Raw genomic sequence first — 67,800 nt, 5'->3', positions numbered from 1 at the left:
CTTGTAGGTGGGTAAAAATGTTATTTTGCCTTCAGTGAATTCTTGAAATGCCAAACCGATACTCTTCATCCGAGATAACTAAAATCAACTTCCAGTTATGGATTTTCACGAAAAATATCGTTGTTGTTTTCAATTCCAAACAATACTCAATAGTGGAAAATATATGACAAAATGCCAATTCAGCAAGTTGAATGGCAACTTTACAGTCTTTTACAAAAAATAAAAATATGAAATAGAAATAAATTTTACAATGATATCCCGAATTACCTGATCTAAATGTAGCAAACTTTCAAACAGCCCTATTTCGCAAGCTTCTTTGACGAATGTAGCATTCGCTGTTCTGCGACCACCGTCCTCCGAAAGGCGATAATTCATGTCTCCAAACCAAAATATCTCACTTTAAAAATGAAGAACTTTGCCATTCAATTAATCAAAATAAACAAATTAACATATGATACTATTTTTTACTCGTGATCGAAGATTCCTAAATTGGCCAAATCGCAAAACATCGTTTTGCTTATTTCACGAAAATCCTAAAAAAAATTCAAAATTCTGAAAACCAATACCAAATATATGATAAACGTGCAAAATATATACCTGATTTCGACGTTCCAGTTCGTCAGCGCCGGCAGCAAAATGGCAATTCACAAAACACAACCAACTGTCGTAGAGACGAAAACGAATAGCCACCCCGCCCTTGTTTCCCTGAAAAAATAAGAAGGAAGACGGTCAATTATATTTAAAATTAAATATCTCAGGCACCGTACGCATTACGCACCATACGATTCAGCACCCCAGTGCCAACTGTAGCAGTAGCAAATTCACTGATCACATCACGTTGATGCAATTCTCGAGTTACATAAATTACCAAAAACATCCCCACTAATCGGACACGCTTGAGCTGAATACAAATAACAACAACTAAGCATACATGACATGTTTTTTAACATAAAACAATTGTAAAACAAAATTTTAAACTTCAAACTTTGCATATGCAATAAGCAAGCAAAGCATGGCACCACTGATTCCACTATTAAAAGAGATGTTAAAAAAAACTAACAATTACAACTTGTGAAACAAAATGCAAACATGAAAAACTTTATTCATACAGTAAACTACAAGTACAGTAAACTTCAAGAAGTGAAAATTACAACTCTGCTTTGAATTAACTAACAACTGACTGTTATCATTCAAAAGTCAGAGTATAGATAAATGAAATAATCCCCATATAAATAGTTTAAATAAATATTCTACTTACTTAAACTTGTATTCTATTGTAACATAAGCAACTTGTCTTTTTTCTTAATAAAAAAAGAAAAACCACATTATTTCTTCACATTCATTCGTTTGAAATAATATAAAAAAGATAAACTTTATTATAAAAATAACTTTAATAATTAAACCTTCTATTAAACATATAATATGTTAATATTACTAAACAAAATAATCAAACAACTAAACATTAAACTGCTTTGATAGCAAAATGCATAAGAAAAATCATAACAAAATTATTTAAAAAATTTCATATGGAAAAGATGGTTCATACTTTTAAATTGAATTTAAAGTGAAAAAATTATAAAGTTTTCAGGAAATTTATTAGCAAAACGCCACAAAGACTGTATAAAAAATACGAAACTCACTTCAACATAATCACCGACGGTTTTCAAATTCATTAAAACCACTCGAGCCCATTCTTCCTCCCGGGATGTTATGTCGAACAAAAATGTTTGCTGACTTAAGTCGAGTTCCTGGAATCTAAAATTTAAAAAAACAAAAGCAAGTCAGTCTAAAAAAGCATCATCAGCAAGCACATTTGGTTACCCAACAGCGTAAATATCAGGAGGCGGATCTGTAACCCGTTGACAAAATAATTCCAACAAGTTAGCTTCAGGCGGTTGACCGTTGACGTTAAAAGTACTGACAAAAACTCTAAAATCACAGGCACATTTATTTCAACCTGAACTTGTAAATCCAAACAGTGGCGAACTTCAACGTCTTATAAGTGCAATATTCCAATTCTTTCGACTGCAAAATATGAGTGGTAAAACTGCTACAAGAACCGGTGAACTTGTTTCTCAAGAACGACATTCTGGAATCCAGACGAGATGTACTGTTGTCAAAATATGATTTCTCTTGAGCACCAAAATGATTTTCTCTGAAAATTTATTCACAAATAAATTATTAGCTCATCCATGAAAACAACAACATACACAAAGTTTAAAAAATTCTGTTGATTGTTGTTCATTGGCAGATGTTAAAGAAACACAGAAACATTCGCACAATTGCACGGCATGTGAAAATTTAAAATGACAAATCAGTAACATCACATTCAGCTTTGCATCATTTGAAATATCACCTAAATGGTATAAAGAAATCAAAATGTGATAATTATACGCAGTGACTTCGAAAAAAAAGAACGCAACATCCCACTCATCAACATGAAAACAAGAAAAGCATGAAAGAAAAAATTTTAATAAATAAAAAATAACTTATTTCAAAGAGAAACCGCATTTTGAACTAATATCAGATGAACATACGGATGTACATGCAATGGCAAACGTGCGACTTTCTACAAAACGCACTGCCTACAGTATTTCTAACAATTAAACTTAATGAAGGTTAAACTTAGCTTATAAAAAATTATTCCATGTATATACTTGCACAACTGTGTTTTCATTATAGTTAATATTTTTTTTAAATATATTCAAAAAATTTCAAGTAAATTTCCATTTTATTTCAATCACATTTATTTTTAACATTGAATACCATTTCATTGAAATAAAACGTAATTCAATAATTTAACGTTCAAAAAATCATTGATATAGTAAAAATTAAAAGGTATTGAAAAATCGATAATTTTTTCATTAACAATTTATGACGTAAAAAAAGTCTGAATTGACTATTTACGTAAACTGTATTTGTGATAAATGACTTCAAATGCACTGATGGTATAAGTGAAGTTACAGTAAGCGCTGACAAATCATTTGCATACAAAAATCTAAAATTTTGTAATTTTAAAATTTATTTATTCTGAATAGCTCGAAATGGACAAAATAGTTTGCTAAATTGATATTTTTCAAAGCAACGAAATAATTATAATAATAGCAGAAAAGCAAAATTCTAAAAATGAAAAATGAGTACACTGTGTTAATTTAAATTAAACTGCACCAGTTGGCATTTTGCATGTGAACTTTGAATCTGTGCCATAATTATACAATTCAAATTCAATAAATTGAAAAAAATACTGATTATTTATATAATGATGTTATTTATTACTCTTCATGAACAAGCCCTTTTCTGCAAAAAAATATCGTAAAAAGATTTTTCATAATTAATTAATTTTGAAAAACATTTGGAAAATCATTGTGAAATTTATTGCCAGGATGAACAGGTGAATGCAAATTAATTAAAAATAAATTACTTCGACTATTGATTGAATGGAATTGTTTAAAAACTTATTTTTAATAAATTGCGCATTGTGGAAAATTATGTTCAAAAGCAAAATTGAACTTTTTTTTAAAAAAAAATTATCACTAGTTCTGTGCGCACTGTGATTAATTAATTACGTCAGAGATGGAATGGCAAAATGGAATTGTTTTATTACAATTTTTTCTTCACATTTTACTTATATTATTCAAATTAAAAATGATCGAATTTGTTTTGCTTATGCTGCTTTTTATTTTGCAGTTGTTGTTATTCAAATGTCACTGATATGCTTGATATATTTCACATACAGCTCGACAATAAATTCCACAAAATAACCTTTTCAATAAAACCATCCAAAATCTGCATTATTCATTATTATTATTATTATTATGATTATTGATGCATTGATGAGAGGGAAATACAACGTTGGACAGTTGGTTGAAATTAATCACTTGCTGGAAGATCAAAGGCGTAGAATTTGAATTTTTTTCGATGAAAACACTGAACCTTGAAAATTTATCGACAAAACATGATGACCGAGCAAGCAGCTTATTGAATGACGAAAAAAACCATCACCATTTGTAAAAGCAGGAACGGTGGGAATAATTAAAAAATTGATTTTCCAACACTGCTTTTTTATTATTATTATTATTTTATTAGAAAAACAGAGACGAAGCGAAATTTATTATCCAAGTAAACAATTACATCCAAGTGAAAGCAAATGCATAAAAAAGAAATGAACCAAATTACGGATAAAAAGCATTGGCTATTTATTTTGTTTTTTGAATACAAAATGGTGCGGATTATCGAATTTCGTATTTGCAATTAATCGAATGCAATTCGATTCTGCCAATAAACACAAATTCGATTTTGTTCATTTCTACCGAAAGAATCTTGAAATTAAACAAGAACAAATTACAACTCCTCTGCCTCTTCATGCAAAAATAGTTGGAAGGGAAACATCTCACAGAAAACATGCCGACATCGGTCGATTTCGAACATTTCCACCATTGTGATAGCTGCTTTGAGCAACAGCTTAAAAAAAACAATGTTCTAGATCACTTATTATAGATTGTTTCAAAAAAATAATCATCTCAGTGATTATCGTGAATTAAGCTGTTAAATTTAACTTCAATTTAATTTACAATAGAAAATGCTATTTGAAATTTACAATTTTGTGCAATCATGCTGTCTATCTTTCTAATTAAGCATAATGAATTGAAAATGCACGTCCATTTGTGCATAATAACTGACTTTTTAAACCGATCCCATATGGTAATTTGATTTTCTAAAAATTAATTAATAAAATCACATTTTAATTTGCATTTTCGTCAAAAGTGTTTCTTCGGTTGTCAAAATAAAATTGAATTTTGAAACTTTCATGTAATGAGTTTATTTCTGCCGCTTTCATAAGAATTTCAACTACAAAAGTGGACAAAACATTGCATTTCCTTTACAAAATTAAATAACTTTAAACATACTGTTTATTCAATTGTGAATTTGCAATGTGAAAAAATGCAAAACTTTTGAAATTGCAAATTGTTCTAAATTGCAACATTTCTATTTTGCACAAAAGCAAGTGGATAAATTTAAAGTAGTTATTTTCACTTTATTTTACATCTGCTCTGTTCAAATGATTAATAAGAAATAATATAATGCAAATTTGAATGGTGCTGACTGTTGAAATTCGCACAGTACTTCTGCTTATATGCAATTTAATCATTGCAACTTCATCACTGGTTTATTAACTAAAATAACGTCTTAATAACATCTTGAAATGACATTTGTAAAATTATAATTTTCATTTTCGTTCAAAATTGTTTGCTTGGTCAGCTTCATCACTGCAGCGTCGGCAAAAGGCACCATAATGATACGGCATTGTCATTTACTCTGTGATCATTTATATTCATCAATGCTGTGCTGGCAGATCATTTTAATCTTCACAAATCAGCAGGTGACTATGCAAAATTGTTTACTTCATAACAAGACATCATGAGCTAACAACCTCATCTCAGTGTATTACATTTTTGAATAATTAAACAAATCTTATTCGTCAGACGTTGTCGTCAATTATTTATTTATAAATAAACAAAATTTTTCAAATTTATCATTAACAGCTTTTTAAGCTCACTGCTCTGCATCTCATTCAGATAAGCTATTGAACAGCTTTCAAAATAATAACTAGATGATTGAAGAAATAATTTCATTACAAGAAAAGCACACAAAGGCAACTTTCGCAAAAGTGCATATGCGACAAAACTAACTGCAATCAAATTATATCTATTAACCTTTTATCATCATCGACCAGTACAACAAAATATCCAAATGCATAGAGATTCTTTTCATTGGCATTGTGCCATTTATTTCATGAATCTGAATTTCAAATCTACAATATCAATGTTAATAAATTGTTGGTGTGTAAACAGCATTATTGGAAACTGTGGTCGTCATGGCATCAATAATTGAAAAACGACGGGAGCTTATAAGAATGGATGCTCAGTCTTAGTTTCCGGAGTCAAAGCGTGTAAATTCTCTCTACAACAGCACGGGCCCAACAAGCTGCAGAAAAACAATTAGCATGCAAGTCAACTGGAACTTGATATTCTGTACTCATCTTTCAAGAACTCTCAGGATGTAAGCGATTAATTGCTACTTTCTGCGTTCTTTCTTACATTCATAACGAGTACTACGCTTTTATTATTACATAAAAGCATGTTGTACAATGCAAACCATTCTCTTTGTGCCAAATCAGCTTTATCAAAATCGTAAGTAGCTTCCTTGTTGAAGTTAAAAATTTCAATTTTTTTTCATAAAACTACTATGCTAATTATATACATATATATATAATTTTTGAAAAAAAAGTTATTCATTAGTTGAACAACATTAATAATTCAGCTGAGTCTCTATTAAAATTCTCTTAGTCGTCTTTCCTTGCAATAAAAAATTCTTTTTTTTTCAAAACTGTCATTTCGACTGTACCTTTAAACAGTTATTAAAGTTCCAATAAATTTGAATTGAATACAACTTTCACTTCCAATGCTGAACAATCTTTTTTTTATATTTGAGTTGCCATTTGAATTCCATAAAAATTTCACCGATAAAATTGTTCATGCAAAAAATTGTTCAATGCCAATAAAAAATTACTCGAGCGTTAACAATAAACATCGCATTAACAAATTCAACTTTTTACATTTTTAACTTACCACATTTTCAAGGAAAAAAGTGCACCAGAAACGCCTCTTGAGCCAGCAGCATTAGTTTGCCAACAGTTATTTAGAAAAAAGCATTCGCAGTTCTGTTTAACTAAATGATGTCGGTGTTTCTGCTTTTATTCTACATGATATGCTTTGTTTGCCACTTAGCAAGCTTCTCATCAGAGGGGGATCTAGAAGATTTGTTATTAATTCACGATGATCCGTTCAAATAAAAAAAAACAATTCAGATTGTAAGTTCTTTGATTAAGTAATCAAATTATTTAACATGAATGCAGCACAAAAAACATTCACACTGTGTCAAAGTTGTTGCTTTTTCATGGATAAAAATTTTTAATACAAAATGTTTATATCGGATAAATTTGTTTTTAATATTTACTCTTTACTTATCATAAGACAGTTTGATTAATTTGTTCACCTGAATAAATGTTGAACAAATCTCTTGCTTTTCGAAAGTTCAACCTACTCACTATTTAGCTAGTGTATTGATTGCACGGCTTTTTTTATAATTGAACAACAATCTGAATGCATAGCTGATGTATATTTGTTAATACACTCCAATGGCAGCCTGACGTTGAAATTCGAACACAGCACAACATATTTAAAATATCAATAACGACTGCCAAGCAAAATCAACCGACGTCAGTTCAGTAGGCATCAACAAATACAGTAGCATAAGAGATTTTCAGGTGGAATTATGCAAATCATGCAAACTTGCATTCGTGGGTTTTGCATTACTCTGTTAAATTATTTACTTGTATCTTCAAAGTATTTTTTACTTTTTGCGAGCATATGGCATCTGCATGACTAACAAAACAAACACGATCACACCAAACGACGTCTCCAACACATGCTCTGAACGGATGTTCGAATTCATCTGCTCTACACCTCTGCTAGATAAGCAGAATTTCAAAGTATAAAAATTTTTTGCACCTTTCACATAATCTTTTTTCTTCTGCAGATTGACAAAGAATGCAATTTTACTACTTTTCCTGTAATAATAAAAGAAATCATAACGGCAGCTAATTTTACTAGGTTTCAAAAAAAGTAAACATTTATTTGAATTCAAAACGATTATTTCACTGGAATTTTATTGCTTACGCTATGCAAGCAGAAGAATTTACGCGATGTTTACTTTTTGGATGCTAGTAAATGCACAAGCAAGAGTATAAATGACTTTGAGCTGCTTTTTCATCATTAATATATAACTGCATAAATCCGTTTAAGAAATATCACTTCTTATCATGTAAAAGTCGATTATTTATAATAAATTTGTTTTTCACAACCGCGTTTCTTTCGATATAATATGCATTTTGAATTTTTAATGGCTATTTTTGCATGTATTGTCGTTTTCAAACTTATCACAATGCTTGATGAATAAAGTTGTGTAAATTGTTTTGCCGTCAGTTTTTCCACTTCGAGTAATCCAAGTATTGTTAAATGTTTTGATTGTAAAAAAGCATTCTTTAATACACTTTGTTATCTGTAGCTTATCTACTTGGCCCGACATGAATTATCAATCATTTAAGTTACATTTAACAAATTATAAAAAATAATACGTTTCATTAAAATGCGCTACATTGCGCTGAGGTTTTCCTGTTATTTAACTAATTTAAGTTTTTTAAAGCGAAAAGAGAATATTTAACTAACATTCCTGGTGGACCTTGAGATAAAAAACTGTTTTCGTTCTATTGCAACTTTTCTTCGATTTTTTGCAATTCCTAAATTGAATTTTCCTTAATTTAATCTTTTTTGTTTTGTTGCGGTTTTGGCATTCATTTCGGTTTCCTTAAATAATGTTCTGGCGAATTTAGAGAAAACTCGGGCTTAAATGAAAAAGTGAAATTCACTCACGGAAGAGCATGTATTCACATATTTGAAGCTAATTGACGGGTAAATGAAAAATTTCAAATGTCAGCAAACGTGAAATGAATGCAGCATTACCAAATTTTCATTTTATTAATATGTTTTATTGGATCATTGTAAATTCTTCCTCATAATCAGTTTAAACTGAAATAAATTGATACAATCTGAAGTAAAAAATACGTTTATACTACACAAAAGAATATGTTATGTGGATTTTATAAAAAAAACACTGAAAACATATGATGGAACTTTTGAAAACTTCACAATCATAAGATTTTTTAGATATATATATATATATATCTTTGTAAATAATTTTACTTGAGCATTCCAAGCAATACACGCAACCAACCGATAAACATTATTCCTAAGTTTATTAGAAACATGCGCTAAATTTTATGCTAGCAATTTCAGACGAGAAAAAAAATATTCAACTCCAACACTTTAGCAGTGTGTGATTGCTCGATGAATGACTCGTTTTATTCCAAGCTTAAACAATCTGTGGGCAAACGAAGAATAAACAACAATCGAGCAATTGTATCAGATGCATGCCGTTCAAAGAGTGATGATCTTTTAAATTACTTTTGCATATATGAGCTCCAATAATGAAGTCAGTTCTTCAGAAGATTTCATTAAATTTTGCGTGCATTCAATATGTTTGAATGCATTGTAGAATTATTAGACAGTTTTGTACCTTCTTTTTGTTATTTTGATCAAATCGAAAGGCAGAAGAAAAGCTAGCTAGTTATAGCACCTTCTCGTAAATGAACATTTCAAAGTGCATAGATTGTCACGTTTTAGTCATGAAAGAAGGGAAATTTACAACCAAGCCGTTTGATATAATGACAGTCCGAATGCAGCTCGGTTTGGTCAATTGATTCAAGGCAAAAGCAAGTTAGCGGAAAGAGATGCTCAACAATAGCGAGTCAGCTATTGATCGACCACAACGATCGATAGAAGTGTTCAGCATAGGGGTCACACCTCAGGCGTTGCAGGCTCAGCTTGGATATAAAATTACGAAGATGTATGCATTTTTCGATTGCTGATAATTGAGAGAAAGATCCTAGCGCTGAAGCAAACGGCTGTTGGTGTCGCGCGAGTGCAAAATTGATTTTACTAACCGCTCACACACACACACACGCACAAACATTCTCTGCCTTCTCTCTCTCTCGCTCTCGCTCTCTCTCTCCCTCTCCCTCCCTCCCTCTCTCTCTCCTTTTCTCTCTTCTCTCTCTTTCTTTCCATCTCTCCCTCTTCCCTGTTTCCTTCCATTTCGTGCGCATACTGCGCCAACTGGCTAGCAAAGCAAGATAAGCTTCATTTCCCGCCCACGTTCAGCCTGAGAAGCTGCAATGGACTCAGACCGTAGCATCTCTAGCGTCAAGTTAAGAACAGCCGCAGCGGCAGCAGCAGCAGCAGCAGCAGCAGCAGTAGCAGCAGTGGTAGCTGCGGCAACATCATTATCATTATTAGCAGCGGCCGAATAGGCATAGGGGAACAGCCGGAAAAGAAGCGGCAGAGATTCGTCGTCGCTTTTCTGTTATAACTAGACTGCTTTTCAACTGACTACTGCTAGTACTAGTAATACTTCTACTACTAGTAGTAGTAAGTAGTAGTAGTAGCAGTAGTAGTATGGGTACTGCGCTTTCTTAATTTTGTTCCTTGCGCAGATATAAAATGCTGGTCAGAGAGCTTTTTCAGTTGTCGCGTGGGCGTGTGATGCGTAGCATAAGCATCGAATTCACGAGCGTGTTTGCTGATTTTAATACGTGGAATGTTTCATTGAGGTTCGATTGGTTCTAATTCGATCGAATATGCCTCGAGTTGGACATTCTTACCAATAAGCCGCCAGCACGCGACGCCGGCGACGCTCCATTTTCTCTGTTGGCAAGGGCAACCCTTTGCCGAGGCTCTTCTTGCTCGTGTGCGAGTCCCACTGTAGCTCATTTATTTTCGTCATTTCCATTTCTGCTGTTCATTTCAGGAACTGCTGTTTGAAAAAGCTACTTTTTCCAATTTCATACTCATTCGAACTGTACAACTTCAAGCTACTGAGCATAGTACAGGCGTCGATTTTCCACCATCCTAAAGTGATTGTAATAAAATTGACGCGCCGGCAGGCGACAGCACCATGGGTTGCACAATGAGTGCCGAAGAACGGGCCGCGTTGGAGCGCAGTCGGCAAATTGAAAAAAATCTCAAAGAAGATGGCTTACAAGCAGCCAAAGATATCAAATTGCTCTTACTCGGTATATTGCGTTTATTTGCATACTTTTCTTTCCACTTTATGTTTATTCATTGTGTAGGAGCTGGTGAATCAGGAAAAAGTACGATTGTCAAACAAATGAAGTAAGCGAGCAAATATCAGTCATTTTTATGCCATCACACGTTTGTGTGCGTATTTTAGAATTATACACGAATCTGGTTTCACTGCCGAGGATTACAAGCAGTACAAACCGGTGGTTTACAGTAATACAATCCAATCTATGGTAGCCATTCTTCGAGCAATGGGCACACTGAATATTGCTTTTGGCAATCCAGAACGTGAGGTAGCGTTTAAATTGATAATGCATTCTTTGTATTTATTCATTTTTAATATGGATTTCGTTCGGGTATCTAGTCACGTTGATACCAACAATTCAGGCGAGCACTGAAATGAAAACATCCACTGAGGCTTTAATCGATCTTCATAATTTAAACATTGCCGTTTTACCTAAAATCTCCAACGCTAATTAGGTGTCACCTTGGAGGATGTTTGTAAACGGAGAAGATTGTGTCGCCTATTTGCGGGGTCTAATGTCAAGCATGGGGGCACTCAGAGACATGCTATAAATTAACAAATAGCTTACATTTGGCTCCAAACCATTCATTATCGGCTTTAATCATGAAAATGTTTTAAACGAGAAATTAAGTAGCTGTTCAAATGTTAATTTTTTTTATATATCATACGAACCCAAGAAGAACAGCTAAAGTTTTAATTAAAATTTTCACTAACAGGCGAATTGAGCATTTTCCTAAATGTGCCGAAGAATGCGACAAGGGACTCTGTCAATTCTTGCGTAAAGCACATTCGTATTTTATTGCGTCACGTCAGTATTTCCTGAAAGTGAGATGCAAAAGTGAAACAACGATGTAGTCGATGAGAAGAATATGCTTTGTTGCGTTGATAGCATACCAGATCTTTGCATACTTTGCTGTTAGCTTGTTGACAACTTTTTCATTCAGCTTGAATATAAGAAAGGATTATTTTTATCATCAACTTCATAATTTCAAACATTAAATATAGAAATAATGAAGAAAAATACAATTAAAAAAATCTCTTTCAGAAATTTTGAATTAAACTTAAAATTAGTATTAATTTAAAGAAGCGGTTTTTTCTTCAATTTTGTTAAATAAGTGAATAGTGGGTGGGTGTTTAAAATGAGATTGAACTTGTTATTCAATTTTATTATGAATGGCAGTTTTCAGAGCGGAATCATCATAAGCCAAAAGATAATTTTAAGTTTTAATGGAATTGTGAAACTATATAGGGGGAGGGGGGTCGACTTCTTGAAGGGAAATCTGGTCGCATCGATTGATGATGTGCAGTAATTAAGATGCATGCATCATGTCTCGAGAGAAATTTCGTTTTTAGCAAAAAGCAAAATTGCGCCTGTTGCACACAGCTCGACTAGACTGGGAGGAGAGAAATTTTATTCTTTTTTATCAAATGGAAAAGAAGAACAGTCAGCTTTTGCTATTAATTTTCAAGTTTTGAAAAATAGGTAGTTCCGGTGGTTGGTTGAAATGAATCAATCGGACCCAAAAGTGTGTAGCCAGAGTTTTGTAAAATGAGGGGCTTTAAATTGTCTTCAATTTGACTAGTATTTATTAATCTACAAGCGGGACATCTGCCAGGATTGAGTTGAATGAAAACCGCGTCAAGCTTGCAAATCAATTTACAAATTAGCCGTTCTTTTGCGTCCCCGTTGCCTTGGGCACGGGTATTAACAAAGCTAGTCTTGTTTTCCCGCGATTTCGATGAAACACAACGATCGATCGATTCTTTCTTTTCATGATTTAGACAAGAAAAAATTCTATTCGCTTATCCACTTCCTCGCTGTTGCTAATTTTGCAATATATTTTCAGTTTGTAAATGTTAATGCAAATTTATGCTTTTCAATTAATAATAATAAGATTTTTTTTGCTATCATTTAATAAACCTGATTGTAATGAGAAAGAAAGAAAGAAAGAAAGAAACGAATGCTTTTTTCATTAGCTTTAGTTAGTTTGGTTTCATTTTGTTTTACCTGAAATGGTACCATTTTTATATTTAGCAGAAATTGAAATGGGTGTTTACAAAATCATTACTGTTTATAAGGATAATAAATCAAGTTGATATTGCTTGTCAGCATACAAGCGAGCATAAGTTCTTCATTGTCATTATGCATCTCCAGGGTGTCGGCATTAGTCAATAGTCATGAAGGCCAAACGTAACTAACCAGTTGTCACTAACATATGCACTGTCTCGAGGAAGAAGTCATTATTAGACTATGGGCAAAAAGGAAGAGCAAATTGGATGTTATCATGCTGTTCACCTACGCTAAAACACCAAAATCTAAATTTGTATACGCATAAAGTTGTTTACACGAAATTCAAAATGCGGTTGCGCTTTTGCGATCGCCATGCAAAGCCAATTTCAACGGCAATCGATCAAAGCATTCACAGAGAGAGAAAGAGAGAGAGGGAGAGGGTTGGCAGCTTGATTCTTCACTTTGCCATACAAAGTTTGCAAAATAAATCACTCTGCTGTTGATTGCGCAACATTTTCAAACTCATCAACAAATGCAATATTTTTTTTTAACTTTTTTAGTTAATTTTTTTAAAAAAAATACTCGCGATACCCACGGTTGCTTTTTGAACGATATAGCAAAAAATTTTTTAAAAAACATCGTTTGAATATTGAAATTTGACTGTTGTATACTAATTTTGGAGCAATAAATTATTTTTTAAAAAAATATTCAAGAAAGAGTCGAATTATAAAACAAAAAATCGAATCTAATCTAAATGTCTACATATTGTAAAATGGGCACTGTATTGTATTGTATTGATAAAGAAGAATAATTATGTATGTTTGTGTGTAAATGATGTCTGCATATGAAATGTAAATTATTAAATTTTATATCAATAATTTTGTGTTGATTTTGTTCAGGCAGATGCCAAGTTAGTGATGGATGTTGTGGCCAGAATGGAAGATACAGAACCGTTCACGGAAGAGGTCCTCGTAGCGATGAAGCGACTCTGGGCAGATACTGGCGTGCAAGAATGCTTTGGCCGGTCGAATGAATATCAATTGAATGATTCCGCAAAATAGTGAGTTGTTTTCAATTATTATTTTTTCTCGTTTTTGAAAATTTTTCCGAGCAGCTGCTATTTGTATATTCCCTACGCGTAGAGGAGGAACTTGTGCGCGTAAATTGCGCGTAGTTGTGGATGCTTACTGCCGGATTCAACTGATTTCATTTCCTGAAAACGCATTCGATAAAATTCTCTAAAATGAAATAACACCTAGTAGCTGTTTTCCAAGTATGAGAATGTTTTCTTGTTTGCAACTGAGCTTCAGCGAATATCGTCATCATCATCGCGAATACATCTCATTTGTGAAGAAAGCCAACAGAGATAGATGTTTATTGTTGTAATTGTTGGATTTGTGACAGCTAAAAGTGATCACGCACTTGTTATATTTTAAACGGATTTAAAATGGAAAATTCTTGTCCAACAAAATTTTCTAACCAGCAGACTGAGAGAAAATTGGAATTGTTGTTTGTGCAATTTCAAAGAGCAATCACCAAAACAGCAATTCGACTTGCAGCAGCATATTATATTATATTATATTATATTATATTATATAAGCAACTTCAAGTTCAATCCTTGTTTAATCAAATTTCTTCAGTGTCAAAATCAAGCTTATCGATCAAATAGCTGTGCAAAAGGGAATTGTGTTTTTCAACGCGTACAAAACTGAATAAATTACAGGAAAAATACCATTTTCCCCCATAATAGAAGAGTAGCGCATTTTGTGTGGTTCATTATGGTTTTGTTTTGTTTTCTCCCATCTTCTCTGAAGTGCTTTTTCCCGTTGCTTCAATAAGATCAATACTAGCTAAACTATACGTGGAAGTATATGACTTGTCAAATAGTTTGAAATGGACTAAATTACTAATGCTGATTGTTGGCATTGCATGTCTATTCACATTTCCTTCTTAAAGTGATGTGTTAAATTCAGCTCATTAAGCGTTATTGCGAAATGTTTCATTGTTATGCAGTATAAATCTGTAATCAGGATCTAATCAACGAGCAAGGCAAAAATATTATTCCCATTTACATATTATTCTGTAAAATAATTATTTTTTAAAATATACATTTGCACTTTTCCATTGGATAAATATATATATATTAATTTTCAAATGGAATATAATTAAGAAAAAATTTACCACTATTTTTAAAAAGTAATAAAAAATATATTTATTTCGCTTTTTAAATTAATATCTTAAACAAAATACAGTTGTAAAATATTACGACAGAAAGTATTCACGAAGCCAATTGAATGTTATAGATTTGCATGTATTTAAATAAATATTTAAACGAAAAACAGCTGTCAGTTGAAAAACACAAACTAATTTTTGAGAAACTATTCACTCGCAGCATCTGTTTCAACTTTCTGTAGTTGTTTACTACTATCAGGTTGTAAATGTGAATCGACGACTGCTTGTGATTGATAATTTGCAAGGGGACGATATTTAGCAATTTAATGAAGCTTGAATTGCGTAGATTTGGCATTTGAACGTCAAAATTAAAAGAATAAATAATTTCTGCCAAATTAATTACTTCCACAATACGCAAACGATGGTCAGTATTATTACTTGGGCATCATTTCTATTGAACATCTGCTTTTATTTAATATAATGACGACGATAAGTAGAACTTTACATATATATCATACGAAGATAAGATTGCTGAACAGATGTGAATTTTGATTCCGTTATTTTAAATTGCCATAAAATCTTTTGTCCATTTTATCTTTTTCAAAGATTTTAATTGCACGCACGCATCCAGCGTTGCGTTGTTTTTATTGATTATGTTAAATTTTTAATTTTCCACTGCACCACCGGCAGACAACAACATGCTCGGGCTTTTTTGAAATCCAAACTGACTGACACTGATCTGTTGATGATGATGATGGGCTGACATTCAATTTTCCACACTTCCCTGAACGTGTCAACTTTTCATTAATCCACTTTAATTAAAAGAATGTAAAAAGAAGAGAAATAGTTTGCGTGTTTAAAGCGGATTACTCGAAAAAAAACCAAACACTAACAACACATGCACGAGAAAAAGTACATACCGAAAAAAACTACAGTAAGCTGAAATGTAATTTCGCGCCATTGTATTTTTTCACTTTACTTAAAATTTAATGACAAGTAAAAAGAAATTGCCCGACCGACATTTGAAAAAAAATAATCGAATAACACTGATTTTCGTTTTTCTCTTAGATTGTTAAAAAAAAAGCGGGTGCTATAATTTAATGCTACTTATTTCAAAAAAAAAAACAAGTAGGAAAATTAGTTTCCAAACGTTCACACGACAAATAGTTTTCAATGCAACAAACACTATACTTACGTACATATACGTATATATGGACGGTGGCGTCATTTTTCACAGACCAGCTCTGGCTGTGAACAAAGAGCATTGAATATGCATGGTCGAGCGCAGGAAGCCATTTTTGACACTACTGCACAACGCCAGTTGCAACAAAACAATATTCCACGTCATTTCAACTGTTTGTGAAGGCAGAAAAAACTGCTTCGCTCCAATGATGCACGCAGCGAGGAAATTGCTTTTAAATCGGATTCGTTTCCCAAATTGCCATTTCGAAACAAAAGCACAAACATCATAAGCTACTTATGTCGGCAATCTCAACATCCAACGGGTCATTGAGATTCGGCCGTAAAACAAGCCTGCAAATAATAAAATATTGCAAAACTTGTTTATTCCCAATGGTATATAAATAAAATTTTACAATCTTTCTCAGCTAGTAGGGTAACAAAAAAAAGTTCCAATCAAGTGAAAGTTTGAAGAATAAGAAAAAAAAATACATATATATATATATATATATATTATCATTTGCAGCTTCTTGGACGATCTGGACCGTCTTGGCCAACACGAATACCAGCCAACGGAGCAGGACATTCTTCGCACACGAGTCAAGACGACCGGTATTGTCGAAGTGCATTTCACTTTCAAAAATTTGAATTTCAAGTAAAAATTCAATATTGAATTTGAATAACACTTCTATGAGAGCAATTGTTCACTCGCTTGTGCTCTGCATGCTTTTCCAGACTGTTCGATGTTGGCGGTCAGAGGTCGGAACGGAAAAAATGGATCCACTGTTTCGAAGACGTCACGGCAATCATATTTTGCGTCGCCATGAGCGAATATGATCAGGTGCTTCACGAAGACGAAACAACAGTAAGCAGTTCCATATTAATTAATTAATTAATTATTACTGTCGGCAGTGAATTTTTACGTTTGTGAAATTTTAGAATCGAATGCACGAATCTTTGAAACTGTTCGACTCGATTTGCAACAACAAATGGTTCACTGACACGTCGATTATATTATTTTTGAACAAGAAAGATCTTTTCGAAGAGAAGATCAAAAAATCCCCCTTGACCATTTGTTTTCCAGAATATACAGGTCAGTGGTGTTCGTTTGGCCGAGTCCCTTGATGATGAAGAAAAAAAAATATATATATTCCCAAATTTCAGGCAGGCAAGATTATCACGAAGCGTCGGCATACATCCAAGCTCAGTTTGAGGCGAAAAACAAATCGACAAACAAAGAAATTTATTGCCACATGACATGCGCCACAGATACAACCAACATCCAATTTGTATTCGACGCCGTCACTGATGTGATCATCGCGAACAATCTTCGCGGCTGTGGCTTGTATTGAACACAACTGTGGCGTATTTGGATCACAAATCGCTGCTCGTCTCCTCAATATTCCACCTGCACGGCAAGGCCGGCAGAAATCCGACGCCAGAGCAGGTTCCATTCCCCCACATATACATTAAATTTGGACAAAATAATTAAAAAAAAATAATTACAAAATAATAATTGACCCCTTTTCCCAGTGAACTGCCGAATTTTAGCCAAACTAATTTTACCGTCTACATCCATTCTTTCGCCAGCCTCACTTCAACTGTGCATCTGAGCTGGTAAGATGGATTATTTTTGTTGGATTTCGACTTATTATTGTCTGTCGTCTGGCATTTTATTTATCGACGCTCTGTTCTTATTTGATTTTGTAAATATGGAATTCGGCAGAGGGGCTCGGAATTATCATCATTATTTTATTTTCAAGCCAAACGATGGCATTTTCATTTTTCTCAATGCTTTTTCTCTTTTGGCCTGCAAACAGTTGCTGTAGTTAGTCACTACGACAATGTGAAGCCGGCAGAATTGATTTGTCGATTTTTCTGTTCAAATTGTCCAATTGCAACCGGCAAGATTGTACTTCGTAGACTCGAACCCCCCGCCCCACCCTCCTGCCGCTTGGATCACCCTCAAAAAAGCTCTCTTCGCATGCTCTCTAGTCATTTATTTATTTATTTGTTTGTTTGTTGATTTTGTTTTTCTGTACACCATTTTTTCCGCTGTTGACGTCGTGGATGCGTGGGGCAGCAGAGGAATGTGAGAAATGCCCCCCCGTTGCCACTGATCACCGCCACCGTCATCAGTGCTAGCAGAGAGTGTAAAGTTGATATAAAAAAAAAGAAGAAAAAAAACCATTCTCAACCCAATCGCGCGCTATTCACAAATCATCATCCGCTAACAAATTCAACAACCACGCCCAACAATTTTATTAATCAATTCACTGATATCATCATCCGTGTACAGTTTTTTCTATTTTTGTTCTGTTTCACCATTTTCCCACAACTTCACAATTTCCCTCTTTTACAATATTACTTTTGGAATTCAGTTGCCATATGTGTACATGATAACACTCGCGAATCTGATCGAAAAAAAGAAATTATTATCCTCTAAACCAGACGCTGAGTTTTCCTATGGCGCTGTGACGCGTTCAACCAATAGTCCATAACAGAATATTTATTTAAATAAATAAAAGCAAATATCTATTTATTAATCAGTTTTTCTCTTTTCCTTTAAACTGCAACCCGAATGCCGAATGGAATTTAACATCTGATTTTTGTACTTAACTATTTTTCCAATACAACTATACGGCGATCACGATAGTAATTTCAAATGTCTAAGAAACTTGTTTAATAATTGAGGAAATATCTTTTTAAAAAAACATAATTATAATACACAACTGACAAATTTTAACATACGGCTGAAAATTGATTGACAAAAAGTTCTATCTATCTATCGCTCAGTGGAGCAAGTCGATTATTTTTCGCTCGAAACAGCCAGCAACCAGTACGTAACTGTTCCAATGCAAAGCAGACTACTACTGACGCTGTTCGTCTCCTCCCTCATTGATCTGTATGTTAATTTTAAGTGTTTTTTCCTCTACAACAAGAATGCATATGCAATAAACATGGGCAAATAGATTGAGAAACTGCTTTTCAACTTCAGCACACTAAGCTGATGAATCAGTCAATAAGCCACTTGCTAATGGAAAATTGAATTTAAAAAAAAGACAACATTTTTTTGAAATGTATTCTCACTGTTACTTTTATGCAAAAACTTATGTCTTTTACCTTACCAGTTTCCTATTTTACTTTACATATATATATATATATATATATATATATAGTGAAAATTTTGCAGAAAAACCTTTTAATTCAAAATTCATTGATTTCTTTCTTATTCACACGCTTTGCATTCGACAAATTGAATTATTATTTAATTTCATCTTTTTGAACAACAATTTACACATCTTTCCATTTGTGGAAGTATGGAAAAAGTTTTTGCTACAAATTTTCCACAAGTTCTACATCAGTGAAATGCACCACCATGCATAACATCACCAATATATGCAGGATGAAATAAATTGAAGAAAAAAATAAGGCGACTTTTTTTTAAAGTAAATTCTCAAGTGGAAAACGGTTGATAAATTTGAAACCATTAATTGTAACAAAATTATACAAAAGTGAAAATTCGACCACCAATTCTTATTTATTATTATTAGCGTGAGCTAAATTCGAACCCCTCCGCTGGCAAGAAGCGCAATTTCCCATTGTTCATTTGGGTAATAAAAGTTTCGATGAATCGCCAAGCATGGCACCGGACGAAGGACAAGTTTGCAATAAAAATAGAAAAAAGCTAAAAAGCTTTTATTTGTAGAGCAAATTTTGCCGACTTGCAGAAAATTGAGGGGAAGGAGGAGGAGGAGGAGATCCAAAGAGCCAGATCACTCGCAGGCCAGCTTGCCATCGAAACTGCTCAACGCAATTCCGAACGCTTGCAAAGCACACAACGGATACGAATAATCCATGGAGAACAAATTTTCAGAAATTCTTCCAAACTGCATGATAACATAATCAGCTGAAAACAGAAAAACAAACAAACAAAAAAAAACAAACAAATACATCCCCCATTCATTGAATCAATGCAACGTTCGCATCATTCATTATTATTTAGCAATGCTCGAAACAAGCACGACCTTTCTTTGCAAGTGAATTGATTTAAAGTGGAAGGAAGAAAAAGTCATTTCAAAATTTCGCTACTTTTTCTCAACCGTAAAAAATTCGATTGCGATAAAACGTTGCAATAGATGAGAAAGAGAGAGAGAAAAAAAAACCTTGGTGCTGAGATATAATTTCGTCGAAGTGAAAATCAATTTTACCTTCTTCTTCTTCTATTCAATAATTATCATTAAAGCAAGAGAAATAATTCTCACTTGATAAAATCAAAACAACAATTATCAATTGTAACAAACAACTAATAAAGACAACTATAAAACTGCATTCATTCAACATATTGTGCAACTTACGATTGTTGGCGTGAATTATTTGGAAATTTTTCACCGAAGCTTGAGTCACCCTGCCGTGAAAGTTCAAAATGTACGATTGAGCGTCTAAAAAAAATTTGCAAATAAAAAGCAACAATTATTATTTCAACATTTAAATAAATTTACTAAATATAAATCTATACACACATAGATGTGTACTTTCAAACATTTACCTTCGTTCCATATGGGAGATTTGTTCGTTAGTTCAATTAGATCATCGCAACGATCACTTTTCCATCGTTCAATCATGCTATCCCGTTCCTGTTAATTAATGTAAAAAATAAATAATCGTCACATAAAAAATACTGCAATCGTACTGTTTACTACTTAATAATTTGAACAGAATTTATATTAAAACATACAGATATTTTCCTTTCTTTCTTCTTGTCGTTGCAATATTGCAATATTAACAGAAATATTAACAAAAATTTCAACATTATTGCATTCACGTGAATAAAATATATGCTTTAAATTCCATTTAGAAAATAACAATAAAATAATGATGTACCGTTATTGGTTTCAAATCAACCCTTTTGATGGTGGGGAAATCTCGAATTACCGGTAAAATGACAGTCATCTTCCTTGGACCTTTCAAGCCCAGTACGTTTGGATCCTGCAATTGTAATCACAATAAAAAAATGCACAAAAATTTGAATAAACAATGAAACAAAACGTACGTAGATGATCGCAGCAAGTTCCCGACGAACGCCCACATCAATCACCGTACTCTTCTGAGGATTTTCTCCATTATCGTAAAGTGTAAACTGCGTTCCAAGCACATTGGATCTGAAGAAAATTTGAATTTAATAAGAATACAAGCTTTTTTTTAAAAAAAAAAATATATATATAATAAATCAATGAATCCACATGCCTCAACTTTCCGACAAACGATGCGCAATAGCGACTTAAATCTGTCGGATCTATAGAAATCAGATAATTCGATGTGGTACTCTTTTTCCGCTTACGAGCCGCAAGTAAAAATATCTAAAATTAGTTAAAAAAATAATTTCTTTCAATTATAAATAACGCATAACTCACGCGTTTTCCATCTTCTTTTTCCAAATGCAAAAAATAAGTGGGATAGAAATTCCTATCCAAGCCATGCTTATCACGGGTAATGCGACACTTAAAAGTTGTTCCTTTGGCAGCCGGACGCAGCACAAACTCTTCCAAATTTTCCACAATTTCACTCACATTCAACGCTGCACTGACAAGTGCAGTTTGCTAATTAAAAATATTACCAATTACTTGTTATTTATATCACAAATCAAATTATACAGTTATTTTTTTCATTTATGAAAAAATCTTTAATGATTTTCAAGTTCTACTTGAGACTGTAAAAACATCGGTGCATTATTCAGTTTAGACAGTTTTTTGTTTGCATTCAACACGCATAACGACATATGCTAGTAGAATCAAACAAATGTTTCCATGCCCATACGTCGATTGGAAAAGGCTACGTAAAGATGTTCATGGATTTGTTTTCCGTGCCATGCAATAACAAAAATTAAAGAATTTTTGTGCAATCTGACACGTTGTTTCATTTGGTTTTGTAAATTAAATACAAATGATAAGCAAAATTAAATAAATAAATAAATAAATGAATAAATCTCAATTCATTACTTCAGCAGTTGTTGAGTTGACGTCGTTCAACGATGCAGTCGGTGATAAGATTTCTTGTTCAGTTTCTGAATCACTTTTTGAAGAATAATATTGAGTCGACTTTTTGTTCGTTAAAGTTGAAGCTTTTGATTTGTTATTTGAATTATCATTACCATTATTACTAATGTTATTATTATTATTATTGCTGTCGTTACGGCTGTTGTCGTTGTTGATGTTGTTATTGTTACCAGTAACAGAGTTGGTCGTCAGTCCAGCTGAAGCCATCTCCATAGTCGATTCAGATTTGTCCCCAGTCGAATCGACCACACCAATGCTGAAAAGGGGATAAAAAAAAGTTTTTCCTTCTTTCTTTATGCACTGTTCAAAATGGGCATCGAACAACATTTTGAAAAGGCAACAATCATCTGAATTGAGATACAAGCACAAACAAGTATCCAATCGAACACTATCTACATACACACACAACACAAACATCCAACAACTCCAACAACATGCAGTCGAAGTGAATGCAAATTAAAAACTAAAAGCAAAAAAAATTAATAAGCAATATTAATAAGCATACATTTTTCAAATGGTCATTTTCAATTGAATAAATGAGTCGATAAATGAAATGAACAACGTCAATACCTAACGTCGGAATACTGTTGTTGCTGCCTGGTGCCGCCGTCCTGTTCGGATGTGCTATGGCAGAAAGGAGGCTCATCAGCTTCTTCGTCTGAGATGACAATCGGATTAGCATAACAATTAAACATATGGCTTCCATCTTGGGTAGCTTGCACAGCCTTCATCGTGCCTGTCAAAAGATGTGCCGCCTCTTCACGTACAACATCCGTACGCACGACCATGCCGGTCGACTTTTCTCGCTTCATGCGTTGTTTTTCACTCAATGCACGACGCTACAATTCAAATTTTATATTCGCATATACAAAAAAAACAAATAATAATAATAAATCTGCTCTTTATTTTTTGATAACTGTTTTAAAATTAGAATAATCCATAAAACCTTGCATACATTTTATATCACAGACAATAACTTTGTAATGTACACATTTTACAATAATTACTTTCTCTTCTTTAAACTTTTCTGATAAAGTAAAAAAAACATTATAAATTAAAGAAAATGTAAAATTGATAAAATAATCAAGCAAAATATTATCAATTGGTTTCTTAAAACTAAAACTGCAATAGTACAAACTGAAAATACTCAGTTAATATTAGAAGTGCTCCTGTTCAAAAAAAAACACATATCAACTCCAACTTTTAAATATCAATGCTAACTTCTAGTTTAAGAATTTGAAACATTTCAGTACAGAATTTATAGTTCCTGTTTCTGCTTAATAAACAAAACATACTAATAATGACAATCAAAATACTATCATTATCAGACAAGTGTCATATGCATGCAAAATTGCTTACTTGCTTTTCAAAGAGACTTCCTGACTCACCGTCCATATCTTTTTCGATACAATGAAAAGTTACTTAAATATCGGGCACCTAAAATTAACAATCAATATAATGCAAACTATTCACAAATGTATTTATGAACAGCGGTTTCCAGGGAAACGGCGTCACGATCAACATACCTCTCACATTATCGGAAATGAAACGACCGTTTATATATGTTAATTATGAAAATCCATACTCTAAACAAACAACAATTATCTGCGCAAAAACAAATGCACCATAATGCACGAAAAAAGAAGATACCCACCGATCCACCCGCATGATGAATACAGTAATTCAACATGAAAATTAAGGAACACTGTAAGTAGGTTACAGACTTTTCAATTTACATAAAATTTATGAAATAAATAAAAATTGAAAAAATAAAAATAACTTAACTTGAAATCAACCGATAATTGTTCACAACTAATATTATGATGAATATTAACAACTTGTACATTTAAAAATTGGTAATAATTTTAAGCGGCATTTGATATTGATTTCATTCATATTGTCATATTTCGAGCGCTTTGCAATCGTTCAAAAACAAAAACTGGAACGAATAAAAACGATGAAATACAATACAATACAACTTCAGTACATGCATGTTTTAATGGACATTTCTAAATAATGATGTGCAAGACAGTATTTATGAAGTTTATCAGGTTGAGGTTTCGTCGAATTTGTGTTTTCAAATCCTGTAATTGGTGAATTAAAAAAGGAAAAAATTAACAACAAAATATATAAAAAAACAGATTAATAAAAATGATCAGTCTGCTTTGAACGTTCTGCGATGGAAAAAGGAAAACCAATTTTTCATACTGTACTGCTGTTTGATTGTGGTTGATCTGAGAGGTGTTTTTTTCACTGACGGTATTATTTATAAAATGTAATCAAGTTTAATGGAATAAATGAAATCTAAACGAACGTTGGCTTGTGAGCAGTGCATGCCAGAAAAACGAAAAACTAACTTCATCACAATTGTACAACAAATCGAATTGCCATAGAAACAGACACAGCTTAAAAAATCTCAAACAATAATTAATGTTTAAATTCACACGGGACGTCAACTTATTGTCATAAATACCAATTATGGTGTGAAAATATTAGAAGAAATCATTCCATTCAACGACATAAAATGCATAGTTTATTTTGTTTCAAATTATTTTGTTGAAATTTATTTTCAATTTCCAATACGTTCGTGAAAAAGAAGTCAATTATGCGCGAAGCATTGATTTTTGAAAGCGTTGGTTGCCTGGGAAACGTGGTGCTTGTATACCGGTAAATGTGCCCGTTTCATCTACCGCTGCATGCAAAAATATTAAAATTACAATCGTCGGCAAATGTTATTAAATGCAGCAGTGCATTGGAAAAAGTTTCCACTAGGTAACTATAATAATAATAATAATAATAATAAAACTTACTGCATTGGATTTGTTGCGTTTCATTTGACCAGTGTTGATAACATTTATTGTGAAAATTGTATCAAAATTATCCAATTTCTCCATTCATATTTTCAGAACACACATCGTCGGCATGCCAACGCACAAAATGCTCCACATCTACAGTAAACAAACAAAACAGTAATAAATAATCATGATCAGTGAATTGAAAGAGAAAAAAATTGAGGCGGTTTCGAATTTGAAATCAACAAATGAAAAAAATGACGAAAAACTATTATTGGCCGGTGGATTGAAAAATTTGCCTAACAAAATGAACGAAAATGCTGAACTGCTTGATCCACGGCTGAAAGAGAACGCCACGGTGAAGTGTTGTCGCAATGCTGTTGAATTGCTTGCCGGCGAATTTGCAAACGTTTCAACGTTGAAAGAGCAACTTTTTTTGAAAAGCGAAAAAAATAAACAATGGGAGGAAATTTTGGAGCCGAAATTGAGAAATCAAATTGCCCAATTGCAGAAGGAAATTTTGCACAAGAGCGTCGAGTGGAAGAAGGAAAATTTTGATCTTCAGTTAAAAATCAAAGAATTAGAAGTTTGTTTTTTTAAAATAAATTTTGATTTTTCATGATTGAGATGTGATATTTTTTTCAATATTAATTTTAAAATTGATGAAAATTTTGATTGTTATTTGAAATTTCTAGGCTGACAACACCATGCTGAAGATGCACGTGGAGAAGGCTGAACGTTTGTTAGTTGCCGAAAAGGGGAAATGTAATGAATTTCGAGAGAAAATTTTAACATTAGAAAAGCAACTATTTTCCGTTCAACAAGCGGCCGATCGTCAAGCTATTCAATCCAAATCGGTTGCTTTTGAAATGCAATGCAGCATAGATAGTCTTCGACAAGAGCTTCAACAAGCCGTAAAACAAAGAGATGAACAATTTGCCGGTGACAAGTTTTATATTTTTATTATTTTCAGATTAAAATAATTTTATAATTTTGGAAATTAATATGTAACTTTTAGAACAGAATGCAGAACTTGAAAAGTATAAAAACCAATCGAAGACACTTCTTCAAAATTTCACCGACATGGAAATTCAAAGAAAGGAAACGGCAACTCATTACCAAGCTGAAATAGCCGAAATGAAGCAAATGCACCGGAATGAATTGTAAAAATATTGAGAACAAATTTGCTTGTTTTATTATTTTATTTAAATTGAATTTTAAGGAAACAACTCGACGAAACATTGTTGAAGTTGAAATTACAGAATCACACGGAAAAAGTGTCATACGAGCACAACGTTGCAACTTTGCTGTTGGAAACGAAGCAACTTCGATGGGAACGAGATAAAGCTTTGGAAGAGTTGGTGAAATATAAAGAAATTGACAAAAAAGTTCATTTGTCAAAGTTCGGTGATTTACAACTTTAACCAGTGGAAATTAACACTAAGCGGCTATAGAAAATTAGCATTACGTCGAATAAAATTGTTGTTGATTCATGCAACTGTTGATCGATCGATCGCGTCTGTCTTGATTTTGTTGAGAGGAGAAAAATTAAATACAAACTTGCTTTATTTATTTATAAATGAATGCTTTTCTTTATCACTTTTTTGCTTAAAATATATTTTACACGAAAGATAATTTGATTGAATAATAAAAATTTTCTAAATTTAGTTACCAACTGTCATACTGTAAATAAAGAACATTAAAGTTAGTTGGTATTTTAAATCAAGAAAAATCACTGTTAATTTTAAAAAAATTTAGTAAATAAAATGTAAAAACAGCTGCAAATTCGAAATTGAAATTAATATTCAAATGGATGGAAACTAAAACCACGTATGAGATGAATTGGCATGCAAAGTGTAAAAAATAAAATTTTGTCAAAAATGACATTTCACAGAATCTATGAGAGAAGCCCGTAGGTCAAGAAAAAGATTATTTACAATGCAGAATTGTTGTAATAATTTTTTTATGCGATAGAAAAGTGGACTTCGTTCACGTCTTCTGTCAACTTGCATACCATTTTCTGTCGCAGAGCAGCTGCCGTGCATGAAACAAACAGGCTTTCTTGAGCAGAGAAGCGTTGCACACAAGACAGCAATAATTTTAAAGCAAAATTTACAGCAAATGTTTTGTTTAAAATGTAAATTTAAATAAATCATAATTGTAAAAATTGAATTTGTATGTTCAAAAAAGGGCAATATAAAATCTTATAAAAACTGACCAACTTTTCAAGAAAAAAACAAAAATAGTGTGAAGCGGGTGCAGACAAATGTCAAAAAGCTAAAATGCATATGAAGCATAGCTGAACAGTAGTAGTTCAGTACAAATGCTAAGTTCTTATTCACATTTTGTTTTCTTCTTCATGTGCGGAAGACAGATTTCAAAAAAAAAAAAAGAAAACACCCCTTTGAGTTGGAGACTTAGTTAGTTAAATTTGCACATGCCGACTTTGGCAAAAGAAATGTTGATCAGAGAGATCCAACAAAAAAGCTTGCTAGCCACAGTTTAAAAAAATACGTGATGATAAAAATTTCTTTGGTTTTTTAGTATAGAAAACCGGCTCGCACGAGCACATCCCAAATGCAATGATGTTCTGCATGTACAAGAAGCACCATAAAATCTTTCGTGCGCTCGTTTGTTATTCAATTCACCAAACTGAGCACTTTCTTCTAGTTGAAGGAAGTGGATTCATCTTGGTTCCAGGTTTACAGTTGAAGGTTTTTGCAAATTCATCCAAATTCGATAAAACACCAATAACTCGAAACATTTCTGGACTATGAGGATCCGTCAACACTTGTTGCAAAGCGGCAGCCGGCTTTTTATGTCCACACCAAAACTATAATAACATTTCGTACATTTTAATGAACATTTAAGCATGGTACATTATTTTAACTTTACCATATACATATATATATATTTGTTATTTAAATTAAAAATAAAATTACTTACGTTAGCATAGCTGAGGAAAAATATTTGATCATTTGTCATATTGACAAGGCCAGGCAACCGAGGTTCTTCACTACCATTATCTTCAATGTATTTCCTGTATGCCTGAAAATTGTAATCTGTAATCTGTAATCTGTAAATGACATTACTACAGTAAATAAATACAACTATACCATATACGCTTCTTTAACTCCAGCATTATCAGCAATATTTTCACCCTGAGTCAGACGTCCGTTAACCTAGAAAAATTGGAATTAATTTAAATAAGTAAAATAATTTAAATTTAAATTTCAAAAAATACTTTGATGTTTATATCAGGAACCGTGTAGTTATTGTATTGTTCAATTATACAAGTTGTTCGTTCTCGGAAACGATCGAATGCAGTTGGTGTCCACCAGTCCTTTAAATTACCATTTTTATCATACTGACTTCCTAAAGAGAAAATTATCTGAAACATATTCCACTGGATCCAAATGCTCACCCTGATCATCAAATCCATGCGTAATTTCATGTCCAATAACTGCTCCAATTGAACCATAATTTATAGCTCTAAATAATCGAATTAAAATATACTCATTTTCCGTATATCACAAGTATATCCTATTTCAGTACTTCAAGTATTCTCCGTTAAAAAACGGTGGCTGCAAGATTCCAGCAGGAAAAGCTAAACAAATTCAGCAATGCATTATTATATTTAAAAAATGAAAAGCAGATTAGAAAAAAACGATCGTACTGATTACGTTCTTTTCAGGTGAATAAAATGCGTTTACAATTGCTGGACTGGTGTCAAATCGATTTCGATCAAACGGTCGTAATAAATCAAACATTTCTCGTTGAAGAAGCCAAAAACTTGCTTTACGACCAATTTCAAAATAGGAATCATTTGGAAGTAGATGCAACTGAAGCAAAATAAAAACGAATACCATGTTTTTACGAGATACATATATATATATATATATATCTGAACAAAACTTACTCCATCATAATACTTATCCAAGACAGTGTCGTTGTTGATAAATTCTGGATATCCTATGTGATTGATCATCTCACGTGCCTAAATAAAATCAAGCTTGATTTATCGACCTTTACAGTTTATTAAATATTATTAGCCAAGCACACATTTAATGATTTAACGAGCGCGACAACTGATTACGCTTTACTGTTTATATAATAATGCTTTTTTTGATGCCTATGTAGAATTATTAGTAGTAGTGAAAAAAGTCACCTTTTCAATGGCAATCTGCTTAGTTTGATAATCCATCCAATCTAATTTTTCTACCAAATCAGTAAACGCTAAACGCAAGTGGTCGATCATTGCCAAAGCTTCATCTTTATCCTTTTGGTTAAAATGAGCTTTGACGTACAATGCTCCAGTGGCCATTTCCATCCAACCGACCACTGCAGGAACACAAATTTTCCATCTGGCGGGTCTACTTTGTCGACCAACCATCACTTGAACAAATTCTTGAAATGCCATGTCGTACCGTTCGTCCAGCATGCTTGCCCACGCTTTTACCAGACGCCACATTAAATAGTTGACAAGAATTCTGTGATGTTTTGTTTTTGACATTTTATTTTCAAAGATGATATCACTGTGAAATACATACCTCTTGTCAGTGACGGTAAGCAGCTTGTTAATTTGTGTTATATAATTAAGATCAGTAACAATAACAGCTGTATCGTTGTTGATAGCTTTCATCACTTTTTCAGGCATAAACTTACGAAAAAATATGTTCCATTTAATCTAAAAAGTACTTTGATTAATTAAAGCTTCAAAAATTTAAATTTTAAACTTAAAAAATTCTTACAACTGGAACATTTTCTTTCAACTGTTGTATTGTCCATCGGTTGTAAAGCAAACTGTGATTGCGCCTCTGATCATCAGGACTTGTAATAGCTGCGTAGGTTTTCTCGAATTTTAAAATTTCCTCAATTTCTCGCGCTATTTGAGCGTCGCTAATCTGTGTTTTTGTATCTGCAGCAATAATTTGAACAATGCGCGTGAAATAACGTTGATAAGCCGCCATTTGGTTGTGATAAAGAGAGTCGTTTAAATAGTATTCACGGGTTGACGGTCCCAAGCCGAGAGAACCTTGATGAATCTAAACAGTTTACGTTTAGCATCAAATTTGTAACTGCTACGTGACTGGCATACTGTAAGAATATTTCTCGTTGTATTTTTCGCATCCGCGTAGACGTAAAGACTGAAAAATACATCCAGGCTGTACATACCACGCATTTGACCAATTATCTCAGTAAGGTCAATGCTTCTACTATTCCAGTTGGGTTTCAATATTGGCCAACCACCAAACAGTTCCAGCACCTTGATCATGTTTGTACTTTTCAAAGCGTTTATTGCCGCTAAATTTAATTTGTTCAACTCAAATCAATTTTATTGTGCCGCTTACTTACTAGTATTCATGCAACTTTTGTACATCATTTGAGCCATTTGTATTGCTCGAGAGCTCTTATTTTGTGCAGATTCGAGCAAATCTAAACAAAAAATTAATAATTTAACAATAATTTTTGTTTTTATAATTTTTAAATGACAACAGGATGTTCTTTTTTTAATGTATGCTGCTGTTTCTCGATACTTTTTAATTACATTTAGAGTATAGATTTTGATTTTAAAAATTATTTAAAATTATTAAATCTGGTCATTTGAATTTTCACATTCAACACATCTAGTTCTATCAGAAGAAGTTGTTTAGATCTATTTTTAATAAAATCATACTTTTCAACTGACGGCGAACACGATCCCGTACAAGAGCAAACGTGCCGTAACCAGACATGTCATCCGGAATGGAAAAATGGCGATTCCATTGACCACAAGCATATTCATAAAAGTTTTCACATGGATCTTGAGTTGAATCGATTGCTAACAAAAGATTTGCTGCTGCAAATAAAAATTAACATATCATTCGTGTTGGTCAGTTTCTAAATTAAGATGATTTACCCGCCTCAACGCATCCTTTTGTTGTACATATTGGAACTCTGTCATTTAATACTGCAGCAGGATGATTAAGAGAACCATAACTGAATCCTGTAATAGGAAAATCAATTTTTAAAACTATATACGATACAAGAAAAGCAATTTTTATACTATATTACATATCATGTGCACTATGGTATATTTTATGACGAATAAGTAAGTTCTCAGCATGCTAATGTAATTAGTAATGTTTGATTTAATGGAATTTTGTCAATTAAATAGAAACCTAAATTACATGCAGGTCGGCATCTTACGCAATACATTATATTAAAAGTTTCTATTAAAAAATTGCATTAGATGAAAACAAATTGTTATTCATCAGTCAAACCAACATCACTAAATAAATTTGCAGTAAAGTTGCTGAAGTCATTTTCAGTCACAATTTTTTTTAAATAAAAGCTCTCTCACTTTCTCTGCTGATTTCATTGCCATTATACAACTGTAAATTATTTGGAAATTAATAACAACTTAAAGTAATTATCTTATAAATTGCATTAAATACATATACTTCACATAATTTCATTTGGCATATTGTATAAAAAAGTATTGCTAGAAAAAATAGCTTAATATTCATTATGATAACTTTTATTTTGCCTAATAAAGCTGCCTAATGCATTACATAACATTTCTATACTTTGCTGATAGTTAAAAATAAAAATAACATTATACTGCAATGTCAGTTGACATCCAGTTTCAAAAAGTAATGCAACTGAGAACACATGAAGGCAAACAAAAAATAAGTATGATAAATAACAGCTGCTATTCAACTTGATAAAAATCATAACCGCACGTCAGTAAGAATGGGATGTCAAATGGCATTAAAAGTGTCTAAATTGATTTCTTCATAAATTTAATAAAATAATAAAACTGATTCCAAACAGATAAATTTATCTTTAAAAATTTATAGTTGAATTTCAGCATATTTCCTAATATAAAATGCTTATATACTTTTATAGTATTAATAACTTCAATTTGCACGATCAAATATTAGGCATATTATAATATTATTGTATATATATATATATATATATATATTATTGGCAAGCAATAATGTTTTGCTTTACTGTATGCATGTATTTGTATTTAGCATCAACAGCGTCGAATAAATGCTTTATTTTCCAAGATTAGAGCCATAGAAAATCAAATGCTAATTGCAAATCATTATCTGCTGATAACATTAAAAAAATAAAACTTTTAAATGCAATATATATATATATAATTCTGAAAAACTGTCAATATCACTGTCCTCGATGACAATGAATAAATGACTTGCCAATCTGAGAATTGGAATAATGATGAGCAAAGATTCATTGATGTATGAATGAAGATTTTTAATAAACTTTTTGCATTCGCTTGGTTTAAATGGAAAACAGCCATCCAGCTCATAAATGAAACGTCATTCAGTGGTAGCTGCAATACGTTAACACTTTTATTGACACTTGAACCATCCTCTGATTTATAAAGTGGCTTATTGATCATGCCTTTTTCTATGTTCAACCAGCACTTCAAAAATCTTCTTCAGATATTTTTTGTCAGCTTTTTCCCAAAAGAGACGACATATCAGAATGAGGAAGAGAAATTCAGATTTCCATTATGAAGTTCAGCAAAAAAATTACCCTGAGCAATACAAACACTGTGCAAGCAAGCAGAATGAAGGGAACGTTTACTGTTTGCAAATTTTCTCATCTTACAATATTCAAAAGCAGCATTTGAAGAGAGCAACTTATTTTTTGATGGTTAAAAATTAAATTTTCATTTGGATGCAGTATTTCAGTTTTTATGAAAATATTTTCTTGATAATTTTGAAATTTAAACTTGACAAAAAAAACATCAAAATATCATTTGTTGCCATGTGTTATTTCGTGCAAAATATTCAGTGTAAAAGAAAGATGAGATCGGAAATTTTTCTTGGAAAACAGCCACCAAGGCCCGTGTAAAACAATGCAAACTACTTGGGCAGCTTAAAAAATAAAATTGTTTTACATGTCTGAGCATTGACAATGAAAAATTATTTCCCAATCGAAGAAAACAAATGGAGTTTAAAATGATCAAATCTTGCTTAATTAGTCTGAGACACGCCGATTTTATAAATGTTCGTAATTCTAGTGTTCAAATTTCAACAGACTGAATGTTAATTATTTCAATGCCCATGTTTTGGAGGCTGAAATGAAATTTGCAGACAGTTGTTTAAAAATAATAATTTATGGTGCAGTTTTATCAGTTTTCAAGCCTCGTGGTAAACTTTGGAGAATATTTTTTTAAACATGCGCATTTCAATAACTATGACAGTGACTGTTTTACTTTCAGCTTGTATGACAGTATGACATTAAAAGTAATATGCATGTGTCAGAATAAATCTTTTTGTTAGCATTATAAGTAACGAGAGAAAATTTTCAATACATAGTGAAATGTGAATTGTGAACTTGATTAGTGATAGATTATGAAAAGTTGACCAAAAGGAAGTCTGGTAACAGTAGATTACAAAAATCACAAATTGTAGATACATTGTTCCCTTCATGATATAGTAAAAAGTCCATTGACAAATTCCAAAAACTAGCAAATCCACCGTTAGCTAAGTGTCATAATCAATCAGTTTGACAACAGCAATCAGTGAAAAATTGGAAACTTATTTTTCAATCAAAAATGGCATATTGAATTAATAAACCCATTGGGCCTTTGGTGTTTTACAGCATAACTGAAGAATGCTGATTCGATATGTAAAGTTCGATTATGACACAAAAAATATGACGAACATCTACTGCTTTAGCCTGTAGTGAAGTGCAACGCAAACTACTGACAAAATATTAAAAGCAAAGTGAAACAATTGTATATATATATATATATATACATTTTATTTAGTAGATACTAACTAATTTCATGACGCTCTAATTCAGCTATAGGCTAGTTTAATATTTCAATATTTTATTTTCATTCGAAATTAAATTTGTGAAATAAATGCTCACTTATGACGTTGTCGTATGCATATATATATATATATATATTGCACTGAAACTAGGCCATGATAGGATAAAAACAATAGTTTAAGCTAATAGGTCACAGGTTATGAAAATTGTAATGTTTAAGCACAGCAAATTAATTTTTTCACTTATTCAATCAGGAAATTGCCCTCTATTATGGTGGCCAAATTTATCAAAGACGTGGTTTTTACACGTGGCTAACAAGCATGCCCTGGAAAAATTGATTCCAATCGTAAGATTCGACGTAAGACCTAAATTACTGTTGCCTAAAAATGATTAAGACCCAACCCTTGAACTAGTCTGTAAGCGTGGGAGTGGTAATTGGCTAAAACGAGTTCCGCATTATGAATAGGATTCGTTTCTTTCCAGTAGCATTATGACTAGCATTATTAACAAGAAAAAATGATAAAAAAAATTTACGTCCCATGAACAGAAACTATTTTATATTAATTACAAATGACGTTAACAGGCATAGTTAAAGCAAGAAGATGAGAATTTGGGCAACATTGACAGCAAGCAATTGTGAGAATTTTGAATGTTTCTATAATAAAATTATATTAAAAAATGCATAATTAGCTTTTGTGAAGAAAAAATTCACCTGTACATCAAAAGCGTTTAAAGTATTACTTCTAGGCAAAATATTTTTACATGCGAGATGTTAATCAAAGCGAAGCAACTGCTGTCTAGTATTCTTACCATTTGAAACGAATTACTAATTAATTAAAAAAAATTAGAAAAAAACATCTCCCTATATTAATTCGAACAACGAAAGATAAATTAGTTCTTCAAATGTAATATCAATATTTCTTTGAAAATTATTCAAAGCATTTCCAGCGAACTTTTTCATTTTAAGCGGAAAATTTCCTTAAATTTTATTCGAAGCGTTCGTTTCTTTTTTTTTCTCAAGGTCTGGTTTGAATGGCATTAATATTTAAGCAGTTCGTGGAAGATGAGGTGGAAAAAAATGAAAAAAAAGTATTATTTATGCTCGCCTCATTACTGCTAATACGAATGGCAAATTACACGCGCATCGTTGGAATGTATCACATCACTAAAGTGTTGTTAAATTTGAAAAAAATATGTCGTCCATTTTTATTTTTTTACAATATTTATCTGCAATTGAAATAGAATAAATGAAATCAAAATTATGATATCCTGAATAGACTAAAATAACTAAATTACGCACTATACATACGTATGTGTGTGTGTGCTGTAGTATGTATTTTTAAATAAAAGAATATAAAACATATGAAAAATGTTTTAAGATTTAATTAGAATAAGAAATTATCAATTCGATTTATTCGTGTTTAAAATGTAAAAGTTAGTTTTAATATATATATATATATGTTTAAGTTCAAAAAAAAACAACTTGTCTGAGAGTATAGAACATCAGACATTTTCTCATTTCCATCAACGGCTGACTTCCGCATCTTTACTGAATTTTTCAAACGGAGCAATGGGTGATTTGTTTCTTTGAGAAAAACCATGCACAATTTATTTCACTTTTGCCGTTGTTCAAAAAGTCCCCCTGTTATGCTTGATCATTCGCTTAAGGAAAATTGAATTTTTTTTTCTTCTTCAAACTTGTATGAGAAAAAATTGAAGAAAAAAAACAAAGCAACGGAGTTCTTATTTTTGTAAACTTCTCGTAAAAATGATAATAGAAAAAAAAAGCAAGTTGAAAGGCTACAGATTTTGAGGATCAAAATGAAAAAGAGAAAAGAAAAAAAAACAAGAAGCAATTTCCCGGTTCATGTTTGGAGGAGTGGCCAATTTCTCAGTTAGCCATATTGATCGAAAGTGAGTTCGATTTTTATTTCGAGAATACGCATGAAAAAGGCGAACAAGCGGTTCCGTTTCCAACCGAACACCATTCAATAGTACTGTAATTAAGAAAAGATCAATAATGGTCAAATTGGAAAAGCAACCCGCATTTTCCTGTGCATCGGCACCGTTAGTACCGGTGTTGTCGATGGGATTTAGCAGATTTGGATTCAACTGTTGTAATTGGAATCAAACAATTGACCAGAGTAGCACTTTGTTGAAAGGATAATGAATAGGTGTTTCGGAAAATTAGTATAAAGTGAAATTGAATTACTATTTTCATTTGGATGATTTATGCATTTATCGATTGGAGAAGGACAAATTAGAAACAAAAGTCGAACTGAAACTTACCTCTAGCATTGCTGCTGGTGAGCAGTAGGAGAAGCAGCGCACCGATTGAAAAGATCATCAGCAATAAAGTGCAAACTAAACACTTTTCCAATTTTGTTCTTGTTGACCAGCAAAAATTTGCCTTCGAAGCAAAAGTGACCGTCGGCGAGGCCGGTGTGTGAGAATCACTAGCTACAGGTTGTAGATCAAATGGTATCAGTGTACTTCTTGGGCTAGCACTGCTGCTTCGGCGTCGCTGGTCTACTAAATATACGCAACTATCTTCGCTCAAATTTTCACCATTTGATGCAGCGCTGTTGTTGGTCGGTGTTGAGGTGACGGTCGATTCTCGACCTGCTTTTTCAGCATCTGTCACCAAATTCGGCTTTGTCCAGGTCGGCATGACGACTGCTGGGTCGCCCCGCCGGCTTTTCGGTTACGAAAAGTGTTTAAGGTCAACGGCCCAGTGGATTACTGTTAATTTGTAGCAGATTAATGAGAAAAAACGAGCAAAAGTTCACAAGCCACTTCTCAGCACGTAACCAGCTGTTGTTGCCGTTGCTATTCATCCGCTGTGTATGACAACAGTTGTTTAGGTCGTAGATGGTGTCTCATGCATGATGCTTATTCTACACGCACACCCACAAGGGACTCTCCGTTTTCAGCTGCTTGCTTGCTTGCTTGCTTGTTGGCCCCGTCTTTTCTTATTTCTTTCTATTTAATTCTCTCGTTGGCTCTTTCTTCACTAACTCACTCACTCACTCACTCACTCACTTACTTACTCACTCACTGACTCACACAAATGACTCAATGATTCACTTTCCCTGTTTCCCAAGCTCGAAGCTGTAATACTATCTCTTGGTGATCTTTTCGATTTCTTTCTAGCTTTTTAATTTACCCACTGTTCAAGATTACTATTAGAAATCTGAAAAATTACAAATAAAGAAAAATGGGGAAAGAAAATTTACGTCTGAGAGGGATTTATGAAAAAAATAAGTCTAGCACAGAAGAGACTTTTCAGTGGACAAACGCCGTCGACAACAGCAGCAGCAGCAGCAGCGACAAGCTTATTTTTGCAAAACGCACTGTTGCTTGTCGCTTATTGTGATTGGGCGGCTTAAAGCGCCGCCACTGTCGCCATTATCAATCCAACTACCCAACAAGCATCGGTCGGATTTGGTGGGCGTGGCTTGGGAAAAAATGCAAATTACGAGGAAACTTACGGAACGAATCAGTGACACGAGCGAATAATGGGGGGGGGGGGGGGGGAAATGAAGCAAATTTTAAAAGAATCAATTCGAAAATTGGCAAAAGAAAAAGAGAACACAACTCTGACAAGCAATACCGCTGACAGGAATGAGATTGTCAGTAAAATGACGACGACGACAACGTTACTGGAGGGTGAGCATGCATTTTTGTCGCCTTGCAACCTGCCGAAAATCTGTCAATTGAAACTGAGTTGGGAATGAAAAACGAATTGCCATTGCAATTGCTTGTCTTCTTCCGTTCAACATTTCGCGCTTGTTCAACGTTCTTCTATTGCAATTCTTCCAGAAATTAATATCATAATTCTGCTTAATCGTCTTTTCCGCATCATTTCAACTGGGATATGCATTTCAAAAGTATTTCATTCAAGTAAACATTCTGGTTGAAATTGATCCTCCTGGATAAATTTATTGTCCACAATGATTGGGTTAATGAAAAAGTTATTTATTTTATCGCGCTATTTTTACAGCCTATTTATTTACTGCTTTTGTTTATCTGTTTTTTGAAATTTAAACAGTTCCCATTTTATAAATGAAATACAATCTCACTACTAGCATGCATTCATTTTATTTTCACGTTCAATAGCCTACCAGAAGAAGAAAGCTTACCTTCTTATTCATTGGAAAAGGGGCACTGTAATGAAAACTGTGTTTACGATATTGCAAGGCAGTCAAGAGCGCCAATCAATGATGGAATGTTGAAGAAAGAAAGAAGCTGATGAATGACAGCATGTTGAGTTGATTTATAAAAACGATAATTATATATGTATATACATATGTATGTATGTATAAACTGGAAACAGAAAATTTTAAATTAACAAAACACCAAAAAAATAATTTTTTCTTTTTCAATTATTCAGCGTCAAATAAATGTAGCAAACAAATTGCAAACAACTGCGGCCCTGATTTTCCAGGCTCTGCTTTGTAAGGGGAATCTTTCGAATATTGAAAAGCATTTTCGAAAAAGAACAAGCCCAGGTAGAACAAATCAATTATGAAAATCAAAAACAGTTGCTTCTGCTCTTAACAAGAAAGCGGACAGAGACAATTAATGACTGCAAAAATTTCTACTTACAGTTATAGAAAGCAGCAGTTTGTTCAAACAAATTGCAAGCGAACTTGCAATTCATCGCTTGTTTATATCTCCGCTTTAATTAATTACACCTTAATTAATTAATCTTCAAAAAAAGAACATGCCAACAAAACCTACTTTCAAAATTTATAAATTTATTCTTTTTCAATAATCATATTTCTTTTCTTCCTCCATCCAATGTCAACAATCGACCTCTCTGAATAATTTCAGTTGAACAACATGCTATCAATTCCAATTATCATATTCCATACTGAATGGATTATTCTATACTTTATGCAAATTTTTGTTTCATCTAATATTTAACTGATTGTATCAGAATATGCATTGAATATGCAAATTCTTTTTGAATTTTACGTCTCTCTCTTTCTCTCTTTCCCTCTCTTTGAATAGTGGTTGACAAATAATTATTCTCCATTGTCTTTTTAGTCAATAAAATATACAATAAGCAATATTTTTATTAGAAAAATAAATGATGATGATGATAATGACAAGCATGACTGAAGTTTTATGAATTGTGATTTATTTCGTATCATTCATGATGATGATTGTTTTGCCAATTCATTTCCGTTATTGCTTTTCACATTTAAGGAAACTGTTGATTTTTTTCTTAACATTTTTCATATATTAGGAAATTAAAATAAAGGTTTTTGAACTTCAAATCATTGACAGCTTTATGTTGATTTTATATCAATGAAAAATGATGTCAATGATTTGCAATTTTTATATATATTTTTTTTCATGACAAATATGAAGAAGAAAAATAATGCGATGAAAGATTTCAAGCAATGTTCGAGAAAAATCGTGCCATTCGAAAAGAAAATCTGTGATCAATATCCATGATAAATCATTTCATTTCTTGAAATTTAGCAAATAATTATGCACCAAACTTTTCTGTCACTTATCATTTGTTAGTGTTGAAATGAAGCTAAACAAAAATATGTTGTGACAAGCAATATTACACTGCTCAAAAGCAGTTCGCTTGAATTGCACTTAATATTTCACTTAAAGCTGTCAAGATTTAAATGTATTTAGACAAACCACACATATTTCAATAATATTTAAAATGCAACATAATCTGAGGGCAAGTTGAAATATATCCATTTATCTCTTGGACGAAATACTGCACTGATACGTTGGATTAAAGATCAAACCGAATAAACACTTCAAATCAATGAGATTGACAGAATTTTCAATTTTTAATTAAACTGTCTTTATAATATTATTAAACGATGCAATGAAACAAGGACACATCTATTTTATACTTTTTATTTATTGTGTATTTTATTTTCAGTAAATATTTATTCAAAAATGCTTTCGTTCTTTTACAACTGAAAACTTTTACTGAAAGCACATATACTTAAAATATAGTTAAATTTGATTTTTTTTTCATTTATTAATTAAAAAACCATGATATGTAGTTGAAAGTTGAAATACGTTAGATTTTGCTATTGAATATTGCAATGCAAGATTAAAAATTTAATTACATCTATAAGTAGAGGAAGAATCATTCCATTTGATTAATGCAATAAAATAAAAGGTACTATTATACATTGTATAAAACTTGTCAGTGCTGAATACAAAAATGCATAATGCATTTCAAATTATTACAAAACATTGAATAATTAGTTTCCAGCAATAAATAATCAAAAACTCAAATGCATTCATGTTGAACGTTAATCAATTTCTTTTTAATGTAATTGAAATAATTGCTGAACTTTGATATTAATGACAACATGCATCAAATGACAACCTCTTTTTCAAATCTATTGCTCTTAGTGAACATTTAGCCGTGTTTGCATGTTGCACAATGCCCATCAGAAAACGATTTACTGAAATGAAATTGCATTTCTTTCATGCATCATTAGATGAAAAATTTTGAATTGCTTTCAACTCATAAAAAACGATTCACTTACCATTGTAGAGATGTGCAATTCAAGATAGCTGAAAAAACACTTTTCTCAATTCTGACTACATCTCAAATAAAGCCATTGATCATGCAAAGCTTTTTGGTAAAACGCTGAAAATAAATGCTTTTTCAAAATTTAATAAAACCATCTCACAATGTCCATAAATATTAATTGCTGTTCTAAAATTATGCTTTTTCTCTAAACAGAAAATTTAATGATTAATGTAATATTTTTTATCGAAATGCAACTTTAGTCTTTATGCAGGAAAATTGTAATACAATGAAAATGCAAACTGTAAATTTTCAGTTTTCAAAAAAGTTTGCATTAAAATTCAATTAAAATTTATTGCAATCTTAGCATTACTTATTCGTATTTTACGTATTATCATGTTATAAAATAATTTTTGCAAAAAGTTTTCTAGGAGTTTTGATACAATTAGCATTTGTATAGTACATTATTTGAAAAGTATCATTTTCTGTGGTTGTTTATAAAATGTAAACGACAAATTACGAACGCAAAATTCACATTTTATTTTGCAGCAGTGCTCAGATATAAAATACATAGAACAGCAATGGTAATATCGCATAACTTTGAAATATGCTAATCAGTGTATTGCGTACATGCTGTCGGCAACAGTAACACAAATGAACATTACATTTATGTGTGAAACAACTGTAAAACAATACTCGAAACAATATATGATAAATATAATGCTAATATGAGATTATTGGTTAAGTAGAAGATTAAAAATTGCTCAACGTCTCCTTAGCATATTTCTAAAATGCTTTAAAAGGATTCTGTGCTCCTGAGTTTCAACGATACGGATTCTTTTATCAGGCCTTCTTTGAATTCTGGGAGTGTCGTCAAAAGCGCCATAGTTTGGATTAAAAACAAATGAATCGGTGTAGTGTAAAATTGTTGTGCAAATTACATGCAAAATATCAGCAGGATTTTTGTTATACTCTTCATTCAACAATGGCTCTTGCTTTACAAGCAATTCATACTAAAAGAACTTACCAATAAATCAAATGTAAAGATAAAACGAAAAGCATGCTTGCTTGTTTAAAAAATTCTTTGTCAACTGCAGATTTTCGCATTAGCGGGAAAAGGTGCTTTTCTGCAAAATCTCTCCTTATTCTTTCTTTCTTACTCAATTCTATACCGTCTTCTGGCATGCGTACCAAAGACCACAAAGGTATATACAATCGAAATTCCTGTTAATTTAAAATATCCAACTAACTCAACGTTAAATCAAAATCACAGTTGCATTTAAATTGCTAGATTCAAATTATTTAAAAAATCCAATATGAAATATCATGAATTTACCTTCTCGGATTGTAATTTGGTAAAATCTAATAAAAAACTATCTGAAAATTCCTTTTCATCATCTTTTAGCAAGCTTTTATCTGGATCGAATGGTATATTTCGAATTCTTGCTATCTCCGCCAAATATCTACAAATAAAATTTCAAAACTCTTTTCACATAAAATGCATGCAGATCAACGTAGATCAATGATACACGTAGATAATTTTTTCCTCATGCTGCAGTATTTTTATTTCTGCATAATCTGCACAGGGTTTGGCATTTAAAAATTAAGCAAAAAAGTCAACAAGTTTAACTTGTGCTTCCAAAGTGGCCAAGTTCCGTCCAAGAATGATTACCTAATTAAGGTAGTACTTTTAAACGTTGATGGAGCCAGTCGGCATACCATTATTTCATTGACTTTGTTTGATTTGTTCGACAAGCACACATCAAAATACTGTTTTCCAAATCGGAGAAGCATTTGTTCTGCAACAATCTGAAATTTCAGTTTTTTCCAACGATCAAAATAATCAAAACAAAGCAACGCGTTCAAAGAAGCTCACTTTCAACGATGGTAATTCGTGAATCATACGGGGCGTTGCCCATATCAAACTGTGAACTGCTTGTTCTACACGAACTTTTGTACGTATATCTCTGCAATAGTCATAAAATCTGTCCAAAATGAATGTGCTTTTTTTAAATAAAAAACTTACTCGTCGTTTCGAAATTCATCAATGTGTTCCAATAATGTGAGACACATGACCTCTACTAAATTGAATATTTCATGGTAATATTCTTGCAGAATCGAATTTTCAGCTAACATTTTAGCTTTTTCCACACGCTTCTGTGCCAACAGTGCGGCAATGTCATTTTGGGCTAATCGAACTTCTTCAGCTCGTTTGCTAGCTGCTGAAGCAGCGCGCGAAGCAGTCACTTTCAAACCGTTTTCAAGTTTATCATAATCAACTGTTAAAGAGAACATGGTAAACAGTTTCTAAAATCAAACATTAAAAAAAATAAAATAATAGATATTTAAATAAAAAATTTTAAACTTGATCACAGTGGGAAGGAGAAACCAAAGTTGCAAAGCCGGTGTTGCATTATTCTTTCGGTGCAAACTGCTGAAAGCTTGACCTTGAAATTGTAAAATTTTCATAACCACAACGAGAACAATAATTTGCATAGCTTTAGAAAAGTAACAATTTTCTGCATCAAAATGAAATTTTAACATGTTTATTAAAAAGAAAATAATTTTATAAAAGAAGCCATTTAACGCAGTTATGAAGAATATGACAAAGAAATATTTCTATCAACTTCACATATAAAATTCAAAATATAGAAATTCAAATTATTCAGATATTGTGAGATGAATATTTAAATAAGATGTGAAAATATTTGCAAATTTCCCTACATCGAATAGTGCTGAAACGCGTATGAGTATCTAAATTTTTTCCCGTTCATTATGATAATTAGCAACGTCACATTGGTAAACAATGATCATCTTAGTATTTATGGTAATTTTATGAAACTATGCTCAAAGGCTATATGGCCATTTCGAAGTGCATATTCACATTTTTCAGACATTGGCATATAGTTGACGAATCCATTGTGTGGAAAACTATTTTTGACAAATATATTGCAAAAAAAACATCATTTAGCTATAAATTTTATTCATAATTTATAGCTGGCGTGCTTATTTTTACAACAGCATGATTTTAAATTGTAAATTGATGATGACTGCTCGAAATGATTTCAGGAACATGAAATGTCCACAAAAATGGATTGCATCAATATAAAGACCTACGTTGAAAATGCAATGACTCGTTTGGAGCAGCTAGAAAAACGCTGGTGTCAAAATATCCAACAGCAAAAATCCAACAGTGAAGGAAATGTATTAAAAAAAGATTTTAAAGGTCTTCCTCATTGCATCGAAAATTTAGCATTTATGGAACATGCTATTCAAGTATTTCAGATAGTCCATGTTCTCTGTAAAATGTTTCTAAAAAAAGCGGATTTGATCCAGAACACATCGTTCGTTTTTTTGTTGCTATTTTAATTTTTTGAACAGCTGAATAATATTCCTTTTTCAGGAGGGAAGATCTAGAAGGAGATTTAGAAGAACTTGTCATAAATTTTTTGTGGGTTTGTCCACGTTTATCATGTTTTGCTCCTGAATTTGCCGTAATTTGCATTTGTTTTGTTTTCAAATTTACTCCATGTACATCAGTGTGCATTTTCCAGGTAGTATGCGAATACTTTATTATTATATATGGAAAAGATTTTGCGGAAATTTGTTTCGAAAACAGATCTTTAAAAGTGCATCCGGCGCTTTTAAGAATAATTAATAATACCGCTATGGTAGAAAAGATCATGGAACATTTCAAGTAAGTCATAACAGTTTTGTAAATTACTATTTGACAATAATGCAAATTAATGCTTGCTTGTTTAATACTTCACTGTTTAGATATTTTATGGAGTTTGCAAAGCGTAACAAAGTAGAAGTTGATCCCGCCAAACAACGGGGAGCATTTAAATTTCGATCACAAACCCTATCAGTATTGAATAAAGCAGAAATGCAAGCTGCGAAGGTTTTTTCATTTCTTATTATTTGTTCAGCGTAAATTTCTCGAACATTTGCAAAATAATCTTAATCGTAGTAACACCAATAATTCAATTATTCATTGAGTTAATTCATCTCAGCTTATAATGCGTTTGTGGTGGTGTAATAAAATTGTAAGTGTATTGAACAATTGTGCTTCTTCTAATCGTTAATTATCACTAAAAACAATTATAAACTGCAATAAAACTTTTCATAATGCTTGGAAACAAGTCAAATAACGCATATATTGAAATTGAATATATTTTCAAACATTTACTTACATGTTTGTCTGTCAAAAATAGAAATGGAAAACCTATATACCGGTTATTCATTTATGTCAATGTGAAAGTGCTGAAGATTTCGATAAACAACAGATATGTTCTTCAAAGAATGGTAACGCAATCCAAGATTCTCAGTTAGAGTCTACCGTGATTGATTTGGGCATAACGAAAGAACAAGAGAATATGAAGCATCAAACAGCATGTTCATTTTTTGTAAATCTTTTTTTCCCTTTGTTATTTTTGATTCATTTTTAGTTTCTGGTAAATGTGTTGAATAAAAAAAAAGGAGAGAAAGAAGAAGCGACGACATTTGCATTCAAAGTCACTGCATTTGAGAAATCGTTGCCGGTCAATTTGCGATCTGCAGTTTATTTAGTTCACAGTATCAGTACATTGGAGCACAACCGATTGGTGCTCCTCAAGTTTGTAGATAAAGTTTCCTCCAAAACAAAGAGTGAAATCTCAGCAAAAGAATTAGTAGAATTGATAAAACATCTGTGAATATATTTCGTTTGCATATTCCGCTTATAATTTGAAAACTTTTATCCACATTTTTATTCACCGAGCAGACAATATTTCTCATTTAATGCAATTATCCAATGTTGGAAATTTTATTCACAAACAATGTACATCAATCAGAAATTGTGCACTCATTTTACATTTAACTCCCGCCTTTAAATACTGTTTTCATTTGTTATTAGCGTTGTTTTGTCTGCCGCCTGTAAGCATACTTGCTCCGTTCAAGCATATGCTTTCACGCTGACCAGCAGATGAATTTACTGCTTTATAGTTTAGTATGAATAAAATGCAAATAAAGCAAACACTTCAAATTTCGAATGAGTTTTCACCTGATGAAATATTACCGTTCAGGTCAAATGAAGTCAATAAATCTTGGAACAACGCGAAAATATGTACGTATCGAAATGAAAATAGAGAAACTTTTACGATAATAATTGTTAATTATTTAAATATAGTTTATTTCTGAAGTGCACTTGAAGTGTTCAACTATTACAGCACATTGATAATGGAAAAAAGAAATTAACAGAAACTAACAAGAAAAAAAACGTACTTTTTTTCGGTGAAACTTATGAAACATTGTAAACATGATCCAATGCTCACAAAAATCAGAAGACACTTTATTTTTAACTTTCTTTTAGTATTTTTTACAGATAATCAAAACAACAGTCTAACGACTTTATGTATTCATTCTAACTGACGATACGTTTCACTTTGAAACTTCCTCGTCAGTCATATTTATTTTTCAATAATAAATGTAGTTTTGAGTTTGAATTACTATGCTTCAGCTTTTAAAACAGATATCATCAAGCCAAATATAAGCAAAACTTCATGAAACTATTTCTTCAATCAATTTTTAATAACAATGCTACAGTAAACCCAACATTTTAAACGACTACGCAGAACACCTTTATTAAATTTAATAATAAAATTATAATTGCAAAATTTCTTAATTTTTAATACATTTCCTTGTGGTACCATTCAGCAATGACTGAATTTGTTATAATTCACATATTAAAGTCTCATATGAAACATATGCAAAATATTTGTTATTTGTCAATGAGCTAAAATATATTAAAAAATTACAATTTAATTTGCATGTACAATTTATTAAAAATAAAATTTCATCAATTTTATAATGTTATTTTCTATTTACACAATAAACTTCGTCATTCTTATCACTTTTTGACCTACAAAAAAAGTTTAATCAAGATTTATCTTCTTACTGTAGAAAGTAATCGGTCAGTGGCGTCCTTGCGCCGCTTGTCAGTTCTAGCTCGTCTCTCGCCGTGATCGGTTGCTTCTTCTCTTTCTCGCTCTTGCTCTCGCTTTCTCTCGCCGCCGTTCGTTCGTTTCATAGATCTACTGTAGTGTACCTTCGAGCAGTGGATGCCAGTGAAGCTGTTAGGTAATTGTTATTACAGTTGTTCAGGTTGTGTGAATCCTTAAGCGGAAATTACCTTTTGGTATTGTTTTCGCACATTTTTTTTTAATATTTCATGTAAGTAAAGTTAATAGCTCAAAAGAACAGTTCAGTGAAAGCTAGTTTTTTACTGGTGCGCTATGGGAAAGTAGAAAAATGGAAAAATTTAATTTTTCTTCAGCTTATTTCCCACGTTCAATGGAAATAGCTTATTCCATGAATATTAAATGTGTTCATGTGAAACTTATCTGCATTCAGCATGATTAAATATGCTTTGATCGATAAAAGTTAAACTAGTTATTTTTAGAAAAAAAATTTTTTTTTTTAGATTAAAAAGAAAATGTTAGTGTTTGTGTAACATTTTTTTACTAGAATATTTTAGGAAAATTGTCTACAGCAAAGAAGCCGGAATTGAAGTTTTTCCACACTGGTGTTTTTTTCGACTACGACGAGCTCGGCAGACATGCAGCAGCGAAATTGCCTTGTGCATTACTGCATTACGTCATTGATGCAAGTTGTTGCACTACTAGCGTAGGTTTGAGTTGTTTGCTTTGTCTTTGTCATTTGATTTCAGATTGAAATTTCGTGCTGTGTTCGACTGCGCGTCGAAATTTGTGTCGTCCATGCTGAGAATAGAGAGATGGGTTGCTTGATTTATAACGCTACCCGTACTCTAATCTTAGTATGGAAGGCATGGAGAGGGAACTTTTTTTTGCCGTGGTCGAGTTTTTGAGATGATGACTACAGTATGATGAATTTGGCTTTGAACTGCAGTTAGTGGTGACGCGTTTTGTGCAGCGGCGTCGGTGGTAATCAGTTTAATGGATGTATAACGTTGAATTTGTTTTTGATTTTTAGATTACCAGTGATGTCAGTTTCAGTAGGAGGAAAGAGAAAATTGTATTGTTCGCCGTCAGCACTGAAAGAGGGAAACGGTTAGCTGGATTTTTATTGCTACCCGTATCTTTCTTTCAGTATTGAAGGCAACAATTTTTCTTTTTAATGGGCCACCAGGAATATTTTTGAATGGAAAATTTCCACGCCATATAATTTTCACGTGTCATGACAGTTTTTTTTTTTTGAATTGTGAAATGCAACAAACATTGCCAACTGTGATGATAGCTGTGTATTAATTTATCGAAAAGTGAAATTTGAATAAAAAAAAATTTTTTTCTCCCATTGACTGACTGAATTTCTCGAATTTGCACTTTTGAACTTTGAGCAAGCAAATAGCCTGCCAGTGTTGAAAAGTGAACGCTTGAGAAAAGTGCACATGTTTTCAGAACCGGTTGTTCAGCGAACAACAGAAAATGGGGTCAATAATTTACAAAGTAAACAGCACTAACTGCGCTTTACCGGCAAAACGAGGTCATTGGAAATGTTCACTTTATAGTTTTACGATCGCTTTGAATTCTTCTGCTGGAAAATGAAATTTTATTATAAAATGGGAAATAAATTTCCCAAAACGCAACGCTCGACTCGTTTCTGATCATTAATCATCATCCATCTCTTTACTGTATATCACTTTAAAACAAGGCCGTCGTCAGTCAACTGACAGACAGACAAAATTCTGCCGGTGATGATGATGAATAATAATTTTCCATATCGTATATTCATATTTTTCTTTGTCTATGCATAAATTTATTTCCGTTCGTGCATCTAGTTTTCTGGCTGTTTGAACAGAAATGTTAAACTTGTAATAATTTAAAACCAACCGGCAAACTGATCATCATCGCCGTTCTCTCTCTTTCTCTTCGTACCAGGCACGATTATTATACACATACGTATATTTTATAGATGAACAAATTTATGCAAATAATCCAATTTCAAACGATGAAAACTGAATGAAATTTTTACATTTTTATCACTGACCTATATACGAATATATGTAGAAATAATATCGAAAACAAATACAAATATCATTCGCAAAAGTTTTTCGTTGTTTATATGATAATTTACGACTTTGTCATTGCGGCAACGAAACCAGTATTCGGGTCGATTTTCAACGTTCACTTTCGTATGAATTTAACACTCGATCACATTGGATCCGTGAATTATTATTACTAATTTTTCCATTTTCAACTGACCCCCACCTACTCTGGCAATGAACAATTTTTCACTTTTCGGCGATTGATCAAATTTCAACCACACCCTATTTATTTGGGATGAAAATATTTGTTTATAACTTTTTAAACTTCAAATTCAATTCAAATTGCAATATTTTTGTTTCCATTCACATTAAATTGTTCCAATAAATCAAACAAACCTGCATTTCTTTCTTCCAACAACTACCAAAATCGCATTTCTATTCACAATACAGTAGCATTTTGATTATAAAGATCCAAGTGATCAGCTATAAATAAAAGGAAGCTAATTTGAACGTTTAAAAACAATTCCTATTTTCCCAGCCAGTAATATTTAAATAGAAACAACATTTAAGTATCTTGAGCTTGTTAATTGAATTGAATCAAATTCCATTTGTGCGCTTTCTCTACTCGTAAAAGGCTGTTTGCTCAAATAGCTCAACCATTCTCAGTAATTATTTATTTTATCAGTTGGGTTTCATTTTCAAAGTTTACCAAAGTGAATAAATGAAATTGTCAACGTTTCCTGATGCGATCATCTTTTTTCTCCACGTCAAGTAAGCATCAATGAATGGAGCATATTTTGAACGGAAACTATTTTCAAAATATGAAATTATAGATATTGTTGTTCTGATGACTATTTTCTTCATTCTTCTAACTTACTTCCAACTTGTTTAACTGCTTATCAAGCTTATCATGAGCACTGTTTACTTTGCTGTTTCCGAACTCCATGCTTGTTAGTTAAGACTGTTTACAAGAAAGCAATTTGAATTTACAATATATAAATGATGAAAGTGCAACGAAAATTAGCAAATTATTTTTTTTTTTAATTTCAGTAACACTTCCAATTGTAAATTTCATCTGTTTTTTAATATTTGGCATTACTTATTATTAAACGAATCATCCAGTTTCCATTACACGGGTAAGCTATCACACGTTTGTTTGCATTAGTTTTTCCATGCGCACAAAATATGAACTACTAGCCAATGATGATGGTCAGCTTGGTTTGACAGATTTATTATATTAACACGGTTTTATTAAATTAGCTGACAATTTTTAATTACCGAATCGAGTTTAGACTAATTGAATCTAGTATTAATTATAAGCTTATTATTGTTATTTCACATTCGATGATCATTAATTAATTCATTCATTCCACTTTGAAAATTCATCTTTTTGTCAAAAGTGCAATTATTTCCCAGAATTTACATACATACTAACGAAAAACTTATTTTCAAAAGGTTTTTTGTACATGTTGCTTCGAACACAGGAAAACCAATTCTCTTTAACAAATAACCAATTTATTTACAAGCACGACTATTATTATCGTTGCTGCAATCTTTCACAGAACAGAGAATCATTCAAAAGTGGACAAAATGACAAAATTTCACATCAAGAGAAACTGTATTCAGTTTCATTCAGTTCAATTCGGCTAACATTATCGACGGATTTTCCAAATAGACTTTAAACAGATTGCTGAACTTTGCCACCATTGCTCCATCAATGATTCGGTGGTCAGCTGCCCAACTGACAGGCATGATGTTGCACATTTTCAAATTGCTCTGCTCGTCATATCTTGGCAATTTCTAGGAGAATATTCAAATTTAATTAATGATCAATCGAAAATTTTTAACATACCTGAAAACGGCCGACCGCACAAATCGCAACTTGTGGAGGAAAAATGACAGGTGATGCGTACGTGCCTCCGATCTGAAAAGAAAAAATCCCATCAATAAAAATAACAAATGTGCCGTTGTTTTATTACTAACCGAACCAATGTTGGACATGGTGAACGTTCCTCCGACGAGTTCAGCATTGGTCAATTTGTTGTTCAAAGCTTTGGCTTGCAAGTGGGAAATCTGCTTAGCAATTTCAATGATGCTTTTCTTCTGACAATCACTTATGAAAGGTACGACTAATCCGTCCGGCGTGTCGACGGCAAAAGAAATATTATGAGAAGTCTTGATAGAGAAGTAAAGTAAAATTAATCAGATTAATTTTAAATCTTTGAAAACAACTACTTTGCAAATCAACTCCGTTACAGTATCATTGAGATGTGCATTCAACATGGGAAACCGGAGCAACGCTAAAGACAAAGCCTGGAATTATATAAAAAGGAAAATTAATCAATTATGAACAATAGAAATGTAATTTATTTACCTTGATCTGAATGGACAAGTATGTTATTTTCACTTTTTCCAATTCATTCATGGACATGAGACTGTGTCGTAATTTGATCAACTCATCCGCGTTCACCTTCAGCAAAATTAACATAATTATTATATTCGAATGAATTATACACGCTTGAAACAGAAACTTCATCGCAATAAGTAAAATGAGGAATGCTATTCGCTGAAGTCATAGTTTTCACCATCGCCCTTCTGTAACCTCGAATCGGGATCACTTGATCTTCAATTAAAGCTGATGTCGTCGAAAGTGACTTTTTCTCATCTTCAGCTAGATTGAAAATATTTATAAATGAAAACAGTTTAAAATTTTATAATAAAATATAATATACAAGCATCAACATTGGCAGAGATCACGTTCAACAAATCTTCTTTAAGAATTCGACCACCAGGACCGGTACCTTTAATTTCACTCAAATTGATCTATGAATAATGACAAATTTATATATTCAAAAAATTCACAACAAGGAAAAAAAAAATATATTTCAAAGTAAAATTTACCTTGTTTTCCATTGCTAATCTTCTTACGGATGGAGTTGTAATTACAGTCTTTTTGTCCTTGCTAACTGTAAATGAATCATCAGATGCTACTCTTTTCGGAATATCTTCTGATTGATCAGCGGCCTCGTCGGGAGGTATATTTTCGGATCCATCTTGAAAAAGAATATTCCTTTAATAAAGCTTGAATTTTCTGAAAAATCGTAGCAAAGCAGATCGATGATGGAATATAAAAACGTGGCATTTGTTTTTCCAATTATTTTTTCTTATTAACACAATATTCAATAATAGTCTAATTATTGATGCATAAATTAATTATGCCAAACTGTGTTGCTTGAAAACAAGTCGAATCAGTAGAAAAAGCAACGCGGTGGAATAAATGTATAATGAACTTTTCAACTAGAGGCAAAGCGACTTGTCTCGTACGAGATTGATTTGTAATAAACAGTTGAAAAATAAGCTCAGAAATCACTGAACAATCTATATGCTTCTAATTAAGATCGTCTCAGCCAGTGTTTGCTAATTTCCCATGATATGCAATTTTCCACCATCAGAGATCAAGACATTTAGCTAATTATTGATTCAAACAGTCAACAACATCGGCTGCAGAGTTAGTTGACGATAAAAACATCAGAAAAGCTAAAATCAAGTCACTCAGCATATTAAGTTTAAAATTAATTTTAAAAAGAAAATATTATTTAATATTTCATTATTATTTTTTGAATAATAACAATACAAATTGTTCACCTTCAGTTTCAACGTCCAACAGTGGAGAACCGACTGGTACAATTTCGTCAATTTTACAATACAATCTTCTCACTGTACCGCTGAAACGACTGGTAATTGTCACGGATGCTTTGTCACTTTGCACATCGCAGAGATTTTCAAATTCTTGAATTTGATCACCAATTTTCACATGCCTGAATGAAAAAAAAAATAGAATAACAAATAAAAAAGCTGAATGAATTATAATTGAACATATTGTACAAACCACTGCTTCATCTGTACTTCTGCAATTCCTTCGCCAATATCGCTGAGACGTATCTGCATTATTCTCCCACCAAGCACTGAAATTCATGCACAACTATCAAGAAGAAATTACAAATTGTTGTTTTTTTTCACATTAAACACAACATGATAAAATTTAAACATTACAACAACGGTAATTTTGAAATTCAAATCTACTAAAAAATATCACCATAAATTTGTTCAACACAAAATATATACTTTGTTTAATTTCTTTTTTATTCATAATTTAAAAAAAACAATTTTTTTACTTTGACAATGATGAAAATGATGTTTGCAAACGTTCCATGGTATTTTGGAAATTTCCCAGAGCAGAACTTTACGCGACAGAAGTAAACGATGAAACATTTTTTGCGTAAACAAATTTTCCAAACATCCGCACACTTACAGTTGAAGAAAAGATTTTCAGGAAACTAATCTGTCAGATCAATAAATGTGTAATTTGTATAAAATTAATTAATATTTTACAAAATTATTAAAATTTTATTAATTATTGTTTAGGAACTTTAATTCATTCAGTAGAGCTATGTTAAATGATGTTTGTTTTTTAATTTAAGATGTTTTAATTTTTTTGAAGATTTAAAAAACATAAAAGAAAACATTTTTTAAACTATTCCAGTAGCAATGTGAAGCAATGTTGTACATATTTTCCAATTTTATTATGAAAATATTTGACCAAAATTCACAATTCAATACAATTATAATTGTACAGCGCAAATTGTTGAAAAAAAAATATAAAATGTACTTTTTTTTCATTATTCCACAAATTTGAAACAATTGTTGTTAATTTTTTATCATTAATGTGAACCATGACAGAAAAAAGAATCAATTGATTATTGACATGATATAAATTTGCATATTCAGGAGATAGTAACAAAAATGAGTAAATAAAATTGATTAGTGATTCAAAGAAAGGAAAAAGAACATATATTTTAACACATCCATCCAAACGATGAAAAATAATAAATAAACAAAATTAAAAAAAAACAAATTTTCCCTATATAATCATTACTGTGTGCGTGTGTAGGTTGAATTTTTGAAGATTAGTCACAGATTGTTTTCATATAAATGAAATTTACTTTGTTTGTTGATCAATTTTGAAGAAGATTGAAATTTGGAAATTTTTACATTAAAACAAAAACAAACAGTCCGGAAAACAGGAAATTTGTTTGCGTCGAAATGAATCATCACAAGGAAAAATTATTAGTGGGAAAAAAATTGATCATTTTTCTTCTTATGAATGGAAAATTTTAATTGATTATGAAAAATGGAAAATTTTCTACTTTCGAATAAAGAGGAAGTTCATCGAAGAGTTTAAAGAAAATATGAGAAAAATGTCCGCAAATCTGGTTTATGCTTTCAATGACGCAATAATAGAAAACACGTCGCGTCATACGATACCAGCCCGAGACTATTGTAGGCTTTTTCAGTGTAGTTGAAAATTCCCACAACGGCAATATCAAAGAACGTCCTTGACAGTTAGTTGATGAAGCGTCCTCTAAAGAAGTTCCGTACCTTTCCATCGTATATTATAATTTAGGACGGTAAATTGTCACATTGAAAGTGTATAAATTGATCAGCAGCTTTTCAAATGGAATATTCCAAAATTCTCTGAGCTTATTTTTCTTGTAAGCAACATATCTATATGTATATTCAATTTAGTAATTATTCATTTATTATTTCACTTTTTTTTTGAAATGAATATTCTTATTGATGATGATGTGAGCATTCTGATGTTAATTATTTTTCCATTGGAAAAAGAAAATTATTTGAATAGAAATATGCATGCTGTAGTGAATGCTCTGTTTGTTCAGCTGATAGGTTTCATCAAATAGTTACTCAGTTGGAATTTGCATTCATTTTCCTCAGACAAATAGAATAATACGAATAATAACGACGAAACGGACATTTTTTTTTCTTTGACAAGTCTTCTGCAATAAATTTCATTGAAATTGTGAACAATTGAATTTTTTCCACTGCCAATTTGTTGTTTAATCAAAAAAATTTTCCAAAATACATTACGTGCATGCAAGCTTATTTCATCCGGATTTATTTATTTTTTCTTCTTCTTCAATTTCTGGCATGCTCGATAAAATCAAACTGGATTGCATTGTTTATTTATTTATTTATTTGTTTGTTTATTTATTTGTTTTTTTTTTGGCCCCCAACTGATTTTTCTTCAGCTTTGTTCCTCGGTGGTTGACGTCATTTTATGATGCACTTGCACGGAGAACCGGAATGGTCGACGAGTTCGTTTTGATTAAATAAAGCTGCAAAACAGCCAGCCGTGTGCGCGTTTGTTCAGCTTTTTACAACCAACCTCGCACGTTCGTGCTTTCCATTCATTCATACGACTGAAAAATTTGTACTTGAAGGTGCGGATCGATTGTATGCATCCTAAACAACATTAGCCGTCGTTTCAATTTCCACTGTACTGGAAATCGATCACTGGTGAACGAAGCTAACGGACGGATCATTTCGGATATTCAGAAACAGACCCCCAACTGACTGCCAGCAAAACAAAATATCCGAAAAAACATTTTGCTAATAATTTCCTACAAGTATGACGTCACCGGATTATACGAGAATGATTTTCATCACTGCCAACGTTGCATCTCTGATGAACGAGGTAAATATGCAAATTTTCCCATTCTTTTCGAGGATCTTTTGCAAATAAGAAAACGGGGCGGTAGGAGAAAGTTGACAAACAAAACCAACTGTACACAATCAATCCATGCAATTGAAAAAAAAGTTCGACTAATAATTTACTTTGATATTGATGAAAATATGAAAAATCAAATGATGGAAATGTTCATTTATTTTTGCATGATTTACTTGTTGATAAAAAAATTTTTTTTTCAATTATGAATATTTTTAGTCAAAAAAAGTTTTGGAAAATTGGTCAGCAACGGTTGCAAAAGAAATTGGTGATCAAAAGCCAGTTTTTGCTGCAATACATTTACAAGGTTTGAACAACATCAACAACAACAATAACAACAACAACAACAACAACAACAGCAACAGCAACTCTTCTTCTTCTTCTTTCAGTAATGCTGATGAATTTTTGAACAATTTGTTAAGGTGAGCAAACAAGTTTAATAATAATAATAATTCATTCGTTGTATTCTGTGATTTGTGTGTTGTTTATACCATTGATTTGTATTTTCCAAAATGGGTTTGATATAAAAATTTCTAATTAAAATTTAAACTTTTCTCCCATTGGCCAAAGGGAGTTGCAATTTTCAGTGCGTCGTAAAATCACGCTCTCGTCGATGCCATACAATACAATAAACAACACAATAAACGTGTACTCTTTACACATTGCTTACAAATCACCGGTCATGAAAATAGTAATAAAACTATCACGACATGCTGTTCTCATTTTCTGTACTTTTCCTTCAAAAAATAAAAAAGAAACATCCAACTGATTTCCACTTTTTTTTCACTTATTCAATCGTTAATTTGCATATTGAAATAGGAAAAGTTCAAAAAAAAAAGAAAAAAGAATGACTGACATTAAATGGAAAAATGTTTCGATTAAATTTCACATTTCTTTTTTTTCCCATGCAATTAATTTTCACAAACATCTCCAAAAAGAAAAAAAAAACAAAATTATTCAATCAGACGAAAGTAATTTTTTTTTTTAATTTCTTTCTTTTTCTCAGAGAAATTTCTTCAAATCCTGCAATGATGGAGTTCGATTGTTGCCGAGAAGTGAATGCAGTGGATTATTTGGTGAGCATGTATAATTTTTATCATCAAACATTGCACTGCTTGTGGTGTCATAAATATGGTTTTTTTTTCTATTCTAGGGAATGTGCAACATTTATTATTGTAAAGCGATCGCCCAACCTGCTCTGTACGATTACAGAAGTAATCGATTATTGTTATTTCTTTCTTGATTATTATGCAAAATTTCGAAACATGCTTCCAGTGAATTCCTACGTGACAGTGAAAGGCGATTTGCACGAATCGGCCAATCAAAGCAAAAATGTCGATTTTGAAAGAATCGGCGGCAATACCGAAAACCCAGTAGGATTCATGATGACAAGATGGTTGTTACATAACAAGTGAATTTAAATATTTTTTTATAAACAAAAAAAAACAATTAGTCACATAAAATACTTTTAGATCATTTGATTTCGTCAATTTGATACTGAGTCCTGACAATTCACCATTAGATGGATGTTTAAATGTAAGCGATTAATTTGTCGGATTTATTTTGAAAATATCAACTAAACACAACTAGTGAATTTGTAAATTTTCAGTGGCCATCGGAAAATTCTCATCGTCGAAGACACGAATTCAGTTTGATTCTCGAAAGGTATATATATTTATTTATTTATAGAAAAGAATTGAAAATTTTTATTTAATAAATGATTACCAATTGATTGCAATTTTAAGACTTGAAACTTACATGAACGAAGAATGTGTGGTGTTTTTTGGAAATTTCAACTGTTCAATTGATTGCGAACGTTTTTTGAAGGTAAACAATTTTCAAACAGTATTACTGTATTGAACTACAGAAGAAAAGATGAAATTGATTAATCAGGATCAAATGAATTTGAACAAAGCGAGAATTGTCGAAAATGACAACAACGACCAATTGGAAGCTTACGATTTGTCACTACGAGTAAAATTTCAATATTTCAAAATATGTTTAAAAAATTTTTGGAATTTTTCAATTTTCAGAAAATTTTCACAGTTACACGGACCCAGTTTAATTTTCACGAAAATCACGACTGGCTATTTGGTACATGCAATGGTCAGTTGGTTAGAAAATACGACTGTGAATTGGAACCATTTTTGAAAGGATCCCTTTACGAGCCGAACATCTATTTCGCACCCACGGATCCGTACGAATTGGGACCAACTTTTGGCAAAGAGCCGAACTTTGTACGCACCGAATGCCCAGCTTGGAGAAGTCGAGTTTTGATCAATCAAAGAACCCGAGAAAAAATACACCACGTGAAAATTTAATCTTGTAAAATATTCAAATATTTACCAATCTTTTTTCTAGGATTCTTTCAGCAGTTCTGGTCTTTATTATGGATTAGTTGGCGAGGCAGAATATCTTGGTCAAAGCAAGGTAGAAAAACGTTCAAATGTTTTCCCAAACAGAAACGTTTAAATTTAAATCTTCCATTTGCAGCCTGTTGCGATGATTTGCACAATTTGTTTGAAATGATATGAAAATTATGGACGAAGAAATTTTCTATTCACTTGGTTTATTTTCTTTTACGGTTGCAGATGGCAAAGCCATTATTTATTATTAATTATTATTTGGAAAGTGTTCTGTTTTGAACAGAGAGAAAGAAACAGGGATGGATAATTGATTATTTATTATATTGCCAAAATTGGAAAAATTGTCGGTATTGGTTGTTTGGAAGTTATTAAATTTTGTTTCATCATTGTTAAGATGGTTTATTCTTTTTTTTTTTTCAATACTATTGGAGAATAATTTTCCCCATAAGATGAACGAAAAACCCATTTTACCGACAACCAAATTGGACATTTTTATTACTTTGCTAATCAATATTTTAAAGAAGAAGAAAAAAAAGATGAATATAATAATAATATTATTATTATTATCACCGCATAATTTTTCGCCCAATAATTTTGAACTTGTTGAAAATGAATTTAAATTTAAATGATGTGTAAGAAAATGTCCACTGGTCAGTCGAATGTTGTGAATCACAGACACGTGTTCACTTCGACCGTTTTGATGCATTCTTTGCATTTGACATAGCAACACCAGTGGAATTTGCAATGGCATCGTTCGGATCTTTTTTCAAAACGTGTAACGTAGCCTCTACCGCAGCAGAGCAGACCACAACCGTCGATAGCTTTGGAAGTTTTGTTACAAACTCGCCCAAATGTACCCAAAGTGCCGGTGGCGTTGTTGGGATTACAATAATCCGGCGATTCGTGCAAATAGACCAAATCTTCCACAGTATGCGGTTTGAATTGGGAATGGGCCGGCGCTAGCATAAAGCGAGAATTGACCCGCCTGGGGACCACTTCGGTGGCACCATCGAATTTATCTTTCAAAATGTAGCCGACTTCTCTGAACGACGGCATAACACGCCAGCATGTTTTCACTTCGCAGGATCCAGAAACTCCGTGGCATTTGCATTGAATTTTCATGTGCTTTTCTATTGCCTGTAAAAAGGAAAAAGTTCACTTTGCAAAAAAATTACACACACAACACATATTCAAGGGCATACTTTACGTCCGGCTTCGTTGTTGTGCAAATTCATTTGAACTCTTTCTAAACTTTTATGTTTGCGTTTTTCACTGGCATCGACAAATTGACGTGAAAATGCCGTCCCATAGAGAACATTATCCGAACAACCAGCCCATTGGAAACCTTGATCATGAACGCCGTTCATGCTGTTGTCGCATCCGCATTTTTCCAACTTGCCATTGCTGCAGTCGTGCGTTATCATGTGCGCCACACCGGCCGAAGTGACCGCGTGTACAAACGCCGCTTCTCTCGTACCTGAAAATCCAAAGAATGAAAAAAGGAAATTATGCAAATATTTTCGGACGATCAAAAAAAAAGAACAACGAAAAAAATTACCGGCTTGCAAGACACGCCCGAAGTAGTAATTTTCGTCGTTGGAGGTGCAGTTCCATCTTCGATTTCGAAATTGGAATTGACATTCGACAATCGACATCAAAGCGCCCATTTTTACACTGTTCATGTGTTCAGTATTTTGACGGCAAAGCCGTATTTGACGCTTGTTCAAACCCATGATGGTCCGACAGACGCTCGTACTGAACTGCGTCATCGACGAAAGATGGGCAACAGAGCTGAAAAATTAAACATATACAAAGAGATTATTGTGCAACAGGCGTCCATTGATGGTTTGTTTGTTTGACTTTTCGAGAATAGAAAAGTATTTTTATTGTTCAATAAACATTAAATGGTGAAAAATAATTTTTCAACTCGTCTTATCAGACAAAACAAGCTAACAGACAGACAGACAGACAGAATGCTCGATGATTGAAAAAGAAAATTCACAACAAACTACTTTTGCTCATCTTGGTTGATTTTTTCTTTTTCTTCTTTTGCAACGTCATCACTGTCAACATGTATTCAACGTACTTTTCAATTTATCTTCACTGAGAAAAAAAAATAACACCGACACTCGCACTGACTCTTATTACCGTCCAAATTTGTACAGTAAGAGAGTATGCAAATTTTTCCATTGTTTCTTTCGAAAATGGTTGGCTGTCGAAGGGTTGTTTATATTGTTTTTTTTTATTTCTTTGAAATGCAATCTGCGATGAACAAACAAAAATGAAAGTTGATCGAAATAAATAACTGCACATTATCGAGTGTCACTTGGGGGGGAGAGAGAAATTGCAAACGGGGGGAGGAAAAAAAATATTACCGATAATAAAAATAAATATAGAATCAAATCGAGTACGTAAAATCGAACGTTGTAATTTATTGGCCTTTTTGGTTTGATTGTATTGATGGAAATGATAAATTGGACGACGACGAATTTAACTTTGCTCCGAAAAATTATTTATCAATAAAATTTCACAAGATGAAAGAAAATATTTCGTGTAGTGATTGAAAAAAAAAAGTATTCCACCGCATAAATACGAAATGATAAGAAAAACTTGATAGCCTCCTTGAACTGAAATTGAACATTCGCTGCTACGTTGTAAATCATTTTTGTAATTCTTCTCTTCATTCTATATGTAATAATTAATATATGTTTTTCATTTTCAACAAACTGTTGCACCACATTACGTTTTTCTTTTTCTATGTATAACATTGAAAAGAGAAAAAAACTACATTTTACGTTTCCCAGAATACAAATGCAACATTTGGGGTTAAAACGTTCAATTGCAACTCTGCCAGTTTTGTCATCATTGAAAAAATAAAATTCAAATTTTTCTCATCATATTATTTATAGAAAATTATTAAATTGAAATTTAACCGTGAAAAAAAGACACTCACAGCCAACCGATGTTGCTGACTCCGGTGAGACACAAACACAAGAAGATAATCATCCATTGGTAAAGAGATCCGATGAAACAAATTCGAACCGGCATCACTGTACGTTCAATGGTCGTCTGAATGTAGTTGAAATGGACCAAGTGGAAAATCCCAATGCAGATATTTGAAATTGATACAAAGTTGATCGACCAATGGGAGAACGATCAAATCATACGCTGAATTTATGCACCATTCAGCTGCCGCTGTCTGATGCGATTTGTCGTTCTTTTTTGCCGATGATGTGGCGGTGAAAAGCAGAAAAACCAACAACAGTAATAATAATTGTAATTATTATTATTATACAAATTTTATTATTTTTTTCACATTCAATTTTACCACACTTTTATGTGTAAAGTGGAAATTTCAAATAACACAATTCGTTTGTATCTTTTTTAAAAGAAAACAAAACAAAACACCAGTATTGAATATGCAACGTTTTCTTTTTCTCAGTCAGTAAATTTGCATACAACAGTTGTCATCCACTGCTATCGGCGTCGATGGCGATGCCGGTGACGACGCATCTGGGCCGAAGCGATTGGTCGAAAATTGAAAATCAAATGAACAAAAATCGCCAAAACTGCCATCGCAATAATCGCAACAAATATGATCAAAATTTGAAATATTACAAACAACCGCATCTCAATTTTGGGACTGTTTGTTCAAATTAAAAAAAAAATTAAAATTTTTTTTTCTCCAAATTGATCCTGCAGTTAATAGGAGAAGACGCTTTCGCGTACGTCGTGCGACGAACAGAAAATGAACATCGAGGAAATTTTTTCATCCAACCCATCTCTAACATAACTGACAAGATGGAAAATTTTTCACTCATTCATTTGTCATTTTCAAAAATTCAACCAATAAAAATTATTCTATTTTTTTTTGTTTATTTTACTTTTCAAAACAAAACATTGAAAAAAACCAGTCATCGTGCTGTCTTTGGAACAGTACGACGAAATTATACTTTTGTCTCAGTTTATTGGAAATTTTTTGAAAAATTTTCATCCACTTGTTGTCATTGTTTCAAATTCACCCGTTTCATTCTTTTCAGCCGCCCACTGTGATTACAACTTTCCAAAAAGCATAACAACCACAATTGAAAATTTTTTTTCTCCTCTTTTTCGAATGTGAAAAAAAAACTTTAAACAATTTTACAGTAAACAAACACATACGGTAATCTTTTTCATCTCATTTAAACTGGCTTGATTTTTAGTTCGAAAGCAAAAAAATATCTGCCAACAAACTTTACAGATGTTTGTGAATGTTCGAACATTTGTTCACCAACTCCAATTCGGAATGATTAATGCTGACATTTGTCATTCGGGATGCTCAAAGTGGAGTGAAAATTTTTCTGCACTATTCAACGATGATGATGATGATGATGATCATTTTTTTTTATTTTTAGTTTTTACATCAAAATTTGTATCCAATGACCAAAATTTCAACTGATATCAGAAACAGAATTGTGAAAACAGAGACAAGGAGAAAATTTCAAACTAAACAAATAAAACTCTGATTTGACGAAAAAATTCAAAAGCTGTAAATTTTCATCGACAAACAAACAAACAACACTGAAATGATGCTCCTGATCGAAGTATCAATGTTTGAACTTGAACAATTTTGCCATTGAATATTTTACAGATATTTGTTGCACTTTTCAGCTTGAAATGCAGATTTTTGTCATTCGATGCCCATTATCATCATTATTATCTGTTTTTCGACCGTGACAGTGTTTATTTTGAGAAGATTTATTGAAAATTGTTCGTTGATAAAATAGTCAAACACGAGCACAACTGCTTTCCTTCGACTGTTGTAACTTTTGTAATTTCTTTTTCAAAAATGAAATAATTTTTGAAATTAAAAAGTAAACAAGCATTTTGCACAACTTTCGTTCGATCAGTATGTTTGTTTTTCGTCTTGCTCACAATCACTAATCATAATTTTCAAACAACCCACAACAACAACAAATAAACTTGTTTAATTTCTTGTTTTTAATGTCTTCAATCGTTTCTTTTGCATAAAACAAATCAATTACAAAATTAACATATAATTTGATCCAATATTTTTCGAAACAGTTATCAAAATAGAATCAGTACAAACAAACAAAAAAAAAATAAGCACCGTAATGATTGTTTTTTCTTCTTTTTTTCAAACCTTGCGATCAATTGTATCTATGAAGAGTTCTTCAACCGCATCTCAAGTGAATGAATACGAAAATGTGTTCGCGATTCGACCAAATAATTCTTGCATTCTCTAAAATTTCACAATTACTGTAAGTGTTTTTAATTAACATAAACGAAAAAAAACACGACGATAATATTAAAATTATGATTGTTAAAATAAAAAGTTTCAATTATTTCTTTTTTTTTTTGAAAACGAGACAACGCCCAATTGTGCAGACAAAATACAACATCGACGAAGATAATTTTTATCTGGAATAAAATGGAAATGCAAGAAACCGATTTTCTCGACTCTGTTGCTGTGCGGTTAATTTTTCTTTTTGTTAACAATTCAAACATGCCTGCAACGTCAATTTTTTCTACCCAAATTTTCTCTTCGTCGAAATATGGTTGTGGTCGAATATTTTGTCCAGAACGAAAAGTTTCGTCATACTCAATCGACCACCGTATTTAACGTAAGTAAAATTAATTTTTTTTTTCTTATTATTTGCATTTCGTAAAACTTACTTTGCTTTTGTCAAATAGTTTTTCACCGATTCCACATTACCGCTTTCGTAGTGCAATAGTGCAATTTCCAAATAAGCATTCGATAATAAATATGTGTTCACTTTAAGATCAACTTTTCTGTAAAAATAAAAAATATATTAAGCAAAAAAAATTGAAGCAAAATTCACTTACCGTGATATCACTTCCATCAGACATTGTTCCGCTTGAAAAGGACTCTGCAAGTGTTTCAGGCACATCGCTTTCATGAACAAATACAGACAATAATCATCCGCGCTGACGTCTGCAAAATGATGAATTATGAAATTATGAATATATTTTTTTTTCTTAAAAAAGAATCATTTACTCAAATTACTCGATGAATGACCGGCCAAAAGTTTGTATTTACTTTCAATATCTTCCAGGACAGCTTTCATAGCGATTTCATTGTTAGCCAAGCAAGAAAAACCACCATAAAAATAGATTAATTCCTGAAAAATTTCCACAAGTGAAATATTTCAAAAAAAATGTTTTTTTTAAAAAATATATCACTCACGTAAATTGGAATAAATAGAAAGTTGTGATTGAAAAATTGGGCAGATTTGGTGACGCAAAATTTTTCCAAAGGAAGCGATTTTCCACTGAGTTTTACTTTCAACAATGGCACTTGCCTGAAATTTGATTAAAAAAACAGATAAACAATAATATATTTTTTTTCCACTCTACTACCTCATGTATTGTAAAATTTTTTCCCTGTTCTCTTCGACGTTGGCATTGCAGTCGGATGTATTCTGCGCAATAAGCAGGGACGCGCAAAAATATGCATACGAAGATCGAGACCAGTGATTTTCCACGTAAAGCAGATCGGCATATTTGAACGCTTGTTTCCAATTTTGTTGAAACGAATTGCAAAACATCAATTCCCAAAAGCAAATATGATGAAATCCTCGCATGGTCGACTGTTGGTCAATGGATTTTTGCAACAATTCTTCAGTCTTAAAAAATGAAATTATTTTACAATTAGTTAGTGTATATTTTTTTTTGAGCTAATTCACTTTGATAAAATTTCCATGTATTTCTGCATAACGACCCGCAAAGAACAGAACCAATGAACTCTGAAAAAATGATGAATCAACCTCTTTTACCTTATGAATGATAATATAAGAAGAAAGCGTATATTTCATTCAGTTGTAAAAGCATCAGTAGAAAAAGAAAATTAATTATAAGCTTCGGCATGTTACTTTTGGAAAATGCATGAGCAGAGTACGTATCAAAGTTTTTGATAATTCCAAATCAGATTCTCCCGTTCCAAGACAATAAACAACAATTAAATTCCAAACTAGCAAAACCAAAGCGCTGAGAGGCCAACGGAGGGTGTGGTGCATAAAAGCGGCGCTTTTCAATGCATTTAAAGCGTACACTCGATCCCCTGTAAAAAGGAATAAATCAATTTGTCTGTGTATGATGGATGAGGTGTGAAAGTGGGGGGGGGGGGATTTTGATCAAAAAATTTACCGCTAAAACCAGCAAATTCGAGCAGTCGTAGAACTCGTTGTGGAAGCGCTGAAACTAGCAAATTGAAAGTCCCATAGCCGAGCTTCACTCCTGACTCATAATGAGATCGGATATTTTCATCAGTCCAAAAATGGGACACCAAATATTGTACACATTTTCTACAATAATGAATTTTTTTTAATTTAATTCAATTTTTTAAAAATATTCTTACAACTTCAATTTTACATTTTTCCACCGTGGAAATTTTGAAATCTTATTATAAAAATTACTCACTTGTATGACATGTAACAAGTACGTGACCGGACAGCGCCTTTGATAAAATTCATCAAATTTTCATCTTGCACAAATGTAAGCAAAGCACGTTCAAGTAAAGCTTCGGCATAGCACAGTTCAGCATGGAGTTGTTCTGATTAGAGATAAATAGAAAAGAAATATTGATAATAAATTTATGAAATTATAATTTTCACCATATTACCTTGAGTGTAATTGTTTTCGTCTGCAGAAATGCTCAGATTCACCAAACGATCGGTCAAATTGTTCGGCTTGCGAAATTTTTCACAAACACTGCTAGCAATTTTGGTCAAACCTACAGCCTTGTTCACATCCTTCTAAAAATTATATTATTAGTGTTTTTTTCTTTTGCTTAGTTATAAATGCTTTGCTTTATTTGCAAAATGCTCACTCTGAACTAAAAAATAAGAAGCATTACCAATTCGTCGAGTATTTTCATTTGCATCTAAATTTTAACATCTTACAACTAATAACAAGTTGAAATAATTGAATTGTAGTGAATTTATAAATGGGAGAAAATGAAAAAAAAAAATCCTTTTTTTCTTCAACATAAATTGTACAATTTGTACTTTTAATATTTAACAATGCAATAACATATTTTTCATTTACAAAAATAAATCATATCCATTTGTGTTCTTGACATCATTTTTGACTAATTTCTTGAACAAACACAATAAATTATGTATAAAAGTATTAATTGCTCAATTGTTATGTAAAGTGAAAGTGGTAATTGATTTCTTCTTTCTTTGTCGCATAATTTTTAAATGATATGAAAAAAATTAATATTAATCTGGTATTTCGGTTGAAATTATTATACACAATGTTGATAAAATACTAAATGGGAAAAGTTATCAGTAGCTGAAATGATAGAAATTTGCACAGGGCATGTTGAAGGTCAATTTAAGATAAAAATCTCAAAATCAAATCAGAAACCAAAAATTTCTAAACCTCAAACTGAAAGCTGGTTCTTCTTGCAACGTTTTAAGTTTCAAAACCTGCTCAAAGTATACGAAAATGACCACCTTACAGGTGATTCACCTTGGCATTTTATAAGAAATAAATAAATAAATACAATAATTTTTAAAAGATATTAACAATAATTTAAATAAATAAATTATTTTTTTTCCAAATGGCATATTTTCAACATACTTCGTCACATGTCATCACCGCTTTTATGAAGGACAGTGTCGCGAAACCCAACGAATGATACATCGATTCGTTAGCTCTGAAAGTTGTACACAGGATAAAGTAAAACCATCTGCATAATAAATCACAATATTGAACAACTGATAGATAGTACTTTGGTTCCATGTACGCGACCGCCTCGTCAAATTGATTGTTGAAAAACAGATTCACCGCATGCCGGGTATCCTCTATTGAAATTTCTAGATCCCTTTTGTTCGCCTCTGGCTGATCTTCCAGCGCATCTTGAAATTCATCCTAAAAGAATAATTGCATACATTGGCAGTTTCAATTCATCAACAAATACCACTGATCATTGAATGCTGATTTCAAAATGCAAAATAATTGCTTACGTTTTTTTCCTCAAATAATGTCATCATTGGAATATATATATATATATATATATGCTCAGTTTTTACGCAGTGTTAACATTACCAACGTTGTGTGTGTGTGTGTCACATCCGAACGTAAAATCGCATAATGAGCACACATGTGTAATGTTAAAAAGAAAAGGATATGACGTACAGCATGTAAAAGCTGTTGCACATTTTGTTAAGTTTGTTGTTAATTGTGCAGCTTTGTTGAGTTTCTTTTTTTCTCTTTTCTATTCGATTTCTCCACTTGATTATTTACATAAAAAGTCACGCTAAATAGTAGAATTTCAAATTGTATATCTTTAACTTGACAACAGATATATTTCTTTGTTTTTTTTTGTTGAAAATTATTTCTAAAATGTCGAACGAAGCAGTAAGTTTTGCACAATTTTTAGCTGCCAATTGAAAAACAGCAGCTTCCAGAGAGACAACTCTGGAATTTGCTTTGGATAAATAGAAACGTCAGTGAAGTTATTTTGCATAAGATAAAATTTTCTTATCTTCGAATTATATTGCATTATTTTGCATAGTTTCCTCGCAGCAGCTGCTTATTTGAAGTGGAACAACATGATGTGCAATTAATTAATTATTAACCAAGCTTGAAACCACTGCTTGATCAGTTTATATTTATTCACGAACACACACACACACACACACACACAGACAGACTCATGCATGCATGTGAAATAATAAACCTGTTCTTTTCTTTATTTAAGAAGCTGAATCTGTTGATATAATTTAATCTTATAATAGTTTTAATCTATAATTAATGGGGATTTTTTTTTCTAAAAATCTTATAACAGTGAAAAGCTGAAATTCGTTATATTATGAAAGCAGAAAATATTGATTATAGAGTGGAACAAAAGAAAAAAAAATCATCATGTCATCTCTCAACTGTGATTCATTCGAGTTGCAAAATACATATGCGAATGCATCATTTTACAAATGTATTGACAGAAATAGTCGGCATTGTGCAAATAGAGATTCATCATCATCGCAATGCTTTTTGCAATTTTTTTTTCAACTCTTCCAAATGAGCTCATCGTGAAGGAAGAGAATCAGGAAAAAAACATCCTGACTAAAAATGCAAGAAACAGTGAATGAATGGATTTTTTTTTGCTGAACAAAGTCGTGCATCGATCAATTTGAAAGTCGAACTAGCAAAGGGGAGTGGCAAAAATGCAGTTTTCTCTTTTCACTCACTCACTCACTCGACTCTCTCCCACCGTGCGAACAAATCAGTAGAAATGAAATTATGCACACGCGCGCGCATACACACACAGACACACAGACAATGCAAATTTAACTGCAATTTTCAAATAATCCAACAATGCAATAAAGTTGCAGTTCAAGAGTCAGTTATCCATTTTAAAGAGGAACGATGGGATAAAAACACTTAATACTCTTTTTTTATATGGAACAAAGAGAAAAGGTTGTTTTGTTAGCTTTGATTTCTTTTTTGTTTGTTTGTGCTTCAATTAAGATCCATTTGAATATTTTGAGCAGAACAAAATGCACAGA

At 32.1% G+C, this 67,800-nt stretch overlaps 14 protein-coding genes across 14 annotated transcripts in view; 5 read left to right on the top strand and 9 right to left on the bottom strand.

Moving 5' to 3' along the window:
• Tsp_10203 (putative RhoGAP domain protein) overlaps window positions 1-3,207 on the bottom strand; it is a 5,305-nt gene extending 2,098 nt beyond the window's left edge. Inside the window, exons 1-12 of the mRNA XM_003372395.1 lie at window positions 3,164-3,207; window positions 2,908-2,998; window positions 2,507-2,585; window positions 2,323-2,356; window positions 1,958-2,155; window positions 1,822-1,929; window positions 1,641-1,755; window positions 779-901; window positions 598-705; window positions 469-533; window positions 268-397; window positions 1-78 (exon numbers count right to left, since the gene is read on the bottom strand). The exon at window positions 1-78 is cut by the window's left edge and continues 32 nt beyond it. Of these exons, the coding sequence (XP_003372443.1) occupies window positions 1-78; window positions 268-397; window positions 469-533; window positions 598-705; window positions 779-901; window positions 1,641-1,755; window positions 1,822-1,929; window positions 1,958-2,155; window positions 2,323-2,356; window positions 2,507-2,585; window positions 2,908-2,998; window positions 3,164-3,207 (1,173 nt within the window). The remainder of the gene's footprint in view (window positions 79-267; window positions 398-468; window positions 534-597; window positions 706-778; window positions 902-1,640; window positions 1,756-1,821; window positions 1,930-1,957; window positions 2,156-2,322; window positions 2,357-2,506; window positions 2,586-2,907; window positions 2,999-3,163) is intronic.
• Window positions 3,208-9,798: 6,591 nt separating this feature from the next.
• On the bottom strand, window positions 9,799-10,448 carry Tsp_10202 (hypothetical protein). Its single transcript, XM_003372394.1, is given in 3 exon segments — window positions 9,799-10,038; window positions 10,049-10,149; window positions 10,340-10,448. The coding sequence occupies 3 exon segments, from the start codon at window positions 10,446-10,448 to the stop codon at window positions 9,799-9,801; spliced, it is 450 nt and encodes a 149-aa protein (XP_003372442.1).
• A 184-nt stretch (window positions 10,449-10,632) lies between these two features.
• Tsp_10201 (guanine nucleotide-binding protein G(o) subunit alpha) lies at window positions 10,633-17,496 on the top strand. Its single transcript, XM_003372393.1, has 8 exons — window positions 10,633-10,750; window positions 10,808-10,850; window positions 10,909-11,050; window positions 13,693-13,853; window positions 16,671-16,799; window positions 16,880-17,009; window positions 17,084-17,237; window positions 17,309-17,496. Exons 1-8 carry the CDS (start codon window positions 10,633-10,635, stop codon window positions 17,494-17,496), a joined length of 1,065 nt encoding a protein of 354 aa, XP_003372441.1.
• Window positions 17,497-19,920: 2,424 nt separating this feature from the next.
• Tsp_10200 (Tub family protein) lies at window positions 19,921-23,595 on the bottom strand. Its single transcript, XM_003372392.1, has 10 exons — window positions 23,560-23,595; window positions 22,771-23,039; window positions 22,144-22,456; window positions 21,559-21,744; window positions 21,410-21,504; window positions 21,198-21,306; window positions 21,029-21,133; window positions 20,694-20,781; window positions 20,503-20,586; window positions 19,921-20,054 (listed from the first exon to the last, which is right to left on the bottom strand). Exons 1-10 carry the CDS (start codon window positions 23,593-23,595, stop codon window positions 19,921-19,923), a joined length of 1,419 nt encoding a protein of 472 aa, XP_003372440.1.
• A 1,587-nt stretch (window positions 23,596-25,182) lies between these two features.
• On the top strand, window positions 25,183-26,416 carry Tsp_10199 (hypothetical protein). The gene is made up of 4 exons (XM_003372391.1): window positions 25,183-25,578; window positions 25,688-25,934; window positions 26,011-26,155; window positions 26,215-26,416. Exons 1-4 carry the CDS (start codon window positions 25,183-25,185, stop codon window positions 26,414-26,416), a joined length of 990 nt encoding a protein of 329 aa, XP_003372439.1.
• A 1,220-nt stretch (window positions 26,417-27,636) lies between these two features.
• Tsp_10198 (peptidase family M13) lies at window positions 27,637-31,190 on the bottom strand. The gene is given in 16 exon segments (XM_003372390.1): window positions 27,637-27,825; window positions 27,939-28,040; window positions 28,109-28,174; window positions 28,237-28,335; window positions 28,391-28,482; window positions 28,669-28,834; window positions 28,912-28,989; window positions 29,161-29,482; window positions 29,543-29,679; window positions 29,744-30,037; window positions 30,051-30,139; window positions 30,168-30,296; window positions 30,348-30,428; window positions 30,670-30,831; window positions 30,892-30,978; window positions 31,154-31,190. The coding sequence occupies 16 exon segments, from the start codon at window positions 31,188-31,190 to the stop codon at window positions 27,637-27,639; spliced, it is 2,130 nt and encodes a 709-aa protein (XP_003372438.1).
• A 4,401-nt stretch (window positions 31,191-35,591) lies between these two features.
• Tsp_10197 (conserved hypothetical protein) lies at window positions 35,592-36,462 on the bottom strand. Its single transcript, XM_003372389.1, has 2 exons — window positions 36,081-36,462; window positions 35,592-35,788 (listed from the first exon to the last, which is right to left on the bottom strand). The coding sequence occupies exons 1-2, from the start codon at window positions 36,460-36,462 to the stop codon at window positions 35,592-35,594; spliced, it is 579 nt and encodes a 192-aa protein (XP_003372437.1).
• A 4,616-nt stretch (window positions 36,463-41,078) lies between these two features.
• On the bottom strand, window positions 41,079-42,609 carry Tsp_10196 (sodium/potassium-transporting ATPase subunit beta-1-interacting protein 3). Its single transcript, XM_003372388.1, has 5 exons — window positions 42,341-42,609; window positions 42,191-42,281; window positions 41,987-42,123; window positions 41,651-41,777; window positions 41,079-41,327 (listed from the first exon to the last, which is right to left on the bottom strand). Exons 1-5 carry the CDS (start codon window positions 42,607-42,609, stop codon window positions 41,079-41,081), a joined length of 873 nt encoding a protein of 290 aa, XP_003372436.1.
• A 795-nt stretch (window positions 42,610-43,404) lies between these two features.
• Tsp_10195 (conserved hypothetical protein) lies at window positions 43,405-45,008 on the top strand. The gene is made up of 5 exons (XM_003372387.1): window positions 43,405-43,658; window positions 43,718-44,011; window positions 44,092-44,215; window positions 44,529-44,720; window positions 44,763-45,008. Exons 1-5 carry the CDS (start codon window positions 43,405-43,407, stop codon window positions 45,006-45,008), a joined length of 1,110 nt encoding a protein of 369 aa, XP_003372435.1.
• Window positions 45,009-46,412: 1,404 nt separating this feature from the next.
• Tsp_10194 (hypothetical protein) lies at window positions 46,413-47,427 on the top strand. The gene is made up of 4 exons (XM_003372386.1): window positions 46,413-46,431; window positions 46,829-46,977; window positions 47,021-47,128; window positions 47,305-47,427. Exons 1-4 carry the CDS (start codon window positions 46,413-46,415, stop codon window positions 47,425-47,427), a joined length of 399 nt encoding a protein of 132 aa, XP_003372434.1.
• Window positions 47,428-49,477: 2,050 nt separating this feature from the next.
• Window positions 49,478-52,268, bottom strand: Tsp_10193 (putative alpha keto acid dehydrogenase complex, E2 component, dihydrolipoamide acetyltransferase; the record flags this gene model as incomplete). Its single annotated transcript, XM_003372385.1, has 7 exons — window positions 49,478-49,530; window positions 50,691-50,786; window positions 50,848-50,987; window positions 51,049-51,139; window positions 51,218-51,369; window positions 51,962-52,134; window positions 52,206-52,268. Coding segments are annotated over 7 exons (736 nt in total), but the record flags the coding sequence as incomplete, so codon positions are not given.
• A 2,535-nt stretch (window positions 52,269-54,803) lies between these two features.
• Tsp_10192 (putative type I inositol-1,4,5-trisphosphate 5-phosphatase) lies at window positions 54,804-57,428 on the top strand. Its single transcript, XM_003372384.1, has 13 exons — window positions 54,804-54,869; window positions 55,119-55,206; window positions 55,487-55,590; window positions 55,906-55,983; window positions 56,053-56,113; window positions 56,175-56,310; window positions 56,372-56,435; window positions 56,509-56,564; window positions 56,645-56,726; window positions 56,793-56,873; window positions 56,933-57,208; window positions 57,261-57,329; window positions 57,393-57,428. The coding sequence occupies exons 1-13, from the start codon at window positions 54,804-54,806 to the stop codon at window positions 57,426-57,428; spliced, it is 1,197 nt and encodes a 398-aa protein (XP_003372432.1).
• Window positions 57,429-57,934: 506 nt separating this feature from the next.
• On the bottom strand, window positions 57,935-60,323 carry Tsp_10191 (protein Wnt-4). Its single transcript, XM_003372383.1, has 4 exons — window positions 60,219-60,323; window positions 58,824-59,056; window positions 58,468-58,742; window positions 57,935-58,402 (listed from the first exon to the last, which is right to left on the bottom strand). Exons 1-4 carry the CDS (start codon window positions 60,311-60,313, stop codon window positions 57,935-57,937), a joined length of 1,071 nt encoding a protein of 356 aa, XP_003372431.1. The 5' UTR covers window positions 60,314-60,323.
• A 2,116-nt stretch (window positions 60,324-62,439) lies between these two features.
• Tsp_10190 (TPR repeat-containing protein C1orf34-like protein) lies at window positions 62,440-66,282 on the bottom strand. Its single transcript, XM_003372382.1, has 13 exons — window positions 66,259-66,282; window positions 65,873-66,163; window positions 64,908-65,040; window positions 64,706-64,838; window positions 64,433-64,590; window positions 64,159-64,346; window positions 63,973-64,032; window positions 63,647-63,912; window positions 63,474-63,588; window positions 63,327-63,408; window positions 63,113-63,221; window positions 62,942-63,058; window positions 62,440-62,524 (listed from the first exon to the last, which is right to left on the bottom strand). The coding sequence occupies exons 1-13, from the start codon at window positions 66,280-66,282 to the stop codon at window positions 62,440-62,442; spliced, it is 1,761 nt and encodes a 586-aa protein (XP_003372430.1).
• Between the last annotated feature and the right edge of the window lie 1,518 nt (window positions 66,283-67,800).

This window comes from Trichinella spiralis, assembly GCF_000181795.1.
Source record: "Trichinella spiralis strain ISS 195 chromosome Unknown Scfld9, whole genome shotgun sequence".
Lineage (NCBI taxonomy): Eukaryota > Metazoa > Nematoda > Enoplea > Trichinellida > Trichinellidae > Trichinella > Trichinella spiralis.
Note: the sequence above shows the minus strand (reverse complement) of the source record. Positions and strands in the feature narration are given on the sequence as shown.

Bases quoted from the DNA above. Each gene is read 5' to 3' on its own strand.
- Tsp_10199 (XM_003372391.1), top strand. From the start codon at position 25,183: ATGATCAGTGAATTGAAAGAGAAAAAAATTGAGGCGGTTTCGAATTTG. The intron at 25,579-25,687 runs GTTTGTTTTTTT...TGAAATTTCTAG, and splicing joins TAAAAATCAAAGAATTAGAA to GCTGACAACACCATGCTGAA. The intron at 25,935-26,010 runs GTGACAAGTTTT...TGTAACTTTTAG, and splicing joins AAGAGATGAACAATTTGCCG to AACAGAATGCAGAACTTGAA.
- Tsp_10192 (XM_003372384.1), top strand. From the start codon at position 54,804: ATGACGTCACCGGATTATACGAGAATGATTTTCATCACTGCCAACGTT. The intron at 55,207-55,486 runs GTTTGAACAACA...TGCAATTTTCAG, and splicing joins TGCTGCAATACATTTACAAG to TGCGTCGTAAAATCACGCTC. The intron at 56,311-56,371 runs GTGAATTTAAAT...AAATACTTTTAG, and splicing joins AGATGGTTGTTACATAACAA to ATCATTTGATTTCGTCAATT.
- Tsp_10195 (XM_003372387.1), top strand. From the start codon at position 43,405: ATGGATTGCATCAATATAAAGACCTACGTTGAAAATGCAATGACTCGT. The intron at 43,659-43,717 runs GTTCGTTTTTTT...TTCCTTTTTCAG, and splicing joins GATTTGATCCAGAACACATC to GAGGGAAGATCTAGAAGGAG. The intron at 44,721-44,762 runs GTAAATCTTTTT...ATTCATTTTTAG, and splicing joins AAACAGCATGTTCATTTTTT to TTTCTGGTAAATGTGTTGAA.
- Tsp_10194 (XM_003372386.1), top strand. The intron at 46,978-47,020 runs GTAGGTTTGAGT...ATTTGATTTCAG, and splicing joins CAAGTTGTTGCACTACTAGC to ATTGAAATTTCGTGCTGTGT. The intron at 47,129-47,304 runs GTATGGAAGGCA...TTTGATTTTTAG, and splicing joins CTACCCGTACTCTAATCTTA to ATTACCAGTGATGTCAGTTT.
- Tsp_10190 (XM_003372382.1), bottom strand. From the start codon at position 66,282: ATGACATTATTTGAGGAAAAAAAC. The intron at 64,591-64,705 runs GTGAGTAATTTT...TCATTATTGTAG, and splicing joins ACTTGTTACATGTCATACAA to AAAATGTGTACAATATTTGG. The intron at 63,409-63,473 runs GTGAGTGATATA...GAAATTTTTCAG, and splicing joins TTCTATTTATTCCAATTTAC to GAATTAATCTATTTTTATGG.
- Tsp_10200 (XM_003372392.1), bottom strand. From the start codon at position 23,595: ATGGACGGTGAGTCAGGAAGTCTCTTTGAAAAGCAA. The intron at 22,457-22,770 runs GTATTGACGTTG...TCCCCTTTTCAG, and splicing joins CAACAGTATTCCGACGTTAG to CATTGGTGTGGTCGATTCGA. The intron at 21,307-21,409 runs GTTTGTCGGAAA...AATTTTCTTCAG, and splicing joins TTAAGTCGCTATTGCGCATC to ATCCAATGTGCTTGGAACGC.
- Tsp_10191 (XM_003372383.1), bottom strand. From the start codon at position 60,313: ATGCCGGTTCGAATTTGTTTCATCGGATCTCTTTACCAATGGATGATT. The intron at 59,057-60,218 runs GTGAGTGTCTTT...TTAATTTTTCAG, and splicing joins GTCAGCAACATCGGTTGGCT to CTCTGTTGCCCATCTTTCGT. The intron at 58,743-58,823 runs GTAATTTTTTTC...TTGGATTTTCAG, and splicing joins CGGGCGTGTCTTGCAAGCCG to GTACGAGAGAAGCGGCGTTT.
- Tsp_10202 (XM_003372394.1), bottom strand. From the start codon at position 10,448: ATGAGCTACAGTGGGACTCGCACACGAGCAAGAAGAGCCTCGGCAAAG. The intron at 10,150-10,339 runs GTAAGAATGTCC...AACAAAATTAAG, and splicing joins CGCGTGCTGGCGGCTTATTG to AAAGCGCAGTACCCATACTA.
- Tsp_10201 (XM_003372393.1), top strand. From the start codon at position 10,633: ATGGGTTGCACAATGAGTGCCGAAGAACGGGCCGCGTTGGAGCGCAGT. The intron at 10,851-10,908 runs GTAAGCGAGCAA...TGCGTATTTTAG, and splicing joins ACGATTGTCAAACAAATGAA to AATTATACACGAATCTGGTT. The intron at 11,051-13,692 runs GTAGCGTTTAAA...GATTTTGTTCAG, and splicing joins TTGGCAATCCAGAACGTGAG to GCAGATGCCAAGTTAGTGAT.
- Tsp_10196 (XM_003372388.1), bottom strand. From the start codon at position 42,609: ATGTTCTCTTTAACAGTTGATTATGATAAACTTGAAAACGGTTTGAAA. The intron at 42,282-42,340 runs GTAAGTTTTTTA...TGACTATTGCAG, and splicing joins GATGAATTTCGAAACGACGA to AGATATACGTACAAAAGTTC. The intron at 41,778-41,986 runs GTAATCATTCTT...TTTTATTTGTAG, and splicing joins AAAAGTACTACCTTAATTAG to ATATTTGGCGGAGATAGCAA.
- Tsp_10198 (XM_003372390.1), bottom strand. From the start codon at position 31,190: ATGTATTGCGTAAGATGCCGACCTGCATGTAATTTAG. The intron at 30,832-30,891 runs GTAAATCATCTT...TTTTATTTGCAG, and splicing joins AAAAGGATGCGTTGAGGCGG to CAGCAAATCTTTTGTTAGCA. The intron at 28,990-29,160 runs GTGACTTTTTTC...GATTTTATTTAG, and splicing joins AGCAGATTGCCATTGAAAAG to GCACGTGAGATGATCAATCA.
- Tsp_10197 (XM_003372389.1), bottom strand. From the start codon at position 36,462: ATGCCGACCTGGACAAAGCCGAATTTGGTGACAGATGCTGAAAAAGCA. The intron at 35,789-36,080 runs GTAAGTTTCAGT...TCTTAATTACAG, and splicing joins CACCAGCAGCAATGCTAGAG to TACTATTGAATGGTGTTCGG.